The sequence below is a fragment of the Natrix helvetica genome, assembly GCF_964273705.1.
Source record: "Natrix helvetica genome assembly, chromosome: 7".
Taxonomy (NCBI): domain Eukaryota; kingdom Metazoa; phylum Chordata; class Lepidosauria; order Squamata; family Natricidae; genus Natrix; species Natrix helvetica.
Window position 1 is genome coordinate 50274389 of NC_138558.1, and position 72089 is coordinate 50346477.

General features: G+C 38.8%; 1 protein-coding gene and 1 long non-coding RNA gene across 7 annotated transcripts; one reads left to right on the top strand and one right to left on the bottom strand.

The window, feature by feature from the left end:
* Nucleotides 1-3570: 3570 nt before the first annotated feature.
* Nucleotides 3571-49653, bottom strand: GALNT7 (polypeptide N-acetylgalactosaminyltransferase 7). Of its 5 annotated transcripts, XM_081960044.1 has the most exons (13): nt 47802-48248; nt 28106-28569; nt 20797-20963; nt 17303-17433; nt 17026-17105; nt 15851-16033; nt 15515-15697; nt 13763-13880; nt 12418-12540; nt 10675-10893; nt 8966-9064; nt 7642-7770; nt 3571-6508 (listed from the first exon to the last, which is right to left on the bottom strand). In XM_081960044.1, the coding sequence occupies exons 1-13, from the start codon at nt 47925-47927 to the stop codon at nt 6371-6373; spliced, it is 2160 nt and encodes a 719-aa protein (XP_081816170.1). In that variant the 5' UTR covers nt 47928-48248; the 3' UTR covers nt 3571-6370. The 5 variants fall into 5 exon arrangements, with proteins under 5 accessions (XP_081816170.1, XP_081816169.1, XP_081816168.1 ...); XM_081960043.1 differs by lacking the exons at nt 15851-16033; nt 47802-48248 and adding an exon at nt 48996-49653; XM_081960042.1 differs by lacking the exons at nt 15851-16033; nt 47802-48248 and adding an exon at nt 48696-48883.
* On the top strand, nt 48867-58691 carry LOC309395626. Of its 2 annotated transcripts, none has more exons than XR_014175949.1 (3): nt 48867-49003; nt 55863-55962; nt 58276-58691. It is a non-coding gene; the product is annotated as an uncharacterized lncRNA (long non-coding RNA). The 2 variants fall into 2 exon arrangements; XR_014175950.1 differs by lacking the exon at nt 48867-49003 and adding an exon at nt 54861-55481.
* Nucleotides 58692-72089: the final 13398 nt, after the last annotated feature.

Below are 72089 nucleotides of genomic sequence, written 5' to 3' on the forward strand. Positions count from 1 at the left end.
AGAATACAAGATTATCATACATTAAGAAAAACATTAAACTGTACAACTACTATGGAAGAAAAATGAAAAATCATACCTAATAAGTTCCTTATACTTCTATATTTGAAGCATAACTAAAATATTCCTATTTCCACATGAAAAATATACTGTTTTCTATTTTGCCAATTTGCGGCTCCCTTTTCAAGTTCTAGAAATTCTGTGAATCATTAAATGTGGCAGCGTTTCAGCAGAACCAAGACTCAAAATGCTTTTGACTTTTAATCAAGTAAAACCTGGATCCCAGAATGAGGGATCAAGCAGGGTCAGACTATGTGTTTTCCTGATGCCACTTTTCTTTGGTGTGTGCTACATAATTTCCTGACAGTTTTAGTTTCAGAAGAAATCATGGCATCATATTCTATTGGCAAGTCTTCCCCTAATTTCCTTAGTACTTTTCTTTCATTTCTTTCCCCCCATTCTATTTCTAGACTTATTACATCCTTTTTATAGTAGGAAATAATTACTGTAGGGATTTTATTATTGCATATATGGAGATAAATTTGTAGCAAATTCAGCTTAATTATACACTTTCTTAATTGTGATAAATAAATGGATAAGGGATATGATATAAAACTGTTCACACTGAACGTGTTTCTAAGCATAAACACCTCAACTTTGAGAATAGAATGGACATGCCAAACATCCACAATTGTTGCTAAATTATGTCTGCCAATGAAAAGTTATTAAGAGTTATATTTGCTTTTTAGTCAAGATGTATTTATTTTCATAGTTAAGTATACAGTCTAACAATCTAAATAAAATAAAATAAATGATGGAAAATTTTCATTCCATCTCATTCCTATTCAAGAATATTTATGTTTGAGTCATCTACACAATGGCTAGATTGGGAAATGCAATTCTTAAGTTTTTAATACTTCCCTTTTGTAGTACAGCAAGTCTTAAAATCACATTAATTCTTACCTTGATATCTTACTGCTTTTTAAAACAGGTGTACTTGAAAGTTGAATTCTCTTCTACCAACACACATAATAATGCACAATAATACCAGCACAAACAGCAACTATTTTCAAGTGCAAATTGATGCAAGAGTTGCCTTCATACAATAAATTGCTTTTCAAAATAAGATTTTGAGCCTGATTTTTAGCATGCTCCTAATAGAAGCCCTACCCCTAAAATAAGCCCTAGTTAATACCATCATCAGCTGGGGGTGGAGTGGCCAGTACTGGAGGCAGCAAAGATGTGGGGGTTGATGGTGTTCAGCAGCAGCCGCAGCCTGCATAGCACAGGGGTGTTGATCACCTGTCCAAGCAGCAGGCAGAGGCGGGGCAAAGTACGCAATCCAGACGCGCCATGGGAAAGCTGAGAGATGGCGGGGTAGAATGCCTGGCCGGCTCTGGGAGGATCATCTTTGCATGACAGCACTACAGCAGATGAGGCAGAGACATGGGGGGAAGTGACAGGCAATCCAGATGCGTCGCATGGGCAGCAGGCAAGCTGAGAGACCAAAGAAGAGTCTCCTAAGGCTGTCTGTGTTAGCGTTCTAAATACCATGTATGAAATAAATCATTGTCCAAGGCAGAATCTTCCTTAAAGTTCCCATTTATTCATAACAGGCATGTTAGCACGGCTATGGAAAAATTCCAACTCTGATGTACATCCTGGAATTCCACCCAGTTGAAAGTTCATGATCTATCCCCACACCCACAAATCCATCACATGTTCCAATCATCATCTTCCACGCTGACATCTACACCCCTCTGTTTCCGGTCAGGTGTCAAGGTGCGGAGACAAAAGATGACCTTGGCTTCTATAAAAGAATGTCAACATACGTTCCACAATCCTACTCCTTTCTATTCCCCCCTCCCAACTACTACACTATTGAAACAGCATAGAAAATTATAAGAAAGTGTGGTAGGCCAAAGATCCTAAAAAGAATATAACTACAGGCCTGACAGTCTGCCCATCAGCTTTCTGGCAGCCCGCATCTCGATTGGGTGTCTTTCTAGCACCTCTACTTGCATAGCACGGGCTGCGCAGCTCCAGAATGCGCTGACCAAGAGACCTGCAGGTTACAGTTGCTGCTGGATATTGGCCCCTGTGCACTTGGTGCTTTTGTGAGAGCACTAGAGGGATGGAGTGCCCAGCCAGACTGATCATCCTGACATCGTGTTTCCCCAAACATAAGCCTTAATGCTTATTTTGGAGCCCCACAAAACATAAGACCGGGTCTTATTTTCGGGAAAACACTGGTACATTAATATTCTTGTCTTAGAAACAAACACATTATTCCATGTATGGATTGGTCATGCTTCTGCATGGATCAAAGCTTGTGTGCTTTGTTGGTTCAGAGCTGGATATTTTACCAAAGGCATTCCAGGACAGGAATAACAAGGAAAATTCCAGTGGTGGTAGAAAGACATGAGAAGTGAATACAGGATAAGGATAAAAATATAGGGTGCATGTGCTGTAGTGTTCTGACCTAGGCTTTCTGATACAGTAAAAGGCACATGCTTAGTCCCAAGAACCCTCTTTTTATTTCAAAGGCTGTGAATTATGTTCATTAACAGCCCATAATGAGTCCCAAATAGTTGTAAAGAGTCCTACAGTAGGCTGCCAAAGTCTTCGGGATAAGGCTGATAAGCATCCACCTTTATTTTCCTTGAAACGCTGCCAAAGACTTAATTGGCAATTAGCTTGGCAAAGCCACACAGAGCAAACAGTCAAAACAGAGCTTCAGAAGGTTATCTGACCAGCATGAACCAAATTGTTTCCTGCAAAGACTCACGTGCCTTTGCTCCTCCTTTATGTCCTATGGGAGGGGCCAATCTCCAAGCCTTCTGAGTCGTCCCTTCTGTCTTAACTGTTCTTGTCTTTTGGCAATTCTGTGCATGCGTACACTGGGAAAAGGGATAGCCTGTTCTTCTGCCTCGCTGATGTCTGACTCTTGAAGCTCCAGAGGCAGTACATAAGTCCCAGATGGCACTGGCCCCCTCTCTGCCTCTGATGCAGAGCCCTCATCCAAGCCTTCCCCAGACTCCAGGACTGGCCCATGTTTCTCCCCTACCTCCTCGCTGTCCGACTCTACTACCAGCTCTGCAGGCTGCCAGCGGATCACAACACATAGGTATCCAATGCAGAGGACAGGATGCTGTGCATACCACATGCAAAAGAGAAGCAGAAGGCTCCCCGAAATGCCCTATTTGCCTAGAATTGTTACAAATTTGCCTCAGTTGAAACCTGAATTATTTGAATTTTACATTAGGTGGACCTGGGTTGACCACTGGAGTAGCCACCACCTCAACCTGGATTACTTCAGCCAAATTTCTAAGGCATAATGTTTTATTTCTATACGTAGGAAATCCATTTCCACTTCATATATCTCTGACATTATGTAGTTTTCTTGGTAAAAATACAGAGTGGTTGATCATTGCCTTCTCCTGTGTAGTATGAACTGATGTTGTTAATATCATAATCCCTTCTAGCACCTAGCACCTACCTATATTGCTTATATATATACTTTCTCAAAATATTTTGATTAATTATGAACATGATCAATTATTGGTGCAAACATATGATAAACCCACAAGTTAAAATTTATTTCTTCACCTAAAAAACAAGCAGCCCAGAAGATATACAGAAAAATTCCCAGATTATTTCTTGTAAAACTTTTTTAGATTTATACAATCTTTACAGAAACATACAGTGTATCAAAATCTGCATAAATCAAATTTATAAAATGAGTAAAAATGCATAGTGATCAACTTACAGAGCAAAGATATGGGATCTACTTCTTAAAAAGCAAGTTACAGTATGAAAAGTCATTAGGAGTAACGGTTTATGTTATAAGATTTACGTTTAAAAATACAGATCCATTTTCACATACAGTATCATTTTAAATGGATTGCACACAATACCCTTTTAGCACATACACACTTGCACAATGTGCAATCTCTTTCACTTATGCATAGTAATATGATTAATATATATTCAAAAATGAAATAATTTCATTCAAGGAAATATTAAATGTGCCCAGAAATTTTATCACCCTTTTCCCATCTTCTTCCACTTTTATTTCTAAATTATTAACACTTTTTAATACTCAAAAGACAGATAATTAGTCCCATAATAAAATCACTCTAAAACTAAATTACATGTATCTGGTCTTAGGGTCAGCATTTATCCTTTTAAATAAAGAATCTCCATCACTCTCTTTGAGGAATAGATAAAATCAGTGCCAAAGATTTGCACTACTGAAATTATTTTTGTAATTCAATAAACTCCCTATTTACGACTCCATAATCCTTTAATTTGGGTTAGGGTTGGGGCAACTGGAGGGAGCTGAACAGTAGTAGATATTTTTTTGCACTCTAGGAAATATCTGCCATCACCTAGGATTGAACTTTCAATCTTCCGAGTGGGAGACAAGGGTCTTCACCATTTAGCTACCATGCCACTCATTTGTGAAATTCAAAATAAAATAATTTAAAAATGATCTAATTTTAAAATGAATCTGAATTAATTTATTCTATGCATTAAGTATTTCAGTAGAATATAGGTGTGCAGCACTTCACACCTGACCCACAAGTGTAGTTATTGAAATCACTCTTTAAGACTGAATATTTAATTTGGACATTTTTAAAATTCTCACCAAAAATGTATTTTATTAACCAAACCTTTTTTAAAGTATTCTTTTTTTTAATTAGTTAGGACTAAGCAGTGCTTCCAAAATAGTTTGGAAAAGGTGATTCAGGAAGTACCAGGAGTGTGAACCTACATGCAACTCTAAAGCAGTTTTAGATTGCACAGCTTCCCTCTACAGCTCTCGTGTTCTCAGGAAAAGAAATACATTAAAAAAATGAAGACAGATATTATGTTTACATCACTGAATTTTCCCAAGTACATTTTTGAAACTGAAGCAGAGTCCTAGCACAATACTAATGTGCTGTATATATTTAATTTTCTATGTTTGATTTTGTCTTCATGCTATGGGCAAATCTAATCGTTCAAAACATCTCTTAATTAAACTATTTATTTGGAAGAATGAAGTTCTCAAGTTATGTACCAGAAACAAAAACCCACTCTCCAATTCTACTATACATGGATAGATTTCTTACCAAATACTGCCTGTAAGATAATTCAGAAATTGTTAAGAAATTGGATTCAAGTTTATGAACTGAACTAGATAAATTTTGCTACTCAATATTAGGCAGATGTAGATTTTTTTTTCATTTCTGACATATTTTGTTACGTAAGGGATAATATAGCAGGGAAATTACTGCTTGTATCTACAACAAATTCCGCTTGAGGCATCAAATTAGAGAAGACAATCTGTTTCAATGGTTCATAGATGTAAGTGTTACCCTTTACACCAATTTAATCATTCAAAATGTTCAAGATGTTTTAACATGGCTATTTTGGACACTCCTATCACATTATTGGTATGCTTTATGCACAAATTATTTAATGTACTAATTAGGAATAAAGAGTATACTAGTAAAATTAGAACATTATTTAAACATAATGAGGACATTGCAATTTTTTCCTATTCCTAATAAGAAAAGAGAGACTTCAATATATTTATCCTGTAATGAATTTCTCTGGTTAGTTAAGGAGGAAAAATTAAGGAGACACTAAATATACTGAAGATTCCTTCTTCAAAAAAGCAGCATGACTGTGAAAGAAGGCCACCTTGGCTATAAACCTGTGGCAGTGCTCAGTAAAATGTAAAAACAAAACAATATATAACAAGTCAATAATCCCATATTATATACCAAGTTTTTTTTTTCAAGTGTGAATGTTGGAATTAAAAAAAAAAACTGCCTGCAAACCCCTGAGTGTAATCCCAAAGAAGACAACAAATACTTGGATCCAATTCTTTAGTTTGTGCCCAAGTGAAAGGCACTTAATCACACCTGGGAAGTTGCCAATTTTCAGCCCTTTACACCATTCAGAAAGTTTACAGAAGGTCCTTAAGGAGGGCTCTAGGATAGGGTTGTCCCCATAAGAGGAAAAGGAAATGACCTCTGGCCCATGTAGAAACAACCTCCTACTACTTTGGATCCAAGCTTGTGCTTCTAACTTTGTTCCAGTAAAACAAGTCAAAGCACTTTAAATGATAAGCCAGAGCATCTGAAAACAACATCCTAAAAGAAAGCAAAGAGATGTAAACATCTATTGACGTTTAAGGTAAGAGCAGTTTTTGTAAACATTAACTGCAGATGATAAATCTATCACAGTCCATCTAAGTCCTTCATCCAGATCAGGACGTTCCAGGCTCCCAGCTATACAAGTTAACAGTTGCAGCAGTTTTCAGGTTATTTTCAGTTCTATACAAATTACATTTGTCAGTAGGTAGATGCAGCTATTTTGTCTACACACTTAGGATATTGTTCATTTCCCATTTTTGTGTTCCTTTATTTGAGTCACAATCTGAAATAAATACTTGATGTAAAACTTCTGAACGGTCCAAGCATTTCCCTGATGAGATGTGAGTAAATCTATGAAGATTCTGAAAAGCAAAAGCATTACACTATTAGTTTTTAATTAAAAACAACATATCAAATTTAGTTTTTCTTTAACTTCTCAACAGCAAAGTAGGAATATAGGTTAGGAACTATTTGTTGGAGCAACCTGCCTAAGCCTGACAATTCTATGAATCTTGAGTTTTTGACAAGCTGCTATTTAGATACACAAGAAAAAAATTATACATAGGAATTCAAATATATTGTATTAGTAATATATACACAAAAGAAAAACCAGACCCAATTAAAAAAATATTCCTTTTTGAGCAAGAAAATAAAATTCTGTGACTAAAGCTTTGGGACTTAGGTATGTGAGCACCTAAGTAAGAGTTGTCTGTTGTAAGATTCAGTTAGGAATAGTGTGACCCTCCTGGTCCTCAAGTGACTTGATACCATCTATCACAATCCCCTTCTGGACCAGCTCTGAAGGGTGGAAACATCAAGCTCAATTTTATAGTGGTATTTTACCTTCCTGAAGGACTGGTCTCAAATGACTATGGTGGAGGCTGAGACATTAAATATCAGGAGCTTCAGTATGAGTCCTGGAAGGGGTCAGCCTTTCTGTCCCAGTATTCAGTTTCTAAATGTACATTTTGGAAATGGTCAGATGCCAGCATCCTATGAATGTTACAGTATTACTTTTACTGCTTAATTGCCAATTGCATTATTTAATTATTATACTTTTGCATTGTATTGTATAATGGAAGCTCAGTAAGCCATGTAGAGGGCAGTAAGGTTTCAGGTAGCAAACAAATTTTAGAAATAAGGAGGAAAGTAAGTAAAATAAGTAGTTCAAGACCTATAGTTATCACACTATTGGTGTGTGTGCAACTTCTTTTCCTGTCCGCCTTGCCTTTTGAGTCACAAAATAATACATACATACACACATATTCATACATACATATTAGGACTATACTATGTTGTAGATAAATTCATTAAATCTTCTTTATAACCAGTAATAATTTCTATGATGGGCAAAGGCAGTTACATAGATGAACCCATTCATCCAAAGATAATATCTCATGTTTAGGTCAACCTGTTTTATGCTATTTAAATCTAAAATTCATAAATAGAATTAATTATCATTATCATAATGGAACTCTCAGCATTAATCAGATACCTTGAAGTACTGCCACTCCTTGTATTCATTTAAATTGCAATGTGTAATCATAACTTTTGATCCATCAGGTCCTTTAATCAAGCACTGGTCATACTGCATGAGTTGGTTAGCTTCATTAATTCTGAAGAGCTAAAAATGAATATTAAAAACAATGCATATTTTGTTCTAAAAACTGAAAAATGTTAACATATAAAACATATTGATGCATACAAGTAAGACTGAAATCAGCCTATAAATATAACCAAAGAGGCATACTTAAATATGTATTGGCAAAAATAAATAATTATGACAAAAAAATTAAAAAGCTATACGCTAAATATTACCATTTGAGAATAGATTTGAAAGTGTATCTATCTATTTCTAGCTAAGAAATTAATCACAGTTAATTTCAAATAAGCAATTTCCTGCAGAAGGTTCTGGGACTTCTGTATTTCAACTTCTGAATTCAGAAAATTTTAGAACAAAGTTTATTTGAAAGACTAAAATAAAGGAACTGTACACAGAAACTAAACTGCTAAGTCTTAAAGGTAAAAGTTCCCCTTACACATATGTGCTAGTCGTTCCCAACTCTAAGGAGCTGTTTTCATCTCTGTTTCAAAGTCGAAGAGCCAGCACTGTCCAAAGACGTCTCCATAGTGATATGGCAGGCATGACTAAACGCCAAAGGCACACGGAGCACTGTTACCTTCCCATCAAAGGTGGTTCCTATTTTTCTACTTGCATTTGTACATGCTTTCGAACTGCTAGGTTGGCAGAAGCTGGGACAAAGAATGGGAGCTCACTCCATTACCCGGTGCTAGGGATTTGAACCGCCAAACTCCCGAACTTTGTGATCGACAACCTCAGCATCTTAGCCAGAGCCACCATATCCTTTGCTAAGTCTTAAATATAGAGTGAGAATATTATTCCTGTTTACATGGCATGAAAGTTAAGGCAGTAACTTAAAATCTGGGCACTTTGGCTGCTTTAGTTTATTTTTCAAAATTATATAAACTGAAGCAGAATTACAACCCAAATCTCTTCACATATAGACAGTTTCCCTGTATACATTACATTGAAAGCATTTTTTTTAAAGAAACAATTTCAAATAACTCAATAAAAGAGATTACAGTATACATAGTATTCATTGGGTCAAGGAATATGGGACAGTAATAACTTATGATACATACACACACACAAATAAGAAAAGAAATTTGTTATATGGTGTTTATATCACAAAAATGTCTCTTGGATTGGGAAGGAGACCAGATTCTAATTTAAAAATAATAAGCAATTTATTTAATATTTTGGCTCGCAACTGAAACTATTATCTGACTTTACTTACTTGATTTCCTCCCATTCTATGGCATGGACCAAGTTCCACAAAGCCTCCATTGGTATGACCCATACTATCTATGCAGTATGCTGTTTCAAAACCTCTAATCTGAAACACATTTATGATTTGCACTACTGTTACAATACAGCAAATTAATAATAAACAGAAATTATATGGAAAACTATTATTTGTAAACCACAACAAAACAGCTTAATATAACCCATGCATGTATAAAGGTAAATAGTATATCAAATAACAAAAGATTCAAAGTAAACCCTATAAATCTCCTTATAATTAATGCATGTTGCATTCACTCTCAAAGGAGCTTCAGATATGAGATAAGGATCTCCAGATATTGGTGAACTATAGCCACAACTTTTTTTGGGGGGGAGAGGCATAGTAGAAGCTGCTGAACTATAATTCACCAACATTTAGAGGCCACAAGTTCCTTAGCCCTGGATTATGGAGCACTAAATTGAAAAACAAGAAAGAGAATTTGTGCATACACCTAATCTTGTTTTCAATTCTCAATTATCAGCAGAGAGAACTCTCCCTTTATAAATTTCACTGACTGTCTAAAGCATGGTTTCCCAATAAATGACATCCATAAATGAATCTGTCCTAATATTCTCTACCATAGCCACAAACTGTATTCTATATTAAATATTATCTCACCGCAGCAACCACAATAATCAATGAAGTCTAATGAAATACACTGAAAATATCTGCTGCATGAGAATAAGAATTATTCTTGTTATAGGCAAAGAACAGGGAGTTTATTTCAAACAAGTAATCTGTAAGATGTTAATGGTGTGTGATATCATACTATTTAAGTAAAGCAAAAATTTAATTCCTCTGAATCATTTTCAGTAACTATTGCTTTTATTTAATTCTCTATACCTGGCAGATGTCAGTGGCCAATTATTTGAATCAGTGAATGGCAAAATGGTCTTGGCAATAACTGCAAGCTTTATTTTAAAATCTTCCAGATTTTTGTCTTGTTTTTTTCCTATTTTCTTAAGAAACAGTATTTGGCTGTTTGTCTCAATGTTTATCAATCTCATAAATGAGCACCATTAGGAATAAACCACTTCTTTACTAACCCTTCTCTTTGCCATCTAAATTCAATTTCATAAAGACAATATTTATTTTAACTCCCATTGGCTTATTTATTATGAAATACTGATTACAAAACTCTCCTCTGGAAAAAGCACAAGGGCCATTCTATCCATAACAATTAGTTTAAAAATGTGTTCTCATTTTTATAGTGCCTAACCCTAGGAAACAATTTTCTGTTCATACAACTAATACATTTTGATTCTCTTCCATACCATAACGCCTAAAATCTCACCTTAATATATCAATATCTGCTACTTTTTGCAATGGTTTACAAAAAAAATCTAATTGTTCAGTTTCAGTTCAGGCAACAATAATGGTATGTGTATCTCTAGTTGGTTGGCAACTCCTACCTGAAAAAAGCACTGTTTTCTGACAAGATGGTTTGGTTCAGAAGACCTGAATTTAATTTAATATGGTTTACTATGTGATCTAATATGGTTCCAACTGTTTAGATACTGTAATTCCTTTTCTACATATAAGAAGACACCTATTTCTTACAAGATTCCTTTTACCTCATCTAATATGCATTATTAGATAGACAAGGCTAGTATTAGCTCAGGAGAGTATTAAAATACTGATTTAGATGAAAGAGTAGTTACCTCTCCCCACTCCACATTTCTAGGTGGCAGAGGATAATGAGAAGTTATATCATAGGCTATTTCTTCCATAAACCATTTAAAGCTTTTGCATTTGTGATCTTCACGAAACTTTTTCAGGTCTGATATATCACCAAAAGCTAGTGCTTTTGTTTCAGGACGACTAGCATAGAAATAATCTTTGAATTCATCCCACCAGACCTCGACAACACGGACATAGTTCTGTAAAACACAAAATTAATGCATGCATATAAAAAAGGTAAAGCAACTACAGATAGTCCTTAGCTATAACAGCACTGATAAAAATGACATGGCCATTTTTTAAACTTATGAACATTACAGATCCATGAGATCATGTGATTAAAATTCAGACATCTGGCAACTATGGTGTTTGCAGTGTCCCAGGGTCATGTGATCAACTTTTGTGACCTTCTGACAAGTAAAGCCAATAGGGGAGCTAGATTCTCTTAACCGCGTTACTAACTTAACACCTTCAGTAATTCATTTAACAACTGTGACAAGAAAAGTTATCAAATGCAGCAAAATTTACTTAACAAATGTCTCACTTAGCAACATTAATTTTGGTCTAAATTGTGGTCGCACATCAAGGACTACCTGTATCTTACTTGACTAATTTTATTCCAATCTGTTATTCAAGAAAAGATATTATGAATGAAGGGAATATTTCACACAATGATGTCAATTTGCATTTTCAGTGGATCAAAATCGATTTAAGTAGTTCGCTCTATGAACTTAAGGCTGGTATAAAGAAGGTTTAATCTCTGTCACATTTCCTGCAACAATGTGAAAGTTGGGACTGAAGAATATTGTCTACTATCAATTTACAGAATGATTAGTAAGAAATTATATAGAAAACTTTTTATGTATTTTTATTTAATAAAACTAGGGATGGAGAAGTTTTACAGTTTAAAGACTGTATCTAGAACTTAACTGTCACGTGTCAGCAGTACAATTTAGATGGGATTTCCAGAGAATGCAAAAAAGTTGCCTGGGATCACTGAATGCTTGTCTATTAACTAAATAGGGATAGATAATTAGAAAACAATTATAAGGATGTGCAAAATTGTCCAATTTTAGGATTCAAATCAGGTTTTATTTATTTTATTTTATTTTACTCCAATAAAGTGAGCGGTTGTCTGTTCAATCTAGATCTGTTTAGCAATATATCTGAATAACTGAATAGGAATTTCTGCTGGTGTAGAGGGGATGCATTGTGGGGTCTCCACTCTGCCAGTTTGACCCGGCTCTGTGAGATGGAATGAGCTCACCTCACTTGATCCCTAACTCCTGCCCCCCCAGCAGTTCTAAAGCATGCAAGTAGATAAATGGGTACCACTTTGGTGGGGAAAAACCTAGCTAAGTTTGTGTATGCAGAGAGTGGAAGTCAGTGCTGGACCTGGCCAGATGCAAGACATTGTGACTGGAGATGAAGTAAGGCAAGACCAGTGGAGGAGCCTGGAAGAGCTATCAACCCAGGTACTGCTAGCTACCTGGTGTAAAACTCCGCCACAGTGCACCAAGGAGATATATGCAAGTGCCAACGAAATGAATTTGCGGACTACATTGCGTGTCTAGCATGCGTAGATTTCCCTGACATCGTATGCCATATGTTAAATTAGTAAATAAATCTATTGTGAACCTATACAGCTTTAATTTAATTCAATTTTTAACATGAAATGATGTAGCAGATTTATATTATTAACATTTTAGTGACATAAGCATTACCTTTAAAGTAGGAGATGACCCAACATAAGCTGGAGGTGGATTCCCTTGCCATCCCTGGAGACGATATATGTGCCCAACACGAGAACAAGGCACAAACAGTAGCTTTCCTCCACACTGCCAAATCTGAATATACAAGGAGATTTTACCAAATCAACACTATATAGAAAGCATTTAACTGAACTGCACTCTTAGCATTAGTACCAAAATGACCAAAGAAGTATGTCTTCCCTAATTAAATCTAATGAGCAGTTACACTTTATGTGGAAGAAAAAAAATACATAAGTAATGTTCAATATTAATAAAATAGTCAAGACTATAAGAACTGGATTTATTCCAAATTATGAAGTCATGTCTGCAAGTTATTTTAGAGACTCATTTCATTTTGTAGTCTTATATTAAAACCAAAAAATGCAATGTAAGTCTGAACCATATTATTTTTTTCAGACCATAGTAAAATGTTCATTAGGTTCCAAGTTGATATATTAAATTTTAGCACACTAAAGAAATACAATTTTTGACTTTATTAGCAAGATTGAATTGAAATAAACCCAGATGTGGCTAGACACTTGGATGATATTATATCAATACTGTTTTTGTTACCAAAATCTTGATATCATTTGAATAGTTTAACAGAATAGATAATTTTACATTTTAAATATTTTTGTATCTGTGTAGGCTTACTCAGAAATATTGCTCTAGTTCATAAATGGACTTCTGCTTTTATGTATTTTGGTATCATTTCATCAAAAATATTATCCAATGACATGTGTGGTGAAACTGACAGTCTTCTATCTACCCAACAATTTACATTAATTCACTTTGTAAAGATATAGGTACAATTTTGAGGGCGACAGAAGTGGTTCAACTTATAATGTACAGCATTATTCAACCTGACCTTGTTCAAACTTCAAAATTACAAAGTGGTTATTAAAAAAAAGTGCCATATTTTAAATCTTATATATAAGAGTTCTCCAACTTCACTTATGCAAATTTATTTTTAAGCCAAACTCCCAAAATATTAGGCAAATAAGGAACAAATTCGAGATAACTAAATGTGCTATTTTTAAGTCTTACAGAAAAACAGCTATATTTGGCTTTAAAAAAAACCTCTCAGAAACAAAGCACTGGCCTTAAAGTATAAAACAAAACAAAAATAAATTTAAGATTATCCACAATGAAGGATTACATAACTGAAAGAGTACTACATATCTGTCTATATAACCTTAACCAGAAGCAGGTTGTAAGAATGGAGAAGTCACTTAGCCCCTTTATCAATGAAGGTCACAAAAAGTGATCACACATTTACTTGAAAAATGGTAATAGACTCTCTGGAATGACTGTTTACCTTGTAGGATATTTCAAAGTTTTCACCACCCCAGATTTGTAGACCCGGATCATAGAGGCCTAACTCAAAAAAGAAATCACGTTCAATGGCAAATAATCCACCAGCCATGGCAGGCGACCTAGAAGATAAAAAAAATAAGTGTCTGCGTGCAGCATGACATAAATTGTTATTTTATTAAAGAAACAGGGAATAATTTAGATACGCGGAAATTATAAAGCATTGATTCTGAAGTCACAATAGGATAATTAGAATTTAGGAATACTGAAATAGATTAAATGTTTAATTCTTTCTTTCAAAGAATTTTAAACAATAATACACAGGAAAATGCTAGAATGGAACAGTTACTTTTCCAAGCTTAAAAGGAAAAAAATATTACAGCTTGTTTTATTTGTTACATAAGGAGGCATTAATCACCATGTGCCAATAGTTGTATCAATTCAGAATAGATTAAAACATGTAAAGGTTAAAAAAAAGTTCTTAGTGGGCCAAGTGACTGGAATGCTTTTGAAGTTTCTGCTATAAACTGTTGAAAAACCTTTGTTGACTAGTGGGATTTGAGAATGGCTCAAAATATTTTCCTGCTAGAAAGCAAAAATGTTTAATTAACTTATCAACGCTTCATAATTTCAATGACATATATCAATAAATCACGAAGTAAAATAAAAACAATGCATTCATTTTTAAAAACTGCAGGAAATGATTAAAAAACACATTTCTTTAGCTAAAGGGAAAGAACCTTTAAAAAGAAAATAAGCCAGTTTGCGTTGTTAGCGAAGAATAATTGAATCAAAGCAGAACCATAGGCCTATTAATATGGGGAGAGGGAAAAGGGAAATTAGAATAATTTTATTCCTTTCCAGGTAAGGTATAGTTTCTTTTTGGACATCCATTTTATTGGTGAAAACAAATTAAAGAGAATTGTAAAAATCAACAAAATCAAAATATTTACAGCAAATGTATCATGCAATTTGTTGTCATCAGTGTTAATAATACTTCAATTAATCTGGTCAACTCTTCTCTTGACACCAAGCTTGAGAAAGCTCTGGCCAAGGTGTTCTCCTGCCACACAGCTGTTTTGCAGGAGTAACTTTGTCAAAACTCTTGGCCCTGGATGTATTCTCTATTTTCTTTTGGGGTAGACCCAGCACTGAATGGAAAAACTAAGCAATAACTGCAAGCATTTACAATTTTTTGTTATGATTTTCCTTTCAGCATAGCATAACAGAATATTTTATCACACAACTGCTAAGTAATTGAAACTAATCTCAGTGTCATTCAAACATGTTAAAATATACAATGCAAAATAAAATAATCTATAAGGCAATTCAATGCACTGGAAACGGGCCCAAGATGTCAGAAGGGCAGCAAGCTTACACTGATACCAACATGCTTTGCTATTTCCCATTTTGATGCCTGAAGTGTCTCATTACTTTTCTAATCAATAAGAATAACCATGCACTGAATTAAGAGACATTAATAATTTGAAGGATGTGTAAATTGCAATATCCATTCTAAGCAACTCCTAAAGCAGCAATAATGTACTATAAGTTGCTTAGAAAATTTAGTAGACATACTACAGACAAGTTGCAAAAGTTAATTTAGTTATAGTAGAAATGCTTGATCACAGGTTAGTGAAAAAAGATAGGACTTATTTTAAAGCATTATTTTTAAGAATGGAAGATCATGCAAGTATTGAATAGGTCAGTACATCCTTAAGAAAAAGAAAAAACATTTAAGCCATTTAGTGATTACCGATACGGCTCAGTTTTTGTCTTTCTCATTGCCTTCTCACGTTTGGTCAGGGGAACCCTCTTCCAGAGCATGCTCCAATCCCACGCTCCTCTAGCAAACCCATCTTCGTCACCACCCCCTTGGGGTACAATATTATAAGTGTTGCCATCTATGACATCTATAAGCGGCACAGTACATGTGGTTCTGCAGGATTTTGGATGATGATGGTGAGGATGAAGGAAGGCATATGGCACATTTAAACGAACCATGGTTCATGGAAAAGAAAGGGGGAGAAATGAAAGAATTTAGGTAAGCATGAATTAACAAAGATCAATAGAACAAAACAATGTTGTTTACCGATATGGCTCGGTTTTATATTTTCTTTTTGCCTTTTCCTTGTGGCTTAATGGAATACGTTTCCATAGCAAGCTCCAGTCCCAGGCCCCTCTGGCAAAGCCATCTTCATCCCCGCCTTGCTGTGGTTCAACGGAATAGTCATTCCCATCTATGTAATCTATTAGAGGCACAGTGCATGTAGTTCTGAAATATTTATGGAAGGGGAAGAGACAAGATTAAGCTGTCTAATCTAATAGATTACCCACTATCTTTAATGCCTTACCCAAATATAGTTTGAACAAATACAGTACACAGGCATACACTTACTTTTCCTAGAAAACAAAACTGAGGAATAGGGGTTATGAATTAACAGACTTAATTCAAATTAATGTTGAGAATACATTTATCTTTTTCTGCATAGATTCTGGAAAATTAATTATCAAAGGGAATGATGAATAATGTGGTATTGTGCTGTTAAATGCATTTGTCTTGTTGGTTTCATGAGGCAGAAGGACTGTCAAGTGATTTTGCCAGTTTCTTAAACATGTCATCGATTTTTAAAAAAACAATATAAATCTTGCAAATATATTATTTTAACAGATACATTTTTAAACATGTCATGCATTTTTTTTTTAAAATGGGCCTGATTTAAGCTAGCAAATATACTATTTTAACAGATACATTTATACATTCTAAACACTGTGAAACAAAAACTAGCGGTTTGCTATAATTACCCAAACTAATTATTTAAAATGAAGGAGAGGGAACAATTTAAATAATATCTTTTATTTCTGACAATTCATATGCAATTCTGCTTTGCACATTGAGGACTACTTTCTTAGATTTTTATTCTTCATTTCAATGTAGCCTTCGTTTATGTAAATACGGATAGTAACTTTTCAACTGTTTGCATTACAAGTGAAATCAATTATGCAATTGATGTCTTTAGGTAATAACAGAACTTTAAACTATTTACAGTGCTAAGTGTACTTTAGATAAAATTTGTTAAGTATTTTTCCTAAATTAGTCTTCTAGAGAAAGCACAGTTTTATCAGCCAACCTGCAAACTTCTATTTGGGCAGCTGAAAAAATGTGTTAGAAAATTACCCATTTAAAAAAATGATTATCTGTCTGGGATACTACCAAATTACAATGTTTAAAGGATTCCTGAGGGATAGAAATAAGCAAATTATTACCTGTCTTTAGATATAGGAGCTATTAGTGGCACATACCAGTTTACTGCCACCTCACAGTGGGCATCAAGGTAAATTAAAACCTTTAAAAAAACAAAGAGGAAAGGAGATTTCAATTTAGTTTATATTTTCTTATAAAAATACATGTTGAGTTTATTTTTTAAAATGTAATTTTGCAATTAAGAACCGTGATTGCAATGATAAAGTGGATTAATATCTGTTAAAAGTAAAATTGAGACTATACGGAAAGAAGGATTTTATTTAGCGAATAGTAATCTACCTTTCCAAGTTTAGCCTTCTGGGCTCCAATGCTTCTAGCTTGAATTAAACCTTCTCTCCTTTCATTTCGAAAAATCTTTACAAGGCCATTCCACTGATTAATATAATCCTCTAGTCTTTCTTTTAAGTGTTCTATCAAATAATAAAAAGAGGTTTCCATGTACGTTATAAATATTTAAGGTTGAGCTAACAATACAAGTTACATCTGTATTAAAAACAAACATATATTTGACTAAATATCTACATACCCCCAAAATCAAGGATGCCAGATTCAATGTGTAATTTAGGTATATTTATTGATAAAAGCACATTTATTTAAGAATTGCTTCTTGATTATGCTCCAAAAGTTAGGGATGTCAAATTTATTATGTAAATTTGGTATAACTGCAAGTTCACTTAAGAATTATTTCTTGATTATTTCACAAGTGTAGAACAAAACAGAAAGGCAACATTGAAAATGTAACATTGAAAAATTAACCTTTGGTATATCATGGGCATATATTATATATCCTTATATTTTAAACTCTTTTACCAAAGGAAAAGCAAAAGCAATACTAGCCAATTTTATAGACATGTCACAAATGTATATATGCCATTTTAAAACAATGATTTTAGATTTCATTTTTAAAATTAGGCTTCTTACCAGTGTAAAATACTCAACTGACATCAGAAGAATGATAAAATACTATTGCTGTTCTCTGACATATATCACCCCTCTAAAATCATCAATACTTTAACTCACAAAATAAAATGCTTCATTTATTAGCAATCAAGATGTGATGAGAGGATATATTGGTACCTACACTTTATTAGTACATCTGACCCTGAAAACAAAAGATTCTAGGATCCTTAAAATACCTTCAATACATATACATGTAAAAAAACTAAGAAGACGCTGTTTAACATTTTTTCAACATCTTTCAAGATATAGATATTTGATTCTTATTTCAATTACATTAATAAAGGAATATAACAAATGTAATGCACTATTTACATAATGTCTATGTGTCATTTAGATATTTGCAATTGGAAAAAGTAAGTACACCTTCCATGAGGAAAAAATACACTTTACAAAGTAAACATATTTATCACTACCTCAAATGCCTAAAATTATAATCAAGTGCATCGAATGAAGTGTAAATGATTAGAACAGTATTAGAGAGGATCTGAAGGAACCTAAAACCTGAGACATTTAGTTTCATTTATTCTTTGTTGTTGCAGTTGTGATGTCATCATACCCAGCTCAAAGGAGACCTCCAATAACTTCAAAAAGATTATATATGCCTATGAGTCTAAGAAGGGGTTTTAAAAGATCACCAAACAAGTGGACATCAATTGGTGAAAAACAAAGACAGCATTCCACTAGAACAGGGGTGTCCAAACTTGGGAACTTTAAGACTTGTGGACTTCAACTCCCAGAATTCCCCAGCCAGCATGGCTGGCTGGGGAATTCTGGGAGTTGAAGTCCACAAGTCTTAAAGTTCCCAAGTTTGGACACACCTGCACTAGAAGAATCTAATACAACTGTAAAGCATGGTGGTGGAAATGTTATGTTTTAGAGCTGCTTTGCTGCATCATGAACTGGGCAATTACATCACAGAATCAATTATAAATTTTTCATTGTACCAGAAGATGCATAAAGGTAATGTCAGACCATCTGTCAGAAGGTTATTTTTAAATTCAAAGATAAAAGTGATGCAATTGAGTAAAGACACTATGAAACTGACTTTGTAATCATCTATTCAAAATAATAAACAGAAAATCTACTTCTATGGAAAAGTAAGTATATCCATGGTTCTAATACTTGGCATCCGCGCTCCCCAGAAACTACTTCAAGCAGGTATTTCTTATGACTGTCTACCACTGCAGGTCCATCTGGTGGGACTCAGGATCACTGTTTCAGCTATAGAACATATCATTTTTCCTGTGATGAGGTTCACCTTCCAGAAAGCCTTGAAAACCTGATTCAAGGTTTTGGGGATCCCCTGGTGAGGATCCCCTGGTGAGCCTGCAATGTACTTGAATAAGGCTAAATTATTAGCCTTAATAATGGTGAGCCTGCAATGTACCTGGTGAGCCTGCAATGTACTTGAATAAGGCTAAATTATGATTGCCCACCAGCTATCCTGGGATTCTTTTATGTTTTATTCCTTTGTGTTCTTTTTTAATTTTCGTTGTTCTTTATGTATGATTTTTTTTTTTTTTACATTGTGATACGGCTTGCTTTTAAGCCCCCAGAGTCACTTTTTATGAGATGGGCAGCAATATAAGCTTGCTAAATAAATATGTTAAACAAGAAAAACAAATCTTTACATGGGATGTACTTACTTTTTCTCATAACTGTATGTCTTTTATAATAATTAAAAATGCAAGAAAATATTTACACTGATTACCATTTTTTTTACTGGAATACTATGTTTAAAATACTATATTAAAATGATCATTCACAATTCTGTGTAGTCTCCTAACTGTTCAATGTAGCAAGGAATTATGAATTGGGATTTTGAAGGAGATAAGAATATCCTCCCAAATGCAATAAGCACTATTTCAGCAAGAAAATGCAATGATTGAAATATGTATGATATTATTTAAATTGCTACAGGCATATTTACTTTAGTCATCTACATGGTTTGACTGCTATAATCTTTCCAAATTCTTCATACTATATCTTTAAAAAAATCTAATTTAGTGACTGTTTGAAGTTACAACGGCACTGAAGAAAGTCACTTATGACCATTACAGCATCCTTATTGTCATGTGATCAGAATTTGCATACTTGGCAACTAGTCCATATTTATGATGGTTACAGTGTGCCACGGTCATGTGATCACCTTTGCAACCTTGTGACAAAGTCAATGGGAAATATGTTCACTAAACAATTGTGATATTAACTTAGGAACTGCAGTGATTCACATAACTGTGACAGATCATAAAATGGGCAAAACTGAAAAATAACAACTGTTTCGCTTAGCAACAAATTTTGGGCTCAAATTTTGTGGTGGTTAAGTAAAGAAGTACCCTCATTAACTGTTCCTGAAAAGGTTATTGATTTAGGATATCCAATAGATCCACCATTACTAATCCATTAACCATGCTCCTTATCAAATTCAATTAAATTAATTCACACAATACAATTCAAAATTGAAAATAATACCTAATTATCTCATTTATAGAACTAAAACCTTATTTAGAAGTTCATACTGTAGCAACATATAATGCAGTGAAATATAATTGAATAATGATATATTTATAAAGACCTAGTATTTTAACTTATTTCATCTAAATGATATTCATGGGCAATACAAAGAACACAAATTCATACAGTCACAGTGGCACGCATTCTGTGACATCTGAAGATTAAGAGCCCAATATTCCTCAAGTTATGTTCTAAATAGGAACAGAAAGAGCTGGATATCAACTCAGTATTTCTGATACTCAAATTTTCTGGATAATGATATTCAACCTTCGTTTCATACTTATGTTAAATGCATTTACCTTTATTGCTAAAATCATCAATTAAAACAATTTCAGCCAGATATTTTCTTGGAGTTCTTTTAATTACACTATGAACTGTCCGCATGAGCGTAGACCACCCTTCATTATGGAAGACAATTATAATGCTGGAGGTGAGAAGGTTTTCATCGTAGTGCCAGTATTTGCACCTGCAATAGACAATTTTGTTATTTAAAACAGTTAGTTCCTTTTAATAATTTAAACAATGCAGTCAAAAGACGAACAGAGGTAGATGAAAGCATTTCGTATTGATTCATCACTACCTACATTACAATTGATTTTTCAGTTTTGTTATTGATTTTTTATTAATACCTATGACCAATATTAATTTCAATAAAACTAATTTCAATAAAGAATAAATTGAATAGAAATACAAATTTAGAAAAACGGTTATAGTTGCAAAATTTAGCATTTATCAGTTGGAAATTCTTATTAATGTCTCTTGGATATTAAATACGTCAAAACTCCATTTTCCCCCTTGTAGTTTAACTCTTAAGGAAAAACCTGTTTTTATTTACAGCATAAAATTATACACCAGTTAATCTAAGTATCATGTTGTGAATCAACTGAAATTTCAAAAAATTGCCCATGTCTTCTTTCAGTCAATTTTCACTGAAAACTACATAGCAATAATATACAATGATTTGCCATTGCCTTTCTAGTATATCCTGCAGACCTGGTATTCTCTGGTGACCAAGTATTGATTAGATCTGAGCTTACCTTTTAAGCCAAGACAAGATCCAACAGAAGTTGCCAAAAATATGATCAAGGAAGGACCTCAAACTACTTGAGCATTGCCTTTGTTTTACTGACCTAAAGCTATCATTGTTTTAGTTCCATGCTAACATATTCCTATTTCTAATTCAATTCAGAAATGCTACTAAAAACCCAATTCTATCAATTTCTGCATCTTGACATGAAATTCGTACGCTCAAATAATGACTTGACTTCTAGGTTATTATTTTAAAATATCTGTAATTTTAACATAAGCAGATGTGCTACCGAAACCCAAATTTGCTGTGTCTGCATACTCTTTATGAATACTGTTTTATAAAACAAAGAATTTTGCATTCTTCCTCTCAGCTGGTGACTTTGCATTTTAAATTCAAAAGTCTGAAAGTTCAAGTTTATTATTCAGAGTGAATATTTCACTCTTCTATATTTTTACATTATATTAACAATGTATCTATTTTTATTTTAATACCAAGCAAACAAATATTTATTGAAAGTCTGTTAACTTGGTATGTCTAGTCTAACAAAGAGAAGAACTATGGGTGACATGTTAGCAGTATTCCAGTATTTGAGGGGCATGGAGAAGAGAGGGTTGACCTATTCTTCAAAACACCTGAGAACAGGACAAGAAGTAACAGATGAAAACTTATCAAAGAAAGAGCCAAGGTAGAACTAAGGAGAAATTTGCTGACAATGAGAACAATTAATCAATGGAATGGCTTGTTTCCAGAAGCTGTGGGAGGTCCATCCCTGGACGTTTTTAACAATAGATTGGAGTTGGAGTCTGAAATGGTATAGAGTCTCCTGCTCCAAGGTCCCTTCTAATTAACATTCTATATTCTGATTTTTGTCTTCCCCATTATTCACAGTATCCAGAATTTAAAAATCAGGTATAAGCAAAAGAATTAAGACATCAACTTATATCAGGCAAGTATTTTCTTTTAAATAAATCATAAGCATCATTGAATTGAAATGTCTGCTAATGTCAAAACAAGTTCTCAAGCATTTAGAGTTTAATATTAAAAAGCCATCTGCTATTTCACAGAACAAAAGTGACATCTAGTGGCAAGTATACTACCATCAAAAAGCATGTCATTGTACTTTTTATCACCATGTCTACAAATATCTTTATAAAAAGCCATAATGCCACTGCCAGTTGTGATTTTATGAATATTATATGAAAATGAGCAAGGGTGGTTATCAACTATTTTACACTTAAGACTGAATACTAATATTGTAGTTATGATATAATCATACTTCCATGCATGTTTTTTGTATTAAACCTAGAATCATACTGCCACCTAGTGTTAAATCTTTTATGAGAACAAATATTCTATTTTAACAGTACTTTAATTACTAGAAAGGTAGCGAGTGGGTTATTCAATTATACAATATTCAACCATAATGTAGGGATTTTTTAAAAAATGTTTTTTTTATTGACAGATGATAAAAGCTCTATACTATAGTATTTGCCAAACTCCTCAACAGTGGAGTTAATTTGCATACTAGTAAATATATTTCTATCCTAGAAAGACAGCATTTATTGAATTAAAATATTTGCTTGTCTAATACAATACTATCCATTTTGGGTCTCCACAATTTCAAAATTTCTCACAGGCCTATTTCAGGATTGAATCCTTGCTCTCTGAAAAATCTCTGAATGCCTATTTATGAATTTGTGGCAGTAGAAGAATTTGAAATATTTCTCATTATTTATGCTTATGTGAGAATTGAATTTCAGAAAACTCAGAAGTTTTAAAGACTTCTATACTGTATTCTAAGAAAGAGAGAGAAAAAGAAAAAATATACTTAGTAGGTATTTACAAAATCATTCTTGTAACAAAATAAAGCAGCATATTGTTATATACTCATTAGAACATTTTTTGCCTGTATAATTTAGTTTCTTTAAGGAATTGCAAACTGGCACTACACTATTTACTCCCCACTTCAAAAGCACATTTTTGTCTTTGAATATAAAGTACTGCAGAGCTGTAACAAAAATGCACTGAAGAAAAATATTTGGCTTGCTAACAATATCATAATCAAGAAGTTGACAAATGCCTTACATTAATTAAATATTTGATAAAAGGATAAAAAAGATTGTTTTATTTATTTCATCTACTTAGAGAGAAAAAGACATAATTTCCTCAATGAAAATGCAATGCTGATGCCATTCTTGCATTAAGTCGCATCAACACTGTAACTATGAAAGCTTTATGAAAAAGTTTGTGAAATGTGTTAAATATTTAAGCTGATTATTCATAAGCAAATTTCAAAATAATATATATCACGTCATAAAATTATCATCAACAAAAGATGCATTATAAAAATTCTATGTTACATTATAGTCTTTCCCTTTTTTTGTTAATAAGTCCCATGAATTCTACTTATTTTCTCCTCCCAGCAGTAATATCCTCTAAGGCTACTTTTATTTACTGAATACTAATGAACCATCTAATATTTTTAACTATTTATACTATAGGACAAAATAGGCCTTCACAATTCAATTGTCACAGTACAAAAATAAAGTATTATATAGAAATAAATATGTTAAATTGAGAAAATGAAAAACAAACATTTAGCTGGTAATTTTGTCTTATTTCTAACAAGTGCTCTTAATAAAAAAGTTTAAGCAAGATCCTGTAGCTGATCATTCTCTGGTTAATGTAAATGACCAATTGGTTTCCTCCATGCCACAAAATTCTCCCTAGGAGCAAGAGCAAGTTCCCAATTCCAATTATAGATGGTTGAACAATGAAATGATCTTCTATTGTTTTGACAATAGAAAAGCAAACGGACTTAAAATTTTAGATGGACATAAGGAACTTCCACTACAAGAGGACAACTGTAAGTTGTCAGACTATCTGTCTTTGGTTTCATGATATACAGTTGAAACTCAAAAAAAAAAAAAAAAGAATATAGTGCAAAAGTTCATTTATTTCAGTAATGCAACTTAAAAGGTGAAACTAATATGAGATAGATTCATTACATACAAAGCAAGATAGTTCAAGCTGTGATTTGTCATAATTGTGATTATTATGGTTTACAGCTCATGAAAATCCCAAATCCACAATCTCAGAAAATTAGAATATTGTGAAAAGGTGCAATATTCTAGGCTCAAAGTGTCCCATTCTAATCAGCTAATTAAGCCATAACACCTGCAAAGGGTTCCTGAGCCTTTAAGTGGTCTCTCAGTCTGGTTCAGTAGGAATCACAATCATGGGAAAGACTGCTAACCTGACAGTTGTGCAGAAAACCATCATTGACACCCTCCATAAGGAAGGAAAGCCTCAAAAGGTAATTGCAAAAGAAGTTGGATGTTCCCAAAGTGCTGTATCAAAGCACATTAATGGAAAGTTATGTGGAAGGGAAAAGTGTGGAAGAAAAAGGTGCACAAGCAGCAGGGATGACCGCAGCCTAGAGAGGATTGTCAGGAAAAGGCTATTCAAAAGTGTTGGGGACTTTCACAAGGAGTGGACTGAGGCTGGAGTCAGTGCATCAAGAGCCACCACACACAGACGGATCCTGGACATGGGCTTCAAATGTCATATTCCTCTTGTCAAACCGCTCCTCAACAACAAACAATGTCAGAAGTGTCTTATCTGGGCTAAAGAAAAACAGACCTGGTCTGTTGCTCAATGGTCCAAAGTCCTCTTTTCTGATGAGAGCAACTTTTGCATCTCATTTGGAAACTAAGGATCTAGAGCAGTGTTTCTCAAACTTGGCGACTTTAAGTCCTGTGGACTTCAACTCCCAGAATCCCCCAGCCAGCTATGCTGGCTGGGGGATTCTGGGAGTTGAAGTCCACAGGACTTAAAGTCGCCAAGTTTGAGAAACACTGATCTAGAGTATGGAGGAAGAATGGACAGGCACACACTGCAAGATGCTTGAAGTCCAGTGTGAAGTTTCCAATCTGTGTTGTTTTGGGGAGCCATGTCATCTGCTGGTGTTGGTCCACTGTGCTTCATTAAGTCCAGGGTCAATGCAGGCATCTACTAGGAGATTTTGGAGCACTTCATGCTTCTTTCCGCAGACAAGCTTTATAGGGATGCTGACTTCATTTTCCAGCAGGACCTGGCACCTGCCCACACTGCCAAAAGCACCAAAACCTGGTTCAATGACTATGGGATTACTGTGCTTGATTGGCCAGCAAACTCGCCTGACCTGAACCCCATAGAGAATCTATGGGGCATTGCCAAGAGAAAGATGAGAGACATGAGACCGAACAATGCAGAAGAACTGAAGGCCACTATTGAAGCATCCTGGTCTTCCATAACACCTCAGCAGTGCCACAGGCGGATAGCTTCCATGCCACACCACATTGAGGCAGTAATTGCTGCAAAAGGGGCCCAAACCAAGTATTGAGTACATATGCATGCTTATACATTTCAGAGGTCCAATATTGTTCTATGTACAATCCTTGTTTTATTGATTGCATGTAATATTCTAATTTTCTGAGATTGTGGATTTGGGGTTTTCATGAGCTGTAAGCCATAATCATCACAATTATGACAAATCACGGCTTGAACTATCTTGCTTTGCATGTAATGCGTCTATCTCATATATTAGTTTCACCTTTTAAGTTGCATTACTGAAATAAATGAACTTTTGCAGGATATTCTAATTTTTTGAGTTCTACCTGTATATGAAGAAACACTTGTGTTAAGGCTCCCAGGCAATAAGTTGAAAGAAAGCCAGGATTTCAGATCGAAAACATACCAAAACAAGATGGCTATTAAAGATCTTTCTTTATACAATACCAAATTAGCAGAACCCAAAGACCCTTGAAGCTGACCCTCTGATTTAATGCCATATTAGGATGCTTTGCAACTTGATAGTCATAATTTCCCACATACTAACTTCTCTACACACATCTAAAGCTCCTTACCATCATTTGAAAACTAGCATCTGTATTACATTATTAGATTTTATCCTCACTTTATCACTTAATAAGTAACTCAGGGTGGCAAACATGCCTAACATTCTTTTCCCCAATTTTCCTCATAGTAACAATCATGTACAGTGGGTTGATCTGGGACAGAGTGACCTGTCTAAAATCACCCAGCCAGCTCTCACAGTCTCCTGATTTCTAGATCAGCACCTTAACTACCAGATCAAACTGGGTATTGCTATTTTAAATATCAATAATTTAAATATTATTTTAACATATAAATTTTTAAATAAAATACTAGCTTCGTAAACACTGAACTACAAACAGATTATTATTTTTTACTGAAATTAGAACTACAATTATGCATGTAGTACTGTGATTCACATAACTTTTAAATAGCATTTTGGAAATGAATTTTTGATAGGCTGCATTGTGTACTTGCAAAAACTAACCTATATTTCTAGCTTCTTATTAAATAAAAAATAAAGCAATATGAAAATATTGAATATTACTAATGTTAAGTCACATAGCTGCATTAGATAATGCAGAAGAAAGAAAATTATTGCAGAAAAATCTGGTGAAAGTAGATTATCAAATTATAAGTTTTAAGGCATGGAATACATTACATGAGATAAAAGATAAATTCTGAAATTCTAACTAAAACTGTATAATGTCCAGGGATTTTGAAGCAAAGATTTTATTTTTTCAATAAAAATTGAAAATTTGGGAAAAATTAATATACAGGTCATGTTTATTTTTAAATATTATTTACATATACTTTGTTACTTCGTAAAATCATAAAGTTGGAAGAGATTATTTAGACATCAAGTCCAACTCTGCTCAGTGTAGGAATTCAAAGTCATTCAAAACAGATGGTTATGTAGGCTTTGCATGGAATGTTGTCATTATATATTCCTGTGTTTACTTATAAAAGGACGTTTTGTATAAAAATGTAAAATATAGTTTATTCAGAAAATAGTTGAGTTTTAAGTCTTTTCAAGTAATACATCTTCCAATCAACTTCACGTTTTGAACTAAAGGTTCTATTTAACAGCATTTTTTTCTTCTATGCTTTTATCATTTTATTACTGCATATTCTTGAGCTTTGAATTTTGTCTACACTGAGGCAAGTTTCTGAATTCCTTTAGATGTGTCTACTTCAGTTTGATGGGAGTATTCTAAAGACAGATTTATTTCTTTTGTACAATTTTTCTCTCTCGTTTTATTAAATTTATGTGCTACCTACCTAGTTTACATAACACCATATATTATTTAAGATCCAAATGATCCACACTTTTATTGTTTAAAACAGTCATGAAAAGCTGACTCTTCACCAGGCTTTTGATGAAGAAAAGTGAGCCCCTCACTTCATTTCTTCTGTTCAGCGGTGCTTGCCATTTTTTATATTTTCATTTATTTCTTTAGTGGTTGTGAAATTGCTAGACTGATTAAGAGTCAGGTGGTGTACTAGTTTAATAAATCATCATTAGTAGTAAAAGTGGTAGGAAATATTTAATTCTCTATTTTTTCTACTGGGGGGCGGCGGATACCCTGCAAAAACTGTTACATCTTTATCACAGTAACACAATATAAGAATGGTGTCATCAGTTTTACTGAAATTATATCACTCTTGAATAAGTATAAAATAGAAGCAGAACTAAAACTTACTCTTCTTGGCGTAAATCATTAATGCTCCGATCTAGTGAGATCATATCACTTGCGACCATGTTGAACCCAAATTCTTTAATGCTGGCTTGAACAGATTCTTTATATTCTGGTCCTAAAATATATGGCTTGGCTTCCTCACCAGGACCACCTACAACTCCATGGGATTCAGGTTCTTTGAGTTCAAAATTACCAAGAATTCCAGGTCGCAATACAGGGTCATGGTAGATATTTGTCTGTGGCTTAAACGTAAGATACTGTCTCTGCATAATATTTTGCTGATCGTTCTTTTCACCAGCATGAGGAAATAGCTCATTTTTGGCCTTATTCCTCCGTCGAATTGATTCCAAGTCTACTTCCACACCTTCAACATGAGGCCAGGGTAACACTGGCTTAAATTTGTCGTTTCCAGGAATTAGACCATTATCTCTATTGTTTGGCATTAGATTGATGGCTTCTTTGTAGTCCTACACACACACACACAAACAATAAATATAAAACAAAGTGAATTAGTTACATGACAATTTCAATTTCATTTTTCCACATTATTTTCACTGTCAATTTATCAATATGAATATCTTACAAATTGATTAGATCTATATTACAGGCAAATAATTATAGAAACTACTTTCTCACAGTCGTGTTTTATATCACAAATGAAGGTAAATATACATATCCCAGGACATCCTTTAAGAATTTTGTCCAAATGAAGATCAAATATATATCTATGTGGAGATATACTAAAAAGTTTTAAAAATGTCAATAGGTTGTATTTACTTTTTCACATGACTGTACACGTTACCTTCTTCCCACTCCATTTTATTTACCTATCAACCTGTGAAGATTTTTTCCCTTCTTTCACAAAACTAAACCATGTCATTCCAGAAATCAGCAGATATTTCAATCCTGTTTTTTCTTTCTATTGTGCAAACTACTCTAAATCTTCAGATTACCAAATCTTTGGTGTATGATGCAGCTTTGCCATATTAGACGGAATACTTTATATAGTAAGTTAATGATATTGACCAATAAAAGAAATAGGACATTGGTACTTACCTGATAGACCTATTCTCATAGTGGGGGAAGAGTATCCAGGATAGGATGGGTTGACCTCGTTCTCTCATTGGTTGAACTGAGTCCTATAAGCTCTTTAAGACACGCCCCTATTGCCAGGTATTGCCCAGTTTCGACAAAGAACTCTATCAGATTCAATGTGTCATCCAATCAGACCTGGGTAGCCCTGATGTCCAATAGGTGTTGGATGGCTTCTTGCATAAGCTGCCTCCGGGCTGGGTTATTTGAGACAGGGCAGATTCAAAAGGATCTGGGAGGGCTGGAGAGAAATATGATTGATAAGCCAGATCAGATGATGACCTGAACCCACGCATGGGAGGAAGACAGGTCCCAACGGTCGGCGAAATACGCCAAGCGTCCCCTGATGGGGGGAGAGCTGGCCCTAGGGTTAGTTCTTGCAGAAGGAGCGATCGCCTCTGCCCCCTCGAAATAGGCATTTCTGCTGCCTGCCCCTCTGCTGTCTATCTGGCTGATACTGGATGCATAAACTTCCTGGTACTGCCTGAATCCTGCATAACCAAACTCAAACCCGCTAAAGGAATCCTGACCTCGGAAGGAGGCCCCATAATCCTGACCACGTATGGCGCATCAGGCGTACGGCGTCACTCTGAAGTTGGCCTTCCTCGGAGCGGTGGGGAGCATCTTCCGCTTGTCCTTATTCTCTATTAGGAAGACATCAAGAGCTGCGCCAAAGAGGGATCCCCCGTGAAGGGGGCCAATGCCAAATGCCACTGTCGAAGCCAGAGCAGCCTGCGAGATGCTACGGAAGAGGCGATCGCCCTGGAGGCAAACTTGGCAGCAGCCAAGGTGGTGTCTGAAGAGTATTGAATGGCTGCCACCAACTTGTTGATGTCTTGGTGTGCCCTGACATCTGCTACTGGGATTCGCTGCTGGAGATCCTGCAGCCAGAGTAGGGAATACCTGGCGATAGGGGAGTGTCTTAAAGAGCTTATCGGACTCAGTTCAACCAATGAGAGAATGAGGTCAACCCATCCTATCCTGGATACTCCTCCCTTCACTATGGAGAATATTTGGTCTCCCATGACAATGAGGAGGTCAATAGGGCTAAAGAAATAAATGGGAATAAGGCAAAAATTACATTTGATATCGCTGTAGCAATTAGTAATCCTACTGAATTGTACAAACATTATGAACCACAGTTTTGTGTGAAACTTCAAGAAATAACCCATTTCTACTGTGAATTGTTTGGTAGCTTTTTCAGGCTTGGAATCATTTTATACCAAGATCAAAACACTTCCCAAATAACTAAGACAATAATTTAGAGTTGAAATGGAATGTTATGCATCAGATTACTTGAAACTGTTCAAAACCAAAGCAATCTGCACATCTACATTCCCTATATATTTAATAAATATATGCTCTCTGACATGAAATCTTAATAGAGTCATTTGATCCAGACCAGGGGTGAAATTAAGCAGATTCTGACAGGTTCTGAAGAACTGGTAAGTGAAATTTTGAATAGTTCGGAGAACCGGCAAATACCATCTCGGGTTGTCCCCAGAGTGGAGTGGGAATGGAGATTTTGCAATATCCTTCCCACAGGAGTGGGGCGGGAATGGAGATTTTGCAGTATACTTCCCCTGCCAAGCCCGCCAAGCCACACCTACAGAACCGGTAGTAAAAAAAATTGAATTTCACCACTGATCCAGATTTAAGTCTTCTGTGGAATATATCCAACTCTGAGATCTCAAGTTGTTCAAGTCCTCCAGGTGTATTATAGTAATACTATAAATGTTAGAACACTGAAGAAGCCGAAGAAAATATGGCTCTATAGTGTTCTTGGTAAGAATACTGAGTAACTGGTTTGCGAGTATAAAGTTCTCCATAGCGCTGCTTGGAGAGTCCAAGGATGGGTTAACACAGCCTGTTTGCCCATGGACTGAGTAGATTTTTCCCCTCTGGCCACGCCTCCTTTGCCTCTTCTGGCTCAGTTTTAAAAACTCAGTCTGCCCGGTAGGACGAGTTTGGGGAACCCTCAGCTTTGAGCAAATAGGCTGGGTTCTCCAATAGTAATTTTAGAGTATTTTATGTGTTGATATTTAGTTGTTATTAGGATTTTTCCCCAGGTTTTATTATTTTGACTTTTTATTTTCCTTTTTTCTATTTTTTTTACCAAGAAGAGGATTTGCTAAAGCAAGGCTGAGGCAGCGATCGGTTCCACAGCTGCTTAGTCGCAGCTGGGGGAACAAGCAAGGCCGCTCGTCCGGCGTCTGCTGGCGAGCGCAGGGAAGGACGGCAATCCCCGTGTTTCCCTGGTTGTTTTGGAGGAGAGGCTTTTAAAAAAGCCCTTGCTTCTCCAAATGGCGTCTTTTGCCGATCGGGAGAGCGGCGGCCATTTTGAAAAGCGCTGCTTTGGCGCGCTTTTCGGCTGCAGCCAATGGGAAGCGCCTGGCCCTTAAGTGAGGCTTTTGGCGCGCAGAAGAACCGGCGGCCATTTTTTTGGAGTCTTTTTACTGTCCGGAAGCAGCAGCAAGCAGCAGAGCCTCTCCGCCTCAAGCAGACAGCCGCGGAGGATTGCGAGGGCTTGCCTGGGTCTCCAGCAAGCCTGAAGTTCCCCAGACACCTAAGGGGAAGCGGCAAGGAGTGTCCTGGTGCCTGATCCAGCCTCCCATCTGAGTCTGCAGACGCTTCTGGAGCCGTCGGGCCAGCGTCCACTGCCCTTCCCACAGCAGCGACCTCTTCGACTCAAGATCAACCAGGGATGGCTGATGAAGGTTTGGAGCGAAGGGAGGAGCTGGCAGGGCCATCTGCAAAGCGCAGTAGGCCAGATCCCTCAGGCCAGGGGAGAAAGGGGAACAAGGGCACTGGGGGGAAAGCTTCCCACTCTTCAGCTGGGAGCAAGGCCCCCAAAATCCAAGGGGACAAGGGGCAGGACTCCCTAAAGGACAAGTCTGCTAGGCCCCAGGTTCCCTCTGCACCCTTACCAAGTGAGGCTGGGCCAGTTCCTTCCCCACCCATCCAGAGGGAGATAGAGCAGGGGGAGGAGATGGGGGATAGATCCCCATCCTTCTGTGATAGGGATTCCATGTCAGGATCCCCTGCAGCCTCTCTGGGTTATCCAGGTTCTCCTAGCTCTTCAGTCAGGGAGGATATCCCCTCCTTTCAATGCTGTTTTCATGCAGAGGATCAGAGAGATCCTCCTAGGAGTGCCAGGGGACAGGCCTATGCCCAATCCAGACCTGTAGAGGACAAGGGCCCAGCTATGTCAGCAGAGATGAGGGATCTCATCACGCAGGCTATTTCCCAGGGTGTGGTAGAAGCCATGAGACTACAGGAAGGCAGGGGTGGCAAGGCCTCTAGGCCTACTCGCCCCCTGGGGGAAAAGAGGACCAGAGTACTCGATTCCCCGGGCACTTCTATCACCACAGAGGTGTCTACGTGGGAGGAGGAGACTGCTGAGGACTTTGCTCTCTCGGAGGATGAGGATATGCCTCCAGACAAGCCCTCCTTCACTGGTCTCTTTAAGCCATCCTTATTCAAGTCCATCTTACACAAGGCCAGAGCCTCTACTGAGCTTGGTGCCAAACCTAAGGACAAGGAAGTCCCCTCTACTTCCCAGGACCTCATGGCAGGGCTGTTCAGCGAAACAACCCCTGACCCAGAACTGATACCAGTCCCTGACATGTTCATGGAGGTTATCCAGCGCCAATGGGCACAGCCAGGTACCCTGGCCAACCCCAGTGGCGCAGACAAATCATTGTATCCCTTAGAACCTAGGCTGGAGGATGTATTGAAGCCTCCAGAAGTGGATGCCCCTGTGGTCTCTCTGACCTCTAATTCTAATCTCCCGGCCGAGTTATTAGAAGGGTTAAAGGCAGAGGATAAGAGGGCAGAAAAGGCTTGTCTCAAAACGCACCAGGCGGCTGCCTGGGCGATCAAGACCTCCACTTCGGCCTCGTTCTTTACGAGGGCATCCCTATTATGGCTGCGCCAACTCAGATCTCAGCCCCCATCTGAAGCATCTCGTTGGCGACATGATCTTAACAAGATCATTACGGCTGTGGAATATGCCTCTGATGCATCCCTGCATGCAGCGAAATTCGCCTCCAGGGCACTAGCGTCCAACATCACTTCTCGCCGCCTGCTTTGGCTTCGGCACTGGCAGGCGGACATGAAGGCTAAGTGGAAGCTGGCTTCAGCTCCATTCAAGGGAGAGAACCTCTTTGGGGATTCCCTAGAGAAATTCCTAATTGAGACAAAGGATAAGAGGAAGGTCCTTCCTTCCACCTTCAGGAAGCATGACAGGAAAGGTCAGGGCTCGTTCAGGAAACAGGCCTTTCGGGCACAGGAAGGTGCCCAGGCCTCCTCCTCTTCATATTCCTCCCAAAGACAGTTTAACCAGTCCTCTGACAGGTCCCAGGAACGAAACAACTTTTCTTCCAGGGGCAGACAATCCAATCAGGGGTCCTTTCGGAAGCCCTTTCGTGGGGGATCCCACAACCGTCAGTTTAGACGTGGGAAGTGACCGTCTGGGGTCTCCTCCCATCGGAGGCCGCCTGCAATTTTATGCAGACCGTTGGGAGGAAACAACCTCGGACAAGTGGGTCTTAAATACCATCAGGAGGGGTCTAACCTTGGAGTTTCTATCCTCTCCTCCGCGGACCTTTGTTCGCTGCCCACTATCCAAGAACCCTGTAAAGAGGGCTCTCATGCAGGCAGAGATAGATCATCTTCTGCAGATCAACGCAATAGAGGCAGTTCCTCCAGAACAGGAAGGGAGGGGGTTCTATTCCATTCTCTTCCTGGTCCCCAAAAATTCAGGGGGGTGGAGGGCCATTTTAGATCTGAAGCGCCTGAACAGACATCTGGCCTACAAGCGCTTCAAAATGCAGTCTCTCCAGTCGATCCTAAGCTGCACGCGACAAGGGGATCTGCTCACCTCCATCGATCTCAAGGAGGCGTACCTGCATGTGCCCATCCATCCTGCACACAGGAAGTTCCTGCGCTTGTGTTACAACGGAAAGCACTTCCAATACAGGGCGCTTCCGTTCGGACTTTCTTCTGCACCCAGAACGTTCACGAAGCTTCTTGCAGCTGTGGCGGCCCACCTGCGCAAGCTTCCAGTCCGCCTGGAGTGCTATCTGGACGACATCATCATCCAGTCAAGGACCCAGCAGCAAGCGCTGAGAGATGTAAACGTCACAGTTCACACCTTACAAGACCACGGTTTTTCCGTAAACATGGAAAAAAGCAACCTGACTCCTGCCACACGCATACAACACCTGGGCGCCATGATAGACTCGGTATCTTGCCAGGTGTCCCTGTCTCCGGAAAGAATCCGCAACCTCAGGAGCAGGATCCGGTCGTGTCACAGGAACAGGTCCTGGCAGGTGGTGCAGCTATCCCAACTGTTAGGGATCATGATTTCTTGCCTCAACATAGTTCCCTGGGCACGTCTTCATGCAAGGGAACTGCAATGGTTCTTACTTCCAATGCAAAGAGCAAAGACCAGCAACTCCACCAGGAAAGTTCGCATCCCACCAAGAGTGACTCGGTCTCTGAGTTGGTGGCAGTCTCGAGCAGTGGAGAAGGGCTGCCTATTCAGAGAACCCGACAGGATCGTGGTAACGACCGACGCCAGTCTCTACGGTTGGGGGGCGCATTGCCAAGGTCAGCTGGCGCAAGGCAGGTGGTCCAGCGCGGAGGCAGCCCGGAGCATCAATTGGCTAGAACTCAGGGCAGCCCGGCTTGCGCTGAAGATATTTGCAGAACAGCTGAAGGGGCTCCACGTTCTGCTACTGACCGACAATGTGGCCACAAAGGCTCACGTGAACCGACAAGGAGGGACCCACTCCAAAAGACTCATGTCAGAGGCGGAGGCCATAGGACGATGGGCAGAGATTCACTTAGCGTCGCTGAGGGCGGATCACATCTCCGGAACCAGCAATGTGAGTGCGGATTGGTTGAGCCGTCAGACCATCGACAACTCGGAGTGGCAACTTCATCCGGACCTGTTCGCACAGGTGGTAAGGAGGTTTGGTCTCCCACAGGTCGACCTCTTTGCCTCGGCGGCAAACACACAGCTCCAGCGGTTCTTCTCCCGCTACAAGTCAGCACAAGCGGAGGGGACGGATGCCCTGAGGTCCAACTGGCCTCCAGGGCTTCTTTACGCGTTTCCACCCCTCCCTCTGATCCCGCAGGTGATCTATAAGCTGCTGAAGGAGGGGGCGGAGCTCATTCTGGTGGCTCCACATTGGCCCAGGAGATCCTGGTTCGCGGACCTAGTCGATCTGTCTGTGGAGCAACCGTGGAGAATTCCTCCAGACCAGGTATCCTTGCGTCAAGGGGCCATCAACCATCCAGAGCCCCAATGGTTGCAGTTAGCCGTCTGGCACTTGAGGGGCAGCTCCTAAAGGACCAGAGCCTCTCAGACAACGTCATTAAAACCATCCAAGCTTCCAGACGTCCGGCCACTACTCGCATTTATGACGCGACTTGGGCTGCCTTTTCTTCCTGGTGCAGCAAACGGGACATTGACAGTGTGGAAGCGTCCATCCCTCAGTTATTGGACTTCCTACAAGAGGGCTTGGACAAAGGACTGGCACCAGCCATTCTCAGGCGCCAGGTGGCTGCATTATCCACCATCTTAGCCAGACACCAACCTCAATCCCTGAGTCACCATCCTCAGGTCAAGAGCTTCTTGAAGGGGGCCTACAACATCCGACCCCAGGTGGTGCACAGGTACCCGACCTGGAACCTACCCTTTGTCCTGCAGGCATTGACAGCGGCTCCCTTCGAACCTTTGAGGACGGTATCTCTTCGACATCTGACTCTTAAGACTGCCTTCCTCATAGCCATTACTTCAGCCAGAAGAGTATCTGAGATTGCGGCCTTCTCGGCCAAGGAAGAGCTGTGCATCATCCACCCAGACAGGGTCATCCTACGGTTAGACCCCGCCTTCATGCCGAAGGTGAATTCTCATTTTCACAGGTCTCAGGAGGTTATCCTCCCGAACTTCTGTCCCAGCCCTCAACACTCCAAGGAGCGCAGGTGGCACAAATTGGACGTACGAAGGGCAGTCCGCATTTACCTGAAACGGACTAAGGACATCAGGCACTCCGAGGCCTTCTTTGTGTCTTTTCAACCAGGCTCGCTGGGTCGCAAGGTGTCATCTTCAACCATAGGTCGGTGGCTGCGAGCTTGCATTAAGATGACATATGACCTTCAGGGCAAGCCGGTTCCACCTCGTGTAACGGCACATTCCACCAGAAGTGCGGCCACGACCGCGGCCTGGGCGACTCAAGCATCTATTTCGGACATTTGCAGAGCAGCCACGTGGGCGTCTCCCACGGCTTTCATTAGAAACTACAAGATCGATTCCTTTGCCTCTGCCGAAGCCTCCTTTGGCCGTAGAGTATTACAGAAGGTTATTGAGGCTCCGGACAATGTCACTTCTTCCCGCCCTGGGACACAATAGCTTGGGCATCCTTGGACTCTCCAAGCAGCGCTATGGAGAATGACCGTTGTCTTACCTGAACGGTCGTTCTCATGGCGCTGCGGAGAGTACAAGACCCACCCAGGGTGATTGTTTAGCTCCGAGATTGTATCTTTGCACAGGTGTGAGCTGAGAACGTCTTCGTCGGACAAGACCTCGTTTTTAAAACTGAGCCAGAAGAGGCAAAGGAGGCGTGGCCAGAGGGGAAAAATCTACTCAGTCCATGGGCAAACAGGCTGTGTTAACCCATCCTTGTACTCTCCGCAGCGCCATGAGAATGACCGTTCAGGTAAGACAACGGTCATTTTGAAGATGAAATTCATTATTGGTCATTGAGTGGTCTGCTGTGTAATATCTCAAAATCTTGACAGGAATTTGGCTGAAATTCTCTCTAAACCTATAGACCAGTGATGGTGAAACTTTTCGGCACCAAGTGCCCAAACTGGAACACATGTGTGTGGCAGAGCCCCAGAAACTCTGAGACCAGCCCTCTGCAGGCACACGTGCCATTGCCACCTGGTCTTCTGGTTTCCAGCAAGCACATGTGCACCAGCCAGCTGATCTTCACTGGAGTCCCGGAAACCCGAAAACCAGCTGCCAGTGCACATTGCTTGCTGGAAACCAGACGACCAGGTGGTATATGGGTTTCGGGCGCACACATGTGTGCTGGCCAGCTGGTCTGGAGTGCTTGAACCCAAATACCAGGTAGCCAGTGTGCATGCCTAAAGAAAAAAAACCAGAAGAACAGCTGGCAATGGCACATGTGCCCACAGAGAGGGCTCTGCGTGCCATCACAGCTATAGATAGCTGAGAAAAGTGAGACTGTTATAGCACAAATTGTCTAGGATTTTTACTTTCCACCTTGATGAAAAGACATCAAGGACAATTAACAGAATCAGTGAAGCATAAGAAAATGTTAAGCCACTTAAAAATTGGCAAATATAGGCTATTACTTTTAAAAGAACCATTCCTGTTTCCATGCAGACTAAAATATTTGACATAACATGAGAGTATTATAATGAGGTTATAGGTTTATAAAAATCTTCACTGAAAGTCAATTTGAGATTTTCAGTTTGTATCTGTTAAACATATTGTTCCTCACTGTAATGACTTGCAGGTAGACTTTGCTTAATGACTGCCCCATTTATCAAGCGTTCAAAGTTACATCATGCTGAAAAAGTAACTTTATAACCCGTTCTTGCATTTACAATCACTGTAGAATCCCCATGGTCTTGTGATTGATATTCGGGAACTTTGCAACTGATTTTTTAAAATTAATTCATACACTTATTTTTGTTGTTTTTTTCGTGCTCCTTCTGTCCTAAATTCTACTTTCTATGCACAAATTTTCCATTTTAAGTTTATTTGTTTTGAAACACTGAAGTTTTCTTTGAGAAAGTTTGATCTTTTTTATAAATTAGTTGTTTACAAACTGTGAGAAAACTTTTTATTGGAAAGGCAACATGTTTTGTGGCACTTACATTCACTATGTTCATGTGACCTTGCAGTAAAGGCTAAGTTTAATTATTTTTTCCCTACTCATCTATTTTTATATAGAATCTAAATCCTTAGGATCTAACATTACATTTTTGATATTGTCTATGTACCTGAAGAAAAGTGTTCAATATATACCTGAAACTTTTCTCTCCAAGTATTACCATTCCAAAAGACAGCTATTAGAATCTTCATCTCAATACTTCCTGTCAACAGAACCATGTTCTCCAATCCACATAATGTTTAACCAAGGACATCTTCAGTGAATATCATCCATAACAATCCATTTGTCATCATGAGACTGAAGAAAATTGTGCTGAATCTCAAAGTGGTACTTATATTCAAAATGATTACCATTTAGTAAATGTATTCATGCAGCTTTTAAAGCATAGTGAAAGTATGAAACTGAAGCCATCAGCTCTGTATATCATAGGAAACTGTCAAATGTAATGCATTTTTTAAAATTTTTGGTAGACAGTGAAATGACCAGTCATTCCTTCTTTTACCAGTGTATTCGTTAAATGAATGTACAGGTCAGTAAGTGGAGCTTGGGGATGGGGGAAACTCTGGAGTGTAGGCACAAGCCCACTTGCTGCAGGCCTCTCAAGGTCTCCCCCACCCCAAGATATGCCATGCACCGCTCTTGCCCCTCAGGTGCCTCACATGCCAGTCTTCTGCATAACTGACTATCTTGCCAGTGAGAAAAACTGGGGAAGGATACGCTGGCCGTGATTGTCTTTCCCAACTTTCCTCAGTCCTTCCCCTTGCCAAGGTGCCCCAACTTTCTGGGGCAAAACTAAAGGACCATTTATTTAGCCTTTCAGAGCTTTCTGCACCAATCAGCTGGCTATCAGGAGGCAGGAAAGCTTTCCTACCTCCAGCTAGAAGCAAGCTGCTGCATAAAAAGGCAGCAGCTTCAGGATGAGAGTCCCCAAAACTTTCTCTTGCTTAATCTCTCTCTCCCTCACACAAAACCACATTTCTTCAATGAACAAAATTTTTAAAAAGCTGGCAGGGGCAGACTTGTTGATCTCCCTCCCACACATCTCAATTAGGTGCCAAAACTAAACAGTCCTCCTCTGCTTTCTAGCCCTTTTAAAAACCTGGTCTCAGGGCTGAAGAATAGAGGAAAGAAGCAAGCAAGGGGGAAAAAAATTCCTGCAGCTTTTTCCCTTTAACTGGAGAAAAAAAAATGTTAATCTCCAAAACTAGAGACTAGAGACTTATGCAACAAAATGAAGGATGCTGGGTCTCTGCAAACTTTAGATGTTCATCTGGCTGATTGCTAGGACTTAGAAGCTAGACTGTAGTCTTCCTCTACAGGCAGTCAGACAAGTTTTTGGGACTCCAAAAATGGTGACTGCTTCCAGGAGACATGGGGAGCAGGCCTGAGTATTGTTGGTCCTCTCAGAAGATGGGGGAGAAGCGAGGCAGGAATACTTCAGCATCCCAGTGGTCTGTTCCAGTGGGGAGTTCCTAATCGGTTTACTACTGGTTCGCTGTGTGCGCACGTGTGCCGGATGTGTTCTGTGTGGCGTGAGAAATTGAATGAAAATTGGTCAGAAAAAAAGGGAAAACAGCTGAGAGCACCAATTCAAGCTGCCGCCCTGGATCAGCTGGAAACTTGAATAAAAGTAAGTATAACCCAGGGGTGGGTAGGTGGGTTGGCGTGCCTTCTTTTAACAAAAACAGAGTACTGGTTCGCTCTCTGTTCGAAGGCAGCAGTACTGGTTTGGTAGAACTGGACTGAACCGGTAGGAACCCATCTCTGGTCTGTTGTAAGGACAAAGAACCATGGAGACACTTAACTTAGAAACATGATTGTAAGTAGTTTGGGGTGTTGGTCGTAGCTTTCTCAAGGACTACCTGTATTGTAGGAGGAGAAATTGAATGGGATACATCTGAAGGAATGCTTAGTTACTAAAGCTGTTATTTACAGCCCGAGTTTGATTTCTACAACCTGAAGCTGTACCACAAGGTTCTGTCTTAGATCCAGTACTCTTCAATAGCTTCATTAATGACTTAGATGAGTGAATAGAAGGAAAGCACAATTACAGACAACACTAAGCTGGTAGGAATAGCCAACACTTCAGAATACAAGCTCAAGATCCAAAAAGATCCAAAACTTTACAAATGGTAAAGCACCTTTTCCAAAGCCCATTGTAATTTCAAATGGTCATTAAATGATCAGTCGTAAGTTGAAGACTGCATATAATTCAAAATAATTTGAAGGACACTCTGTTTTATAATATTCCTTTGAATTGTGTAACTTTATGGAATTCTACCCACTGTAAGCACTTGCCACTGCTTGCTCCTTGCCACAGCAGCCACCTGCAGAGTTTTCCATCCTCCAGAGCTCCCTACCCACACCCATGTCATGGGTGCCTTCCTTGCTTGCTCCTTGCCACAGCAGCCACCTGCACAGTTTTCCATCCTCCAGAGCTCCCTACCCACACCCATGTCATGGGTGCCTACCCACCCATGTCATGGGTGCATTCCCGCAACCATCCCCAGCCTGGCTGTGCTTGTGCTAGGGTGCAGTAGCTGCTCATGAGTGAGCTTGCTCACACTAATTTATTTATGTATTAATTTATTAAATTTCTATGCCACACATCTCGCTATTTCAAGCACTTCCTCTGCCCGGCCTTGCTTATGTCACAGCTGCTGCTTTTCTTCTCATCAGTCTGCTTGTAAGATAGCCAGGAATTGCAGCTTCCTGTCAGCTTTCTCATTGAACTGCTTGTTAGAAACTGGCAGGAAGTAATTAAGACATCTTACTCAACAACCCATAATCCTTGTTTAATGCAGACAGTGGAACTGCCAGAATTGCTGTCGCTAAGTGATGTGGTCACATGATGTGCTTTACAAAAGCATCACAAAGTGATGAAAATTCCAGTCCCAGTTTGTCATTGTAATTTGAGGACTACCTGTATTGAGACTAGCTATAATAACAGAATGTTGCGTTTCTTATTATGTTGTATTTCTTCCTGTTATTTATAGTTCTGTTAATTAAAGAGATGTCAGATTGAGCTGCTTATGAGTATTATGCGCCTGTTGTGGACTTAAAATATTTTTATCCCTTGTCACCCTAGTAACAATTTTTCTTCAATATCTGTTTCAAATTGACTTCATTTCATGGAAAACATTCGAAAGTAGGTTACATGAAAGAGTAGTGTTAGCATTTATACTGTGTCATAAGTCAATGAATCATAATTATGATTTGTTTGAGCAAACAAGACCATCCAAGTTCACACTTAATACCCGGAATTGTCAGTGTAAGGAAACAAATTTTAAAAATGATTAAAATAATCAAACTAATGTTCAGTTTAATGGGTGGTAATTTGAGCCACGATGTCCCAGCTCTAACAGTTATAATAACAGAAAATTCATAGTATAGTAGTACAATTTAATTAGCTATAAACTTCATGTTTTGATGTCCATTAACTGGGCAAAACAGCACATCATAGGGCCGTGATGGCTAAACCTATGGCATGTGGAGCCATTTGTTAGGGCATGCGAAGCATTGCCCTATCAGCCCCAGTGTGCATGCGTGCACTGGCCAGCTGACTTCGGCCTTCATTTTTGGCCGTTTTTCGCCCTCCAGAGGCTTTTATGAAGCCTCCGGAGGGCGAAAAACAACCCAAAGCGCAAACCGGAAGTTCGGGAACAGACTTCCAGTTTGCGCATTGGGCTGCTTTTCACCCTCCGGAGGCAGCCTACAGGCAACCTGGAAATCCGTTTCCGAACTTCCAGGTTGCGTGTTGGGCCATTTTTCGCCCTCAGGCGGCTTCCTGGAAACCCTGGGTCTCCATGTCTGATAGCCCTGGTTCTGATTTATCCTCCTCTTCCAAGTCAAAAACCAATGAGGCCATCACAATGTGAAGAAATCTACCTTTCCTGACCCACATCCCTGGCTCATTGTGCATCCCCCACATCATTCCCAACTGACATCGTCCTCACAGACTGTTCCTGAATTTCACAGCATCTCGTTCCCAATCCATGCTACCCACGATTGGCTCATTTCTCACACAACCCTGAGGTCCCCTTCTTGACCCATACCATCACCCCCTTGTTACACCCCAATGATTCTCATGGACCTTTCTTGACTTGTGTCATTGCACCATGTTCTACCCAACCCACCCACCTCTCATGCATCATTTCTAGCATCTGTATGCCCTGCCTGACCCATGTGGTATCTTTGGTGCACACCACTACCATTCTCAACCCATGTAGCACCTCTTGTGCATTCCCTCACATGTACTCCTGATATGTACCCCTGCGCATGAAGATGGCAAGAAGGTTGGAAATTGCTCTCAGTGCTACTGCTTTTTTGCCTGCCTGTGGTCATTCTGTTTCTCTATTTAGGTAAAGAAATATCTCTGAAATGATGTTCCAACAAGGCATGGATTGCCTAGAACAAATTAAATCCTAGGCAGCATAGGAGGTGATAACTAAAAACAACTGGTTGATCTCAAAAGAAGCTAAGCTTGAGTTGATCTAATTAATAGCTAGATTGCCTTCCAACCTAAACACAAATTATTTTTCTCTATTTTTCTCTTTTCCTTGCAAGCCTGTGCAAATGTAATAGATATCATAGCTCCAGTTGAAATGATATTTTACCTAATGTAATATGCAATTTTACCACCTGTAAAGTACTTCGGGCTTTGCACATAAGGATATTTTTACACTAAGGAAATAAGGTATGTGAAATAGGCATCTATATAAACTGAACTAACAAATAAAAATACTGTATTATGCCCTGGATTTTTCCCCACAAACCCTTTCTCCCCCAAAATTTCCTCATATCATATATTTGCAACATATTTATGAATTTGTAAATATTTTTGTTTGCTTTCTCAACAATCTTTTGAACTGCATATTCATGAATTCAGATCTTCCAAAAGCTGGTCATAATGGACAGTTACTCTGTTTATCTGGAATAATGCAGATTGGTTTTATATAGAGTCTAAATACAGCTAAGCGTTGTACTATAAAAGTTCACACAATTGTTAAACATGCACATTTCCTTGGCCTGTGATTCCATAGAGTGAAATTCTGCCAACACAAATTTAGTAGGACTTTGCAATCAAAATACTCATTGTTTCAGGATTTCACAAGCTCTTTAGTGTTGAAAAGCTGTGATTTGTGGCCTTTTTGAAGACTGCTCTTGCTTTATATTCTTTATATCAACAGAAATTATCCCCAGGAGCTGGAATTGAACCTCTCTTGTATCACAATCAATGTTCAACACAGTTGGTGAGGATGTTATTTTTTTCAGTGAACTACTTGTTAACTAATTTCATGGCACACTGCCCCAAAAGCAGATAGTTCACTGCTAAACAATTAGTGTTAGCGAACAATATTGTACTGAATGCTTACTTAAACACAATCAACCAATGTTCTTTTTCTTGGAACTGAAGCTATGATTATTGGAAAAAAAAAACCAAAAGCTTTTCAGTAGCATCATCAAACAGTGTCTTTTAGAAAGCTCATGTTTAATGGGGAAAGAAGGTTAGCAGTTAGGCATAAATTAAGCAAAGCAGAAGGCTATGCTGCTTTGATTTCCACTATTTGTTTCCTCAGCATTGTATTTTGCACAAAAGATCATCCCAAATCACAATATCTGTAATATCTATGAAGTACAACCCACAATGTTTGGTTTTTATAAAAATAGATGTAATTGTTTTCTTCAGAATTTTACCTTTTTCTTTTATGCCATTAGTTCCATGAAAGTGTTGTGACACTTTTCAAATGATAAATGATCCAATTACTTTTAATGGCCAAATTATCATAGTACAAAAGAGGACAAAAAGCACAATGACCTAGAATATTTAACACTATATGTAATTTTCTCTAGAAATTGATCTACATGCTATTTTGGGATTGAAAATTCATGAAGTTCTACTTACACCTCATCTATACTATTCTTCAGAAAAAGAAAACACCAGTAACAAATATAGTAATAGATGAATTTACAAGCAAAACATTAAAAGCACAGGCTACTGCTTATTTAGGGGCAATTGAAAGATGTTGTTTTGAAGAGATTCAGTGGAAATTCAGCATGTTTTACATGCAGATTTCAGGTTAGGTCACTTGTTCTTCGAATTTTAAAAAAAATCATTCCAGGTAAAAGGAATGAATGTACACTTGTTATAAACTTGACACATTTAAAAATAAGGCAAGAAACAACCTTGGATGAGCAAGTTAGTCAACACTTTCTGGATAGACTCATGCCCTGCATTAGTACAAAGTAAGCTATTAATATTTGTTTTTTTTTAATAGTCTACATATACAGATTGAGCCTTTTCCTCTAAGTTCATATTTAAGATGTGTGATATGAAAATGTATTTAACACTGTCCTCCAAGCTGTTTGTTGCTGAAGAAGAGGTTTTCATAAAACACACTCTAGGAGCAGTACCTACACAATCAATATTCATATCAACAAAATAAGAATGTACATGTATAACTAATATCAAAGAATAATTTATTATATGCACTTATCTCTTTCCTTTATTTTTTTAAATTTAGGAGTAAATTACATTAACACATTGTACAACTTCTCATGTAAGTACAGACTTTGGAATCTGCAGGTTGTTAGTACCTACTATCAAAGATTTTAATTTTAAAAAATGTAAGTTTGTGGAGCACATTATTGTCATTACTGTATATCATTATTGTAAGTTTAAATATGAATTCAATCTGTTTAAAATTATTTTAAGTCCAGGAGCATTCTTTGTTTAATAATTCTGCCTTATACTAATTAATATGGGAGCTCATCTATACTTTTTTATTGCCCTAAGTAGTGTTTGGTGAAAAGGAATTTGTTACTCCTGATATTTCAGGGACAATTGACTAAATGTAACATGCCTCACAAAATATTGTTGAAGTATTCTGGTTTACATACAACAGTGTCAAAGTGCTGCAGTTAACCTTCTGGGTTTTTATTAACATGTACATAATTTAGACACAAATTGTTTTAGTATTTGGCTAACATCCCTGTTTTAGAAGGTTCTCAGTGTGAAACACTTACTGTATTTATTACAGTTTTGACATCAGATTGATTTAAATCAAGGCAATATGCACATTTTAATTCCTTCTTAAAAAGAACTACCAAAGACTCAACTGGAAATAAACAAATTGTTCTATGGGTGATCTCAAGTTATGACAGCAATTTCGGACTATAAAAGTCTGACATCATGTTGACTATGCTGTTTAGCAATGGCAATTCCTTTGTCTTAACTAAACCCCATCAGTCATTATGCCAGGACCCAACCTGATTCAAGTCATTCCAGCTGGCTCCCTCCCAGCCCCAAGCCTCATCCATAAGGGACTGCCTCCTCTTCAGTTTCCCCACCCACTTACCTGTCCCATCTTTGCCCTTTTGATCCCTCACACAATGGAATTCTTAGTAGTAGTGACACTTGTGCTAAAGTAGAAACCTGATCCCTCAGCAATCTCAGCCAATCACCCCGGTGCCTCTACTTTAAACCCAGTGCTGCTTGAGACAAGCATTGCTGTACAGGGCAATCAAAAGAGAGATGGGGAAGATAGGTGGGCAATTTTAAGCATGAGTTACAAAAGCTCAAATTTTGATCACATGACGGTAGGGTTGCTGCAACAACTGGACATAACCACCATTTATTGAACATCACACTATTTTAAATGGCTGAATGGTCATTAAGCAAGGACTACCTGTATTTATACTATTGTACTGCAAACCTCTATCTGAAAACATTCCAGAGAGAGCTAATTCTGGAATTATTAGATTTACCCTTGGAACATCTTCCCTTTTGAAATCCAACAGATTCTCTGCTCTCCTAGCCTCCCAAAGAGCATTGAAAAACTGGTTTTTTCACCAAGCACTGGGATAGGTGAGATGGGTAAGAAGATTTTATGAAGGATTTTATGTTGGAGGCTTATTGTTGGTGCCATTTTTATGTTTATGGTTTTAATATATTTATGTATTATGTTGTTTTATTATTGATATTGTTTTAATTGATCATTGGGAAGCACCCAGATTTTGATAGAAGACGGATGGCTATATAAATGTTTTAAATTAAAATCAATGCTGAAAGCAACCTAAGGTTGATGGAACACCAGTCAGTGTATACAATAGACCATTAGAAATTAAATGTGTTAATTTTGTTGGTTGCATATATTTCAGTCAAAGTTGTACCATTATAATTTTAAAAAACAGACTACAGTAAACAAAAACAGTTGATATTTAACTCACAAAGGCCAGAAAATGTACGCATGCACTACTGAGTCTTAATTCAAAAAAGCACAAGTGAGATTTTATCCAACTACAATACCAGAACAAATCATCAAATTTGCCAAGTTTTGGTATAACTGGTACCAAAATTATAAACACTATCTTTTACCTTTACCAGTAATCAAAAATATTAATACTAAGGATCTTTTGGTTTGGAAAAAAGATTTTTAAAATGCCCATCTTTTTTTCAGATCTCAAAAAAAGCAGGATTAAGTAAACAAAGAAATAAGCACTGACATTGGCTATTAGTTTCACATAATTTATTTATGAAACTTAAACATCTACATGTATTGTTTCTTTAGAAATAAGTTCCAGTGAACTCAAGATAATAGCACTGGACTACAAGTGTGCAAGGCAGCACACAAATACACCACCTGCTGGACTACAAGTTCCGGTATGGTAAGAGTACATGCAAGAAGGTTGATTGTTTAAATGAGATACAATGCAAAGCCCTCTGGGTAAAGATTTTTTTTTTCTGCCTACATTTTAATTTTTGCTGTGTGTTGAGATAGGGAGGCTCAGGTTTAAGTCCATCTTTAATCATTAAAAAAAAAAAAAACAAGTGATGGTTGATTTTGGGCTGTGAGTCACTAACTCACAGCCAAACCTAACTACAAGATTTGGGAGGAGAGAACAGGGGAGAAAATATTAAATTTATAACAGATGAAAAACAAATGGCTAAAGACAGAATTATTCCATTACATTTCCAGTCCATTCATACGGATCAAAAATAGTTTTGAAAGGATACTAATTATTAAACTGCATGTATCTTTCTATGGGAAGATATTCAGAGATACTAAAAAAGAGAAAATCTTTTATGGATCTCTGTATGCCATTGTTTCAGAGAGAAGCACCTGTCAGAAGATCCTGTGTTAAAGCATCTCGCTTGTTTCCACAGTCTGATGTCAGAGGCATCTTACACCGGCCCTTCACATTGTAATATTACTTACGGCTTTTTCACAGCCTTTTCCACCTTCCGGACATATGAGTAGGTTGCTAAGGGCAAAGTCCCGCTTCATCTAACATCAGCAAACGTATTTAAGCAGGCAATGTCCGGCTGCCTCAAGCAACACCACCCGCCCCGCTGCCACTGCTGGGCGGCCACCTGCCCACCGCCTCCCCATGGCAAAGGGAGCCCCCAGCTCGTAGTAGAGCCCCTCCAAAACCGCCCCTGCCCTTTCGCAGGCCTTGCCAACGCCACAGGCCGCAGCCTGGGCAGCAGAACGAACACCAGCCGCCGCCGCCACCGCCCCCTCTCGGCCGGACCCAGATCGAAAGGGGGCTTCGGCCCGACACCCAGGCAGCCGACGGGAGAGGGCTGTCGGCCGGTGCGCGGAGCCGCACTACTCCACCTCCCCCCCCCCGCAGGCGCACACCCCTTCCCTTTCGCGGTAGCCACTTACCCGATTCCTTTCCCCCGGGCTTGGCTCTTCGGCCCGGAGGGAAAGCGAAGACCAGAGCAGGAGCAGCCCCAGGAAGGAACCGACCAGGAGGACGGCGCGCAAGAGGAAGCCCAGCTTCAGCCGCATCTTCAGCGGCGGCGATACCGGCTTCCCCAGCCGCCGCCGCCGCCGCCACTGGGATCCCACTGTCGCCCACCCTCCCTCCCGGCGACTGCTGCTCTTCACTTGCGCGCAGAGCTTTGCGTGTTTCCCCTTCCCTCCTCCTTTTGCTGCTGCGGCCGCCTCTGTTTCCCCTCACAGACAGCGCCTGGCGCCGAGCCCCGCTTGGCTCTTGCTCGCCTCCCCTGCAGCTTCGTTTTTCCTCCTCCTCTCCTCCTCCTCCTCCTCCTTTCCTCCTCTCTCGGCCTTCCTCCTTTTTCTCCAATTGTTACCGCCTCTCCTTCCCGGCCTCTTGCAGCGCGCCCGCTTCCTCTCTCTCTGTAAAATCACAAACTTTTTTTCCCCCTCTCCCCTTTCCTAATACGATGTGCCTGCCCCCCCGTTTGCCCCCCCCGGTTCTCTTTGAATATTATTCTTGTTCCTTCTGCTTTCCTTGCTAATCTTTCAAGCCAGTTTGTTAATCTAAGCAGGAAGTCACCTCCAGAGCAAAGGTTCCACGTGGCTCATTTGCAGCCGCGGGCTTGGTTTGGATTGACGCTAGAAAACTCGAGGTTCCCTCCTGCCCCTTTTTTCCCCCTTTGACGCGTCGCTTTAAGGAGGTGGATTAGCAACTGTAAACCTGAAAAAAGTTGGGTAAATACCGGGCTCCTTCTCCCAGCTCCGGTGAGAGGGGAAGAAGGATAAGCACGTTGGCCAAGTCTTTCAGAGCTGGCCTCTGTCTTTCTTTGGATTTACCCGAGAGAAAATTCGATCAAAAAAAGAAAGGGTGCGTCCGAGAACTGCATCATTAAAAAGATTCTTCATGTTCGTGGTTCTCAAGCATTGCTACGCAGGCTAAAAATAATGTCCTAGGAGGTTATTTGGGGAAAGGATGAGGGGAGGAAAGTGAATGTTACGGAAGGAAAGGAACAACTAATCGGCTCGCCCTGATTCTTAGCGGCTCAAGTGCTCTCTGCCTCAAGAAACGAAAGGCCAAGTGTGGAATTATTCAAATAAATAAGCCCCAAGGGATTATCCAGAAAGAATTGTACTCACTTCTCGACGTGGGTGTCCTAGTTGTCCACTCGTGGTCAGATTCTGCTCTGGTAATTTAGGATTCTAGGTAGCCTTTCAAGCCTGCAAAAGGAGAGGGGTAGACCTGGAGTTCTTTAGTGTCAGGCAAATAGTTGCATTGATGTTTTACTGGGGAGAAGGGAGGACTGCAATTGAAAGAGTTGTTTGAGCTTCAGCATTTTAAATATCACTTAGACCCACTGACCTTTTTAGAATAAAAGTGAAATCTGGAGCTAAAAAGTACCAAGAATTCTGACAAATTTGTTCCCCCTTTTTGGTTCCCCCATTTTGCGGGGCTGTTGAGGGACTTGGATATGTTTTGGGGGGCAAGCCCTTAGAATAATTGTTAGCTGCCACTGAAAATGCTTTTTCTGTCTTTTTGTTATATTATTCATTGACTTGCCTTTTATTTTAGAAATATCTTATGGATGTTTCTGTAGTAATACATTTAATAGTTCATAAGTGTCGAGGCATAGCCATCCCATAAGAAGAACAGAGAGCCTTGAATAACTTTACATTTGTTTTTTTTTCTTTAAAAAAATGAAAAAGCTGTTACGCTATAAAGCAAAGATGATCTACCAGACCTTCTTTATTTACATATCCCAATTAAATATTACAGAGCTTTCTAAGCAGTTAAAAAGGGTAAGCGGCAATCACCTAACAAGTTACTTCCAAGCAAATATTTTTTTTCATTCAATTTACACAGTTATCCATTTCCAATACATGGTTCTGGAGAGCTAGCAATGCTTACATATTAGATAAAAACACAAAAGAATATAGTCAACAACTGAGAGAAAAACCAACAACAATTAACACAATCATGATAAGGGTTCAATCATACACTTGAGTCCCAGGCTTGGTAACAAGACCATGTCTTCAAGATCTTATTACATGCCTCAAGATTGCAGAGAATTTAATTTGGGGGATAATATTCCAGACAGAGTCTCTTCTTGGGCCCCACCAAATAACACACTGCAATGCACAAGATCTAGAGCATGCCTTTTATGCAAGATCTTATTATTTATTTATTTAGCACTGAGACAGCCTTGGTCGCGTTGGTTGATGATCTCTGGAGGGCCAGAGATAGGGGTTGTTCCTCTATCCTGGTCCTATTAGACCTCTCGGCGGCTTTTGATACCATCGACCATGGTATCCTATTGCGCCGGTTGGAGGGGATGGGAGTCGGAGGCACCGTTCTGCGGTGGTTCGGCTCCTACCTCTCCGACCGGAAGCAATGTGTGTTGACAGGGGGGCAGAGGTCGTCCCTGAGGCCACTCACTTGTGGGGTGCCGCAGGGGTCGGTCCTCTCGCCTCTCCTGTTCAACGCATATGTGAAGCCACTGGGTGAGATCATCCGTGGCTTTGGGGTTGAGTACCACCTGTACGCTGATGACACTCAGCTATACATTTCAACCCCAAACCACCCCAACGAGGCTGTCGAAGTGATGTCCCGGTGTTTGGAAGCCGTCGGGGTCTGGATGGGGGACAACAGACTCAAACTCAACCCCTCCAAGACCGAGTGGCTATGGGTACCGGCACCTCGGTTCAGCCAGCTGACACCATCGCTGGCCATAGGGGGCGAACAACTGTCCCCTGTGGAGCGGGCGCGCAATTTGGGCGTCCTCCTTGATGCCCAGCTGTCACTGGAGGACCATGTGGCAGCCGTGGCAACGGGGGCGTTCCACCAGGTTCGCCTGGTGCGCCAGTTGCGCCCCCTACTGGACCGGAGTGCTCTGCGCACGGTCACTCATGCGCTGGTGACGACTCGCCTGGACTACTGCAATGCCCTCTACATGGGGCTTCCCTTGGGACGCATCCGGAGACTGCAGCTAGTTCAGAACGCAGCCGTGCGGGTTATCATGGGGAGTACACGTTACTCCCACGTAACACCGCTCCTGCGCGAGCTGCACTGGCTACCTGTGGCCTTTCGGGTGCGTTTCAAGGTATTGATCACTATCTTTAAAGCGCTCCATGGCATAGGACCTAGATATCTGCAGGATCGCATCCTACCACACACGTCCCTGCGACCTATTCGCTCACACAGGGAGGGACTCCTCCTGGTGCCGTCCGCTAGGCAGTGTCAGCGGGCGACACCTAGGAGTAGGTCCTTCTCTGTGATGGGCCCAACCCTCTGGAATGACCTCCCCCCCGACATTCGAACCACCACCGACCTCCGTTCCTTCCGTCAAAAGTTAAAGACTCACCTATTTCAATCAGCTGGCCTGGCACTTTCTTAGTTTTACCTCCCGGGGATTTATTTTAATTGGGTTTGGGTTTTTAATTGGGGATGTTTTTAGGGTTTTAGAATATATTTATTTCTTGTACAGCCTATCTCCTCCATCCAAATGCATTTAATTGTTTTATGATTGTATTTTTATCTGCATTGACTGTACACCGCCCCGAGTCCCTTTTTGGGAGAAGGGGCGGTCTAGAAATCCAAGAAATAAATAATAATAATAATTTATTAGATTTCTAGACCACCCCCTCTCCCCGGAGGGACTCGGGGCGGTGTACAGGTATAAATTTAAAAAAACCATCCAAACAATAATATACATCGTTAAAAGTAGATTAAATAACCCCTGTACAATTTATAAAAATTAAAACTAACCCATAAAACCAATCATAAAATTTAAAAACCAAAGCCGAGGTGGGAAGGCTGGAATTAGGCCAGGCCGGCTAGCTGGAACAGGTGGGTTTTAAGTTTCTGACGGAAGGAGCGGAGATTCGTAGTCAATCTAATGTCAGGGGGAAGGTCATTCCAGAGGGTCGGGCCCATCACAGAGAAGGCTCTTCCCCTAGGCGTCGCCCGCTGGCACAGCCTAGTGGACGGCACCCGGAGGAGTCCCTCTCTGTGTGATCGGATAGGCCGAAGGGATGTATGGGGCAGGATACAATCCCGCAAACAACTAGGTCCTGTGCCATGGAGCGCCTTGAAAATGATGGTCAACACCTTGAAACGCACCCGGAAAGCCACAGGCAGCCAGTGTAGCCCGCGCAGGAGAGGTGTTACGTGGGAGTAGGTAAAAACTCCCGAAATTGCCCGCGCGGCCGCATTCTGAACCAGCTGTAGCCTTCGGGTGCATCTCAAGGGGAGCCCCATGTAGAGAGCGTTGCAGTAGTCTAGCCGGGACGTCACAAGCGCATGAGTGACTCTGCGAAGGGCGCCCCGGTCTAATAGGGGACGCAATTGGCGCACCAGGCGAACCTGGTGGAACGCCCCCCTGGCCACGGCTGTCACATGGTCATCCATGGACAGCCGGGCATCCAGAAGGACGCCCAAATTGCGCACCCGATCCACGGGGGCCAGATGTTCGCCCCCGATGGCCAGTGATGGAATAAGCTGGTTGAACCGGGGTGCCGGTAGCCACAGCCACTCAGTCTTGGACGGGTTGAGCTTGAGTCCGTTACTTCCCATCCAGATCCGTACGGCTTCCAGACACCGGGACATCACTTCGATAGCATCGTTGGGGTGGTTTGGGGTAGAGATGTACAGCTGAGTGTCATCCGCGTACAGATGGTAGTCTACCCCAAACCCACGAATGATCTCGCCCAGCGGCTTCATGTTTGCATTGAACAGGAGAGGCGAGAGGACCGACCCTTGTGGCACCCCACAAGGGAGCGGCCTCGAGGTCGACCTCTGACCCCCTGCCAATACAAATTGCACTCGGCCGGAGAGGTAGGAGGAGAACCACCGCAAAATGGTGCCCCTCACCCCCAACCCCTACAATCGATGCAATAAGATACCATGGTCGATGGTATCGAAAGCCGCCGAGAGATCTAATAGGACCAGGATGGAGGAGCATCCCCCATCTCTGGCCCTCCAGAGATCATCCACCAACGCGACCAATGCCGTCTCTGTGCTTTGGCCGGGCCGGAAACCGGACTGGCGCGGGTCCAGATAATCAGTTTGCTCCAGGTGGCGTGGAAACTGTTGTGCCACCACACTCTCTACAACCTTCGCCAGAAAGCAAAGGTTGGAGACGGGACGGTAGTTGGCTAATAAAGCTGGGTCCAGGGAAGGCTTCTTGAGGAGGGGCCTCACCACCGCCTCTTTCAGGGCGGCCGGCAGGAACCCTTCACTCAAAGAAGCGTTGATTAACTCCTGGAGCCAGCCTCGTGTGACCTCCCAGGATGCCAGTACAAGCCAGGAGGGACACGGGTCCAATAAACATGTGGCTCGCAGTCGCCTACGCAGCCTGTCCATATCATCGGAAGCAACGGAGTCAAACTCCTCCCAGAATGGTACCTCACGACCCGCCTCCGACGTCTCCTCCAGACCACTAGCAGGGACCAGCTCGCTTCGAATCCGAGCGATTTTGTCCTGCAGATACTCCCCAAATTCCTCTGCTCTGCCCTGCAAAGGGGCTTCCCGCGGCCTCTGTTGGAGGAGGGAGCGGGTCACCCTAAACAGGGCGGCAGGGCAGTTGTCTGCGGACGCAATAAGAGTGGCACAATACTGACGCTTGGCCACTCTTAATGCCACAAGGTAAGTCCGTAAATGGGCTCTCACCTGAGTTCGGTCAGATTCAGAGCGTGACGATCTCCATCTGCTCTCTAGGCGTCTCTTGTGGCGCTTCATCACCCTCAGCCCCTCGGTAAACCAAGGGGCCTGGGTGGTTCGCTGCCGCAGGAGAGGCCGCAAAGGCGCCACCCTGTCCAAGGCCCCAGTGGCCGCACTATTCCATGCAGCCACTAGGTCCTCCAACCGGGTGTGGGTCAGGGCTACAGGAAATGGCCCGAGCTCCATCTGGAACCTGTTAGGTTCCATCAGGCGCCTGGGGCGGAACCATCTTGGGCAATCCGGTTCCGCCTCCCCGCAGTGGGGAGTAGCGGCTGGAAAGTCGAGCCGGAGCAGTGAGTGATCAGACCATGACGGGGGTGATAGCTAAATCCTCTACTCCCAGATCACTCCTCCATTGGCCAGAGACAAAAATAAGATCCAGTGTGTGTCCACCCTCATGTGTGGGGCCCTGAATTATTTGGGTCAGGTCCATGGCTGTCATGGAAGCCATGAACTCCCGAGCTACTTCGGATGTCTCCCCTACCGATGGCAAGTTAAAGTCCCCCATGACCAACAGTCTGGGGGTTTCAACTGCCATCTCGGCGATCACCCCAAGGAGCTCAGGCAGGGCTGCTGATGCATAGCGAGGAGCCAGGTATACAATCAGCAAGCCCAACTGCTTCCCTGGGCCCCACTTCACGCACAGGGACTCAAAACCGGCTATCTGAGGCACAATGGTCTGTCTCGGCTCAAGACCTTCCCTCACAATGACCGCTACCCCACCACCCCTGCCTAGTGCCCGTGACTGATGAAATGCGCGGTAACCTGGCGGGCACATTTCCACGAGAGGGAGACCTCCCTCGTGGCCCAGCCAGGTCTCCGTAATTCCTGCCAGGTCCGGCTCCCCCTCCGACACCACATCGTTAATGAGGGGGGCTTTGTTGACAACGGACCTGGCATTGCATAGCATCAGCATCAGCCTCAGGCCCTGGCTCTGTAGGTCCTGACCACCTAGATTGCGGGGGTTGGGACATATGACCGGCCGTACCCAACGACCGCGGTCTCCCAATAGGTGATGCAATCTCTGTCTACCCTCGCACCTGCCCCTCCCCACGACCGTTGGAATGAAAAGACCCTCTTCTGGAGTGTCGCTACTCTCCCCCCCCCTTAATGGCTCCGCTCACTTCCTTACTAACTCCACCCGTCGGCTTGGCGCTGGTCCCTCCCTCGGCCTGGCTTACCCCTCCCCCCACCCTAGAACCCCCTAAAAGACGAATTAAAAATTTGAAAAAACCCCTGAGGCCACGCCTCGCCCACCTCTCTGGATTGATGTATCCCTCATCTAATGGACAAGCTGCAAAAATGCAATGTACTTAATAATAAAAATCTCATATTGACACAATGTTTATTCTACCTCTAAAATAAGGTATAAAAACAATATGTATCATAAGTTAAAATTATTTGGATATTGTCAACAGGTTCATTGTAACATCCACAGAGCAAAATGTTAATTTGCTTTTACAGTAGTCTTTGAGTTATAACCATTCTTTTAAAGTTACAACAGCACTAAAAAAAAAAACTGTCTTATAATTTTTCACACAACCATTGCAGCATCCCTGCAGCCGCATGATCAAAATTTAGACGCTTGGCAACTGGCATATATTTGATTGCGGTGTCCCAGAATCATGTGATCAACTTTGGTAACTTTCTGACAGCAAAGTCAATGGGGAAGGGAGAATTTTTAACCATCATGTTACTAACTTAACAATTGCAGTTATTCACTTAACAGTTATTACAAGAAAGGTCATAAAATGGGACAGATTCCCTTAGAAATTGTCTTGTTTAGAAACAAATTTTGGGCTCAATTGTGGTCATAGGTCAAAGACTAATTGTATATCTTTTTTACCAGAAAAATAGGCAGTTTCATCTGTGTAAAAAAATGTTATATGGAGTAACTTTGATAAAAGGTTAGTGCTGATTGTAAAGTTCGCCATAAAAAAAACCCCATGTTTTTCTTTGCTTTATTGTTAACTACTTGAGTTGATATGCTCCAATTGGGTAGTCATATTAAGCCAATGAATGAATGAATAAATGAATAAATAAATAACAAAGTATAAAGGCACTACACATATTTCAAGAGGTAAGCTTAATGGCATTTCACCATACAAAGAATTACTAGGCACTTAATTAAATTATACATCTCTATTATAACCTGATTCATAGGTGCTTGGTGGGGACCACAATCTTAAGCACCCTTCCATCATCTAAACACCAAGAAAACTAATACGACTTGCTTAAATTTAGATGTGTGTTAAATTATTTTAATGTTGTTTTTCATCCTATAATAGCTGTTGAATATGCATATAATTATGGCCTCATCTCTTGAAATACTATATACAGAACCACACAAATACAACTTTCGAGGAGCAGTTGTTTTGTTATGTACCGGTATGTGTTTTTATTTAAAAGTTAAAACTTAAAGTTGCATTACCAATTAATGGATTGATAAACTCATATATCTTATTGTTAGTTTTGTGCTGTTACTAACCGAGGTTTGTAATATAGATTCTGCTGTGAAGGTAGAAGGTCATAAAATGGGACAGATTAATTTACTGAAGACATTTTGGATACTTTAGTTTCTGTAAATGCTTTTGCTTTGGAAATACACAGTTCCACAGCAGCAAAACCTATATAAAATGCATTGCTTCCACAATGATTACATTGTGTTAGAGAGATGCTAAGCTAAATATCTTACTTCTCTGATACATTGGCTACCTGTTTGAAGGAGCAACTGCAGTATTATTTCTCAATATTTAAAAAATTGAATTGGTCTCTTCTCCCAGTCTTCCAAGGTCATTCCCACATACTTTTACAGGTATACATGTATGGATATAAGAACTGTGCAATTAGAACAAAATAGGGAAACTTGAATGAAAGCCATTAGCCCAATTCAAACAATGAATCAGCAAGGCTTAAGCATACCCTTTTAAAACACATTACATGAAGAAATCTTGTTAACTGAGGTCACATCAGATTTTCATCATGGGTATCCTTGCATTTACTCATGTCACGTTAATGTTTGCTATAGTTGTTTATCTTTTAACAGAAAATTAAGACGCAAAGCACCACAGAAATTTGATGCTAGACAAGATTGGTACAAAAACTGGTTGACTATCAAGTTGGACTGGTTTATGTAGACTTAAAGATGATTTAACGCAGGAAAACTATGTCTTATGTTTCTTTTGTCCTTGCTATTATAAAAACAGTTGCTTAAATCATAAATTCTATACTAAAGTGTTTTGAGTTTTTGTTGGCCTAGTTGGGTTGTCATTTCCAGTTGGTATTAAAATTGATAGCCACAGAAGATCTGGTGATCCATTGTGAATCAACAGTTATGGATAATAATAATAATAATAATAATAATAATAATAATAATAATAATAATAATAATAATAATAATAATAATAATAATAATAATAATAATTTTATTTGATTAGCCGCAACCCTCTCCCGAAGGACTCGGGGCGGCGTACAATCAAAGCAAATAAAATACAGATAAAGACACACATACATACATAAGAAACAAAGACATATACATGTGCATGGAGGAGGTAGACTAATGAGTGAAGACAATTAAAAAACACAATTTAAAATCCCATTGAATAAAATTACCGAATTAAAAAACCCGTCAGGAGCGTTATAAAGTTATGGTTGAGCCAGGCCAGCTATTTGGAATAGGTGGGTCTTGAGCTTTACACGGAAGGAGCGGAGGTCAGTGGTGGTCCTAATATCCGGAGGGAGGTCATTCCACAGGGCTGGGCCCGCCACAGAGAAGGCTCTGCTCCTAGGCGCCGCCCCTCGGCACTGTCTGGTGGACGGCACCTGGAGAAGTCCCTCTCTGTGCGAGCGGATGGGTCGTAGGGATGTATGGGGCAGTATATATGAGTCTTACTCAAAAGATGTAATGAAAAGGAAATTCAAATATTGCAATTGTAATTGTGTGTGTGTGTGTGTGTGTGTGTTTATGTTTTAAATAATTTGAAATATGGTTCATGACTATTTAACATTGCTGGAAGTTTATTTACATCTGTGCATCTTGCTACATGTAATGTTTGAATTTGGAAACGAAACTATAGAGCAGATTTATTCTTTTCAATCTTAAGATAACTGCTTCAAGGTAATGCTTCACTAATTTAATACATGTAGGTTAGGTTTGGAACACAGTCATTCTTCTTACCCTAAGTTATAATTTTCATTCAGATAAGAAGTGACTTTCCAAATCATGATTTCATGCAAGTTAATTATTTTCTGCAGTTAATTAGTTCATTCTTTAAAATCCATTTCACTTAAGTCACTTTTTCTGTGTATTTTTTATTTTAAGTTATTTATTTCATATCAAATCATATATAATAATATTAATATTTGTGAAATTACAAGTGTTGGCACTGTTTGATAATATTATGAGAATACAATTGTCAGCAATATAACAAGTGCCAGGATGAGAACACATGTATTGCATGCAGAATTCTGGCATTTCCTACTATGGTGAACTGCTGTCACTGTTAACAATACTGGGTTAGATCAGATATGCAAAAACCACTACATTACATCTATTTTTGAAAATCTCTTAGATCCTTACCATCACCTTAATTTTAAATATTGGGGCAAATCTTTGTGAGGTTTTAAGAGTAAAATAAAGTTTTGCATAAATGTAAGATGCCCATTTCATCCTTTAACACCACTCCTCTTCCCTGAATCCAGTGTGGTGTACCGCGTGGAAGAGGTCTGTTCCTGAGAAGGATAATTGAAGAACGTCAGGAGTGTATGCCAAGAGTATGTATTCACAGCAAGGATACCTAAAAGGACAACCAAGAGTGATAGAATAAATCAATCCAGAGTCCTGAAGACACACATGACCAGGTTCAAATTAACCTACTTTGGACATACTATACAAAGACCTTGTTCTCAAGAAGACTTTAATGCTGGTAAAGATGGAAGGAAAAAATGTGGATGACTAACAGCAAGATTGATAGACTTAGTTACAGCAACAATGAGTCTACTTTGGAAGACCTAAACGGTTAATGGCAGATCACCATGGAAAAAATCTGTCTGTGTCATTACTAAAGTTGATAACAACTTGATGGCATTTAATCAATAAATCAATCCCTCTCTTAAAATTCACAGGATCTCCATCATTCTCCATATCATGCTGCCATCTACTTTTGAAGTACAGTATGTCCTTTTACATCCTGTGCGAAGCCTCTTGCATCCTCTATTATTCTAGAAGCATGAATAATATCAAACCATCAGAAATTGGACTAGGTGGACAATAGTTTGATTGTGTAAAACAAAACCTCTATATTCCCAGAACATTGTTTGTTGATATAAATAACATTATCTGGCTCAGAATGAAGCATTTTATACTGATGATGTAAATCGCAAAAATGGTCAGAGCAGAATAGAAAAATTCTGAAGCTAATATTTTTTTCTTTTCTCTTGATTTTTTGCCCAAAACTATTTAGCAAATAGCATATTTCAGTGGTAGCATAACTCAGAATTTAATTTGTTTTAACATAACACAAGTGAGCAATTGCCAACGGTTAAATTTGTTTTTCTTTGCTGCTGATTTTGCTATTCTTTCTCTCTAACAATTAGCATCACCCACCTTTCATTATTTATTATTATTTCTCTTGCTTTGACATAGGCATTAGACTAATTTCAACAAGCTGAGGAATGAAAAAAATGTTTGGTTTTAATTTTAGCTTCTTTATTCTAATGATGGCATCTTTTGTTAAGATAATATAATTTGCACTTCAATGCTGCCTTCTATTTAGAGAGCTGAAATAAGTTCTGTAAGTCTTAATGGATTCAATCTCAACAGTGGAGAATAAAATGATATTATCTTCATTTTACATAGAAGAAAAAAACTGGCACACAAAGAGTTCTCCTAGTAGAGCACGTGTATGATTGTCATAAGGTGAGAATAATAAATTACATGATACATAGTCATTTTCTGCACTTAGGTCTACAGTAGCTCTAGCAATCTATTAAGTTATAGACTTTTAGGGGGATTTTGTCTTTCACGAGTTTCCATAGAAAGAAGTAGTACTACTTAGCATATTTCATTCACACATATTATGTTTATGCTTTATAAATGCCAGATTCTTATTTTTCATTAGTACTGTCATTTATCTTGGGCCAAATCTTTTCCTCCCGCAGATCATATTTTTATTGAGCAAAAGGGTATTTGCTCAGATAGATACTCTTCAAAGGAACACCTGCTTTCTCTTTAAAAGCTATGCAACATAGTTTAGTTTATTAGTTTAGTTTATTAGACTTCTAGACCGCCCCCTCTCCCCGAAGGGACTCGGGGCGGTGTACAGGTACCAAATTAAAAATTAACATACTTGTTAAAGGAAATAGATCAGGGGTGTCAAACTCGCGGTGTCACAGTGATGTCACGTGACCTATAAGGACTCCCCCCCATTTGCTAAAATGGGCGTGACCATCACATGATGCATCAGCCCTGCAGGCGGCGAGTTTGACAGCCCTGAAATAGTCACATTGATGACAAAATGTGCCACGGGCATCATGACAGAAACTCCACCCTTTTATATTTGAATTGCAACAGGGTACATAAGTATGTTGGTGTAGAGTTTGCATTGTGAAATTGTCATCTTTGTCGTCTTTTTGATGGAAAGGAAGCTATAACAGCATCTGTCCTTGCTTTTATGTCACTTCTTTAGCATTGCTAAAGGATAATCTGCTTTCAACCAGATTTGCCATTGGCAGCTTTAATTTAGTGGTACCACTAATTTTAGTTACTAGTATGACTGAACACTTTGAACACGCTTACTCGGGTTTTGAATTTTTCAAATGACACACCTCTCTGATTTACTCTCAGAACATTAATTTGTACTCTATTAAAATGTCATATTTTGGGATGAGTCAGTAACACACACACCTGTTTTCCTGTCATCCAAGTAATTTTTCGTTAAGCTTGCACTTAGACAGAACATTCAATTCGGGAGTTGCCATCAAACATACAATACATTATATTTGCTCCTATGTAGTAAAATTTACCAGCATAATCTTATACTGACAATGCTTTATACTGGCATTTGTATCTTAAATAACCTTGAAAAAGAGTTTTATTGATTTTTATAAGGTGTAAGTATGGCTTGTGCTACAGCTGCAGGGTAATTTTTGCTTTTTCTAAGGAACTGACTGATCAGCCAATGGTATTTCTTCCAATTAAAGTTCTTCATGCTTAAATTTCTGGTACTGACTGGCACTTGTTCATAAATCCCATTTACGTGGAAATGAAGAATGTAGCTATGCTTGTAAGCAGACATTTTTAACATTAGAATCACATTTACTTGTAAATAGACAAAATGCATTTATTTGTTCTTTTATTTAGTATATCTTTGTACTGTGACTTTCATATTTATTGTGAAGAAGAGATATTGTTAACTGTTGTTAAGAGGTACATTCAATATACTATGAAGTATTAACCTATGAATATGACTCACGTAAACAAGAGATCAAGACCTTTTACTCCATTAAATAGCATTTGATAGAAGGTATTCTCTCTTTTGGAAGACTGCTAGTCACATGGGTAGTCTTTAGGCTAGTGTTATGCACACTTCAGTATAAACAGATGCAAAAGAATGATAGACTTTATTTTCACTAAGGTAATGTTGTTCAGCATGCATTTGTCCTATAAGAAATGTTACAACTGTTCATTTTTTAAATTAATATTTAGAAAAATATTTAAACTAGTCTTTTTAGGAATACTTTATGTCACAACAATGATAATCTGGTCCATTTATATTTTTGATAAAAGAGAACATCCAAGATTCTTCCAGGCAAAAAATATCATTCATTTCCAACAAGAGTCATTATTCTAATGGGTTCCCATGCAAATAGCATGATTAAACATCCCCCTTTTCCCTGGCTGTTCTACAGTCACTTTATTTCCTCTAATTCATTAGGCTCTGCATTTGAATCTTCCCAGTTCTTTTCTGACACTCTAACCTCACTGTCATGTCCTTTCTAGAAGGGTGTTATCCTTTGATTTAGGTCAGCAAGGTTTGGGAGGCTTCAAATAGTATTTGAATTCATTCTTTCTTTTCTGAAAAGGAACTCTTCCTTTTGTTAGTCACTATCAGCAGGTAAATATTTGGTGTGTGTGTGTTGGTCTTGTTGTATTCGGGTCTTTTCCCATGTAAGATTGAGATTGTCTTGGCAAAGTTTCGGCGAGGTCTCACTTGCCATCTTCAGGCTGGTGTTTTGGGCTTAAAGCGTGATCGGAGCTGCCGTCCCTCTACAAACCTTGGAGGGGGAGGGAAGTGCTGGCTCCGTTTCAGCAAGTGGATTGATTGGATGTGTGGCTGTATCATGATTGGTAGATTGGTGCTGATTGGTGCTGGCCGTTGGTCCGTTGTTGTTTTGTGTTGTAACGGACTGGGTGGTGGGTGGGGCTCGTTTGTTGACTAGGGCTGGTTTCCAGATGTCTGGTAGGCGGGAGGTATCATCATGTTTATTCATGTTGTGGGGGTGTTTCTCTATTTCAATACAAATACATATACAGTACATATACACATAGATACATACATACATCTTTAAAGTAAGCATGGCTTCACCATACACTCATGGTACTTTTTAAGTTTAGTGATGCCTCATAAATTCATTCAGCCTCATTCAGTTGAAAGTATACAAGGAACTGACATTTTAGAGGACATATGATATTTGAACTTAAATTTAATAGCTTTTCCCATTTCAATTTATCACAAGACCCAGGTACTGGATTCTGTTTCTTTTAATCATTTATATATTTTGAGTTGAAGCTAGACCTGAATCTGACACCTTTCTCTTGTCAAGGATAAAATAAGTATTGCGTTTTTAAAATAAGCAAGCCTTCCTTGTCCATATGCAGTATGCAGATAAGCAGGCAGATTCTTCTAGCTGCCCAGGAAGCAAACAGAAGAAAGTATTCTGCTTTCAGTGCTACATCAGTTGCAGATGTCAAGCTTTTTGTTCATCACTACGAAAAGGGCAATTTCTCACTGCCGTGTCTTGATTATATAACCTGACTGTCTACTTAAACCATATTCAGTGACTGCTCAGAAATGATGGTGCTGGAGAAGTTGAGACATTTCTTCCACATTGTAATTCCAGAAGAAATAGGGCTGAATAGTGGTATGGGTGCTGACTGAAATTGCTATTATATTTAAATTTGCAAGCATATGCCTATTTATCAAAATGAAAGTCTCAGGCAGTATTTATTTATTTGTTTATTCCTTATGAAACATAAGACAATTTTCTTCTGAGTAAGCATGTATAAGATTTAATATCAGGCCTCACTCGTATGCATAATGCATATTTCCTTACAAATAATTAGACAAACAGAAAACCTATACTTTTCTGAATAAAAAGTTAAAAGGAAATCAGTTGTCTGTTGACTGCAAGAATGTCATCTGTAAACCTAGTTCTGTTAAGTCCTGGAAATGTGCAGATGTAGGCAGTTTCTTTCTGACAGCATGATTACTTACAGTTGATCCAACATATCTATAGCAGTCATTGGGAACATGTTAGGCTGAAGGGCTGTTCGGTGTGGGCCTTGACAATTTTTAAATGGGAAGGAATTAGAAGTCACCATCATGAATGGGTCGTTTGGTGCCTGTGGTTCTTTATTAGCACTTTGGCTGATGTCCAGATGGGATACTTGAGAGCAGATTCTGTTTTGAATATATTTCAAAGCACAGATTAACAACTTGTGACAGCTATTGATTTGCCTTCACTATCAATTATGCACAGCAAGCTATTTTTATGTCGCCTCTCAATGGGCAGTGACTTTTCGCTATATAGCATCTAAACATTTAAAATAGTTTATTTCTTTAACAAGGACCAATGAGGATTAGTCCAAAGACTGTTAAATGACAAATACACTGTACTGAAATAAAAAGTATCAGATGGTAAGCCTAATTATTACATGTGCAGTTCTTAGGTTGCTGTTTGTTGGTATATTTTATTTTAAAATGTGCCATCTTTTCCAATAAGAGGAAAAACCTTTATGTTTTGTAGTTATTAATGCATATCAAAATAACAATTCAAACATTTTTGTAGCATCTCATTTTTATACTTCCACAGTACCTCCTTTTAGAAATCAATGAGGGAAACCTCAGATTATTTTTTGAAGTTTTCGGTTGAGATTTAGGCAATCCAATTATTAGAAAAGCTATTTAAATAGCTTTAGACATAGTATTTTTTTTTTACTGTAACATATTAGGCATGTAAATTGGATGCAATGCTTTTTATAGATTACTCCCATCATCATCACATGGTGAGGATGTCTTTCTTGAATTTTCAAATATTGGTGAAACCACAACCCCTTTATGAAAGATTTGTAATGACAAAATACTATGGTTAAAGTCTACTTTTTAAAAAATGCAACAGAAAGTTGTATCCACTTTTTTTAAAAATGCAAAGCCTGTGGTTTCTCCAAGTGCTGCTGAAAGGGAAGAATAGGAAGAAAAGAGGCATATTTCATTGGTTCTAATGTGACAGAAGTTGCTTTTTGCCCTCAGAATTTTTAAAAAATGATTTAAAACAAATGTGATCTATTTTTCCCTCTTATTCAATTTCTTCTTCCTAATAAATCATGGATTTTAAGAAATAATTTTGTAAATATATTTGCTGCAAAAGAAATCAAAGCTTTCTTTCTTTCTTTCTTTCTTTCTTTCTTTCTTTCTTTCTTTCTTTCTTTCTCTCTCTCTCTCTCTGTCTCTGTCTCCCTCCCCCCTCCCTTCTTTCATTAGTGTTAGTTTTTCTGGGTTTTATAAAAACATTTTAAAAGTTCATGTATTTTAGATTGAAGATAGGTACTGATACTGATTGATTAACTGGCTTCTCATTGAAATTTGTATGTAACTTTGGAAGACTTTTTTAAAAAAAAAACACAGAACAAGAAATAGTTCTGTTCTGTTCTGTATTATTGAGGCGTATCTGAATAATCCCAGAAGGCAGAACAAGGAACCTTTCCCACCAGTAGGAAATCACACTTTATAGTTCTAAAGATGTGGTACAGAAATGTCTTCACAATATTTCCTCTGACTCAAGAGCTGAATAATAATTAATTGATGAGTTCAGCTTGTCAACTGATCCACCATATAATCCCCATAATATCATAGAAGCAAAGGTTGACAAAACTGTGGCATGCAGCTACTATTACAAAATGTATTACAAAGAACAGTTGAAGACCCCTTTAGCTTGGAGAAAAAGATTAAATGGAAGTATGATTGTATTCTTCAAATATTGCAAGGCTAGGTATATAGAAGGTGTACCAGATTAACTGATTGGTTGGTTTTATAATATAGCCACAAAAATAACATTAATGTTCTAATTGAATATTTAAGAAAAAAAAATCACTAGAAGAAATTTTCTAAAGACATTTTGGATTAAACCAATTTAATCAAGGGGGGGGGGTAAAATAAATTTTGGTTTTAAAATAAAAAATCTATTTTAAATAACCAAAATATCAATAATAAAAGTAAAATAAAATCAACACGTGACAGCCATTTAGCAAGAATCCTTTAGCTACATTAAAAAGGGGAACAGACAGGAGATTACAATGGGCAGCTTCCAAAATCATCCCCAAGTCCATGATTCAATTATAATTTATCCACAAACATTTTCACATTGTCCAAATGAAACTATTAAATCACTGAGTTGCCCTGTGATTAAATTAGAACAGTAGATCTTTATGGTGAAAGATTTAGCAAGCAGGATATTCAGCACTCCTTTTCAACAATTCTTTACTGCATAATAGTATTGTTTTTAAAGCACTATTCTCCTCCCAGATAAGCATAAACTCTTCTCTGACTTATAAATACACAGGAAGCATGTTAATGGCTACATTCCCCCCCCCCCCAATAAATGAACTCTGAATACTAGCACAAATTTGATTATTATAACATATTGTGCATTGAGCTATTCTTGGGAAGTGTGCAATGTAGAGATCACATGATGACTGTACCAAACAATCTACCATGTTTTCCCGAAAATAAGACCTGCCCTGCTAATAAGCCCAATCGGGCTTTTCAGAGCATGCGCCATAATAATCCCTCCCCTGAAAATAAGCCCACCCCCAAATATTTAAGCGCATGCGCAGCCAGTCCCCGCCATTAACACTGTACCACCTACCGGTACAGCTTCCGGGGCAAAAAGAGGGCTCGCCGCAAAAACAGCAGCAGGCCAGCAATGTGATCACCCCCTCCCGTCTGTTCCTTCCCGCGCAAAAAAATTCTGTGGAATTTCTGTCATTTTTGAGGCTTTGTGATTCAAGATGGCGAGAGGGTGGAGCTGAGATAGCCGAGCCAGAATAAGAACCTGATACAATCTGAAACTAAACCATGTGGAAATTACTCAAACTATTTTTACACTTTTTGGCTTAAACGTTCCAGTGAATTTTATATTATTAGCTGACTCAACAGATTTGGCTTTTGGAATTTGAACTTTTTGTATGAACTGTGATGACTGCTGTGAGGGGCAGGAACAGTTTCATTTTAAACAACTTTTGGTTGGTCATTTGGGTTCATATGATGTAAACTCTGCTTCTCCCCTTAGAGGCCTTTTCATATAATAGTGTTGATTCATCACAAGAGGGAATCTACAATATTGCTGACTCTTCTTTTTTATTTTTTAATAAATATTTTTATTTGACATTTTCCAAACATTAAAATCACAATTACATTTTTACAGCTTTCTGTTATTGGTATTTCTTTTTTTTCTGATTTCGGGTTTTCCATTTTCCATTCTATTATCTTATACATATTCTTCTTTGTTTCATACTTTCTCATTTTTACAATATACCCTATTTCCCTGAAAATAAGACCGCCCCAGATAATAAGGCCAATCAGGCTTTTGAGCGCATGCGCTAAAATAAGCCCTCTCCTGAAAATAAGCCCTCCCTGAAAATATTGCAACGCAGCAGCAGCCATGAGTTGACCACGCTCGCCACCTCATGCACCTCAAAAATAAGAAGACCTCCCCAAAAATAAGGCCAAGTGCTTATTTCGGGGGTCAAAAGAAAATAAGACCCTATCTTATTTTCAGGGGAAACACGGTATACATCTATATACAATATTTCAATCTGTATTGATTTCTAAGTATATGCCATCTCTTTTCATTGTGTTTACTATGTATTCCTTATGCATTGATTTTACATCTCTTTTCGAGCCAGTTATACCATCTATTCCATATCTTGTAGTACTGTTTCCTCTCTATCTCTTAGTTCCATCATTAGTTTCTCCATTTCTGAGCATTCTAGCAACTTTTTTTTATGATTTCTGCATTTGAGAGAATGGGTTTTTTGTTTCCAACTTTGGGCAAATGAGATGCTGGCAGTAGTAATTATATGAAGCGTTATATATTGGATATCCTTACTAATATTTTTTATTATTCCTAGAAGAAACAGCTCAGGGTTCATGTCAATTTTTTGTGCTATTATGTCTTCTAACCATTATTGATTTTTTTCCAGAATTCTTTGGCTTTTGGCCACATATGATAGAAGGTGCCCTGTTGGTGGTTACATTTCCAACAGTTTGGAGATCTATTTGGGAACATTTTGGCCAATCTCGCGGGGGGTAAAAGCCACCTATAAAACATTTCTAGATGTTTTCCGTATAGGATGCCGACATTGTCAATTTATAATTTTTCCCCATAATTTTTCCCAGTGCTCCAATTCAATATTATACCCGAAGTTTTTAGCCCAAATTATCATTGTTTCCTTCATGGTTTCCTTCTCCATTTTGAATTTTAAGAGACAATTGTATGTTTTTGTAATCATTTTTTCTTCTGTTCTTGTTACTATTTTGTCCACTCTTTTTTTTTTTTGCTGACTATTCTTAAGAATACTCTTAGTCTTATTAAATCCAGTGAAATACAGGTTTCCAGCCTATAAATCTGTAACTTATAAATTTTTTTCAAGTTTAAACCCAAATGGATATAAGAAAGAAGACAGAGAAAATAGAATATTTATAAGGAGATATAGAATTTTTAAAGTCATTTATGGATGAGTACATGCTAACAGTGCAAGAGCACATTCAAAATATCAGATTAAAGCTGGAAATCAAGATTTCTTCACTTGCAAGGAAACTCCGGGAACAAATTAAAAATCTGAAAGGAGACATGAAACAGGTGAAAGCCAGAGTTGATTGTATGGAGCATGGATTGGAGAAGACAAATGCTTTATGTGAAGCTGAACTGGAAGAGATAAAACAATTCTGAAAGCTTGGATTAAAGAATTTCAATTCAGATTCCATGGAATACCTGAACAACCAGGTGAAGATATCATATTAAAAATAGTAACGATCTTGGCCCAGTTAACTAATAAAGAGGAAAGGGAAATAAATTTAATCTTGATAAGATGTATCAAATAAACTCCAGATTTGCCACAATGAGAAAGTTACCAAGGGATGTTCTATTTCACTTTGCAAGAATGATAAGGGATCAGGTTTTGGATTGCCATTTAAAATGGAAAGGCTGAAAATGGAAAATATAGATATTATTGTTCTGAAGGAAATTCCAATCAGAATTTTGAGAAAAAGGAAAGGTTATGCTTTCCTTACTGGTATCCTGAAGCAGAGGAAATTTTTTATTCCATTGGGATAAATTGGAAAGGGTGCTCATCATCATGAGCAAAGATTTAGGCTGAATTCCATTCCAAACAACTAGGAGGTGAATTTATATCAGCTGGTGTAAAAAAGATTAATGGAGTTATTTTATATATAAAAAACCCAAATTTAAACCTAAAATACTTATAGCAGATGAGTATAGATTTGTAGCAGTGGAAATTGAACAATGGAATGAAATCAATAGTGGTCAGCATGTATAGGCCAAATGATGATAGATCTAATTTTTTGGATCATTTACTGCCTTTTTCATATGGAAACTGGCTCATGTTGAGAATTGGAACAGAGTGATTACACCAGCTTTGGATAGAACATTCATCAAAGGGGTTAAACCCTCACAGGGTAAATTATCTAAGATTTCATTTGAGATGATGGATAATTTAGTACTAATAGATTCATGGAGATATAAAAATGAAGGTGCCATAGAATATACCTTATTTTCTGAAAGACATACATCTTTTTCAAGGGTTGACATGATGTGGATATCTAAAAATCTTGCAAAAATAAAATAAAATCTGAGAGTGAATATTCTGCCTAAATCTTTCTCTGACCATAATCCTGTGCCTTTGGCTTTAAGAGGAAAGAGTTCGAATTTTAGATTTTACAAAAAGAAAAAGAAACTGCAAGAATACTTTGAGAATAATTTGGATAAATGGACTAGCTAATGATAGTATGGGAGGCTAGTAAAGTGGTTATGAGGGGTATTTTATACAGTATAATCCTTAGAGAAAAAAAAAATTCCAGGAAAAGATACAAAGGATATTGGATAAAATTAAACAGAAAGAAATTCAGCTACAAAAGACACCTATGGACTCTAAAATTTTACATCATATTAAATTGTTACAATTTATTATCTTAAATTGTTACAACAATTATCTATGTCAACTGTACAGGAAATAGAAAAAAAATTGAACTATGCAAAACAAAGACATTTTGAATTTGCAAATAAACCAGGCAGATGGTTGCCACATAAATTAAGAAAAGAAAGAGAAAAGACAATGATTGGAAAAATTTGTGAAGGCAATAATGTAATAACAGATAATGAATTGTAATAACAGATAATGAATTTATTAAAAAGTCCTTTCATAATTTTTATTTAAACTTGTCTAAAAAACAGGAGATTGATATGTTAAAAATAGATACCTTTCAAGACAACAGTTACCTAAACTATCACAAACCCAGAGACAACTTATGAACAACCCGATAACCGCTTCTGAAATATCAGAAGCTATTAAAAAACAGGCCAGGCAAGGCCCTAGGCTAGATGATCTTGCAAGTCAATACTATAAGTGTTTTGAGGATGAAACCAATATTGTGCTGCTCCCAAAGGAGGATCAAGATATTACAAAGACAAAGAATTATAGACCAATCTTTATTATTAAATAAAGATTATAAACTCTGCCATTCTGGCAGAAAAATGTTTGAAAATTCTACATGAAGACCTAGCAGGCTTTCTGCCGAAAAGACAGCTAAGAGATAACGTGAAGATTGTCCTAAATATTATTGAATACTTGCAATATCATAATGAGAAACAGGCTGCCTTAATATTTCTAGATGCAGAGAAGGCCTTTGACAATCTAAATTGGACTTTTATGTTTAATGTGTTGGAAGAAATGGACTTTACAGTGAATTTTATCCAAGGAATCAAAGCGATCTACACGTCACAAAATGCAAAAAGTGTCATAAGTAGTGAATTAACTAACCCATGTGAAATTTAAAAGGATACAAGACAAGGATGTCCTTTGTCCCCTTTGCAGTTCATCTTGGTTTTGGATAGAAGTATTAGACAAGACAATAAAATAATGGATATAAATACTAAGTAAGAAATTTATAAATTGAGGGCCTTTGTTGATGACATGGTTATATTTTTACAGGACTCCAAAATAATATACCGTATTTATCGGCGTATAACACGCACCTTCATTTTAAGAGGGAAATTTCAGGGAAAAAATTTAAATTTCAAATAAAGAACTTTGAAGCAAAATAAGGGTAGCTCAGAACTTTTTTTTATTAACTTTTAGTTGGGAGTCCGGGGAGAGGAGAGATGGCTCATCCATTCTCTCCTCCTCTCACCCACACCCCGCTGTCTAAAGCGCTTCCTTTCGCCCGCCCGAGCTCTTCCGCGGGCGAAAGAAAGCGTTTTATTCGGGTGTCGGGGAGAGGAGAGACGGCTCATCCATTCTCTCCTCTCGCCCACACCCCGCTGAGTAGCACTCCGTGATCCTTTTCTGTGCGCCTGGCGTTTAGGACATCCAGCTATCTATCTAAACGCCAGGCACACAGAAAAGGATCGCGGAGCGCTTCGCCCCAACAGCAGCTGCTTTTCTGTGTGCCTGGCGTTTAGATAGATAGCCGGATGTTTTAAACGCCAGGCACACAGAAAAGGATCGCGGAGCGCTTCGCCCCAAAAGCAGCTGCTTTTCTGTGCGCCTGGTGTTTAAAACATCCGGCTATCTATCTAAACGTCAGGCACACAGAAAAGCAGCTACTGTTGGGGCGAAGCGCTCCGCGATCCTTTTCTGTGTGCCTGGCGTTTAGATAGATAGCCGGATGTTTCAAACGCCAGGCACACAGAAAAGCAGCTGCTGTTGGGGATCGCGGAACGCGAACCGGCGAAGCGCGCTCAGGAAGGCGGGGTAATGGGGTCATGTGTGTTTGAGGCTGAGGCAGCCTCAGGCTACTGTAAAAACAGTATCAGCGTATAACACGCATACATCATTTGCCCCCTATTTTTCGGGGGGGAAAGTGCGTGTTATACGCCAATAAATACGGTAGAATATTTGATGAAACTGAATGAATTAGGGGCTTTGGCAGGATTCAAAATAAATAAACAGAAAACATCAATGCTGATCAAGAATATGTCTGCTCAGGATAATGATATACTGTATTGAATAAAAAGTCAGGCTTTAGGGTGAGAAAAAGGTGAAATACTTAGGGGTTATGTTGACAAATACAAAAATAAAACTGTTTCAAAATAACTATGTCTCCCTTTCGAGGCATATTAAACAGAATTTACAAAGATAGGATAAATTGCATTTATCACTATTGGGTAGGATTTCTGTAATTAAGATAAATATTTTACCAAAGATGCTTTTTTTATTTCAGATGTTACCAATACTTACAACTGATAATCCATTTAAACAATGGCAGAAGGATATTTCTAAGTTCATATGGCAAGAGAAAAAAAACCAAGCATTAGATATACGTTACTGCAAAATGTTAAGGAAAGAAGGGGTTTGTGTCTACCACATCTGAAATTGTATTTTGATGCATGCTGTTTGATCTGGGCAAAAGAATGGGTGAGTCTCTGGAATAAGAACTAGAAGGCTATGAATTAAGATTTGGATGGCATGGTTACTTATGGTGTGATAAAAGTAAAATTAATGTGGATTTTAATAACCATTTTGTTAGACATGCCAAACTAAGAGTTTAGAATAAATTTAAAACAAAGCTCTCTACGAAGTTAACCCTTTTTTAAGAAAAATGATGCTGTCAAAGCCAAATTGGTTGATATATGGCAGGGGTGTCCAAACTTGAGAACTTTAAGACTTGTGGACTTCAACTCCTAGAATTCCCCAGCCAGCATGGCTGGCTGGGGAATTCTGGGAGTTGAAGTCCACAAGTCTTAAAGTTCCCAAGTTTGGACACCCCTGGCGTAGTAGAACCCAAGAAATAAAACATTATAGATGAAAATGAGCCATATATGGCTGGAAATTGCAAGCAAAAAAGTTTAGAAAGTATTCTCCAGTACAATCCAAATAGAGAAAGCAGCTGAATAGTGGCTCAGAATATTGTTATCTGCTCCAGTCTAAATGCATCTAAATTCCTACTTCCTAGTCATGTCTTCCAAAGAAGGCCCAGATATAACTTTTTTCTACATCT

Bases quoted from the DNA above. Each gene is read 5' to 3' on its own strand.
- GALNT7 (XM_081960044.1), bottom strand. From the start codon at position 47,927: ATGCGGCTGAAGCTGGGCTTCCTCTTGCGCGCCGTCCTCCTGGTCGGT. The intron at 28,570-47,801 runs GTAAGTGGCTAC...GTGTGTGTGTAG, and splicing joins GCCCGGGGGAAAGGAATCGG to GACTACAAAGAAGCCATCAA. The intron at 7,771-8,965 runs GTAAGTAAAGTC...ATTCATTTTTAG, and splicing joins ATAGAATGGGAGGAAATCAA to CTCTTCAGAATTAATGAAGC.